This window comes from Pleurodeles waltl, chromosome 6 (genome assembly GCF_031143425.1).
Source record: "Pleurodeles waltl isolate 20211129_DDA chromosome 6, aPleWal1.hap1.20221129, whole genome shotgun sequence".
In the NCBI taxonomy this organism is placed as follows: domain Eukaryota; kingdom Metazoa; phylum Chordata; class Amphibia; order Caudata; family Salamandridae; genus Pleurodeles; species Pleurodeles waltl.
Window position 1 is genome coordinate 557795918 of NC_090445.1, and position 72089 is coordinate 557868006.

Consider the following 72089-nt stretch of genomic DNA (forward strand, 5'->3'; position numbering starts at 1 on the left):
ATGTATCATTGAAAAGATGTACAGAGCTGAACCCGGCTACCTTACTTCTGAGTGAAAATGCTGAAATCGAAAAAGAGGAAGATGTTGAACATGATTGTCTCGAAGTAACTGATTTGTGCACAAAACCAATACCTGAAGAAGATGAAACTTGTACAAGCTATGCATTGAAAATAATTGATACTATAGAAGAACTGAAAATGTTGCAGAATAATGTTGACAGAGAGGAAAAATGTTCGTGGAGCAAAATGAAATGTGTACAAAGACAAGATGAATTGTGGGTTTCCAAGGAGGGTCAATTGGTTTTGCCAAATAGCCTGTTGTCTCAAATGGCGAGGTACTATCATGGTCAAGAAAATATTGGGAGGGATGCCATGGTTTGTTTGTTCAAACATGATTGGTTTAACCCACAGTTTAGACAAATTGCTCAAGCAGTTTGCCATTGATGTGTCATTTGCCAACAACTAAACGCAGGGAAAGGGACAGTGGTAAACTGGAAGCCACCTTGGAAGGACAGGAGGTCCATTCAGCAGAATGCAAATTGATTTTTTTGAGATGCTTGTGCGTGGAGGTTTAGGATATGTTTTGATGATTGTATGCATCTTTAGTCATTGGATTGAAGTGTACCCTACACAAAGAAATGATAGTCTCATAGTAGCAAAACTACTGCTTAGGGAACTAATACTGCGTTTCGGGTTTCCGATCTCTTTAGAATCAGATAGGGGTAGTCCCTTCAACAATTAAGTAATTAAATTGCTGTGTGCAGCTTTTAACTTTGAGCAGAAGTTGCATTGTGGTTACCACCCTGAAGCATCAGGACTAGTGGAACAGATGAATGGTACCTTGAAGTCAAGAGTTGTGAAGATGTGTGTGGAAACAAATTTGAAATGGCCTGACGTATCGCCTCTAGTGTTGATGTCAATGAGAAACACACCTGACAGGAAGACAGGATTGTCGCTACATGAAATCCTCATGGACAGAGCAATGAGGTTACCAGCAAATGCACTTCTGAACATTACAGATGATATGGTGTTGGATTACTGCAAAGGTCTGGCTGATGTGGTCCACTCTTTTTCTCAGCAGGTGGAGGCCACCACACTGCCACCGATCCATGACCCACGACACAACCTGAGAGCTGGGGATTGATTTGTCATCCAAAAGCGTGTAAGAAAGATGTGTTTGGAGCCTCGTTGGAAGGGATCCTATCAGGTAGTTTTGACAACTACCACAGCTGTAAAGTGTGCTGGAATTCTGAACTGGATTCACGCAAGTCATACCAAGAAAATGGCATGTCCACTGGATCATGAAGAAGGTGTGTTGAGAGTACCAACAACAGGGAAACAAGTCTCAGGGCCGGAAGGAGAACAAAGGGGAACTGAGACCAGATCTGAGCTTGTTGAGGACGGTTCAGTCACTCCTGTGAGAGACGAGGGAGGAGACCTCCAGGAGGGTGACGGAGAGCCTATCTCAATTGAGGCAGCATGAGAGCCTAGTCAGAGGAGGGCTTTCCCAGAAGCAGACAATCTGGAGAGACAAACAGAGCATTTGCCAGACCTAGAAGGAGAAGGAGTTGAGGTGGATCAAAGACAAAGTGATCTGGCTCCTCCTGAACCGGTTGCAGGTCCCTCAAGAGAAAACACCACAGAACAAGGAAAAAGTTCAAGTTCAATTCTGAAGAGAATACTGACCAAAAGTCCACTGAAAGGAGATAAGTTGCTGGAATCACAAGTGGAGAAAGGGAAAGAGGTGGTTGTCGAACCAACAATCGAGGAAAAAATAGATACCACAGGGAAAGAAGATCTAAGTGAAGGAGAGCTGAATGGTGATTGAAAATTGAAAAGAAAAAGAATAGCAAGTCAAAGATATGTAGGTCCCGAATGGGCATATGCAACTACTTACGAATGGAGGCAAGAGTTTATTTCTTTTTGTTTTGAAAGAGAAGTTCTGGGTCAGTATTTTGGCACGTGAAAGAAAGTAATGAACTGAACTGTTGAAACAATCTGAGAGAGAAGCAAATTTTGAGAAGGAGACTGTTGAAAGATAACCGGAAGAAACATTGATAACCTGATTTGACTTTTGAAACCTAATTTTGACAAAGCTGTTAACCTATTTTGACAAAGGAACCTGGAAGTGAAACTGAACTGCTGAAGAGTTGTTTATTTTTTAATTTTGCTCCAAGTTTTTCTAAATTCCTTCTGCTTTCTGATTCTTTACGGATCATGAGTAACATTAGTCAACAAGGTAGGGATGCTGGGTGCTGTAAATATATGAGTATTGGTTTGGCAATTATGGGTGGCATATTGTTTGTGGTGTTGATTGTGGGAATGTCTGTTCTTGATAAAAGAAAATCCAACCATACTTCTGCTTTTGAGACAACTACTGCACTAATGGCATTAGAGAAGTTTGAGTTAGATGAGAAATATTTGCTGATGGATACTAATGTGCAGGGATAACTTTCTTCTAATGTTTTCTATCGCTTATTGAATGAGTGTGTTGAGACAATGGATGCAGACAATTGCTTTGTGTGTACACAGATTCCTTCATCAGTTGAGCAAGGAGTAACCTATTATAGCCTGCCTTTAACCTACGGGATAAGTTGTAGTCTGTTACTAACATGATTTTATAACCAGGAGTACATTCAATATTTTTACTCAAACTATGATGTTGTGTTTCGTTTGTTCCTATAATTAGGTATTGGAGTAGAGTAGCTAAAGATAAGGATATTGTAATAGTTAGAGGTTTCTTTGAACCTACATTGATGTTTGGCACAGCTTATGCGCATATAAATAATTTGACATTTTGCTTACACCTTTAGAGAAAAGCTTCTTAGATCACACAGATGACAGGAGAAAATAATTAAAAGAGAAATTAGAAAAAGGCTTAGAGAAAAGGACTTACAAGAATGATTATGCTTATAGTGCAATTAAAACACAAGGAAAGTTAGTTTTAGATGTCCAACATGTAGGGAAACTTTGTATATATAGGCCTAAATCGCGCACTTTATCTGTGGGAATGAGTGAATGTAGGCATGTGTTTTTGTTTCAGAGTAAAGGGAGATTTATGTTGAATGGACAGGACCCTGCTATTCCAGGGATTTACTACATCTGCGGACATAATGCTTACCATAGTCTTTCAAGAGGATGGTATGGGACATGTTCTTTAGTTTTCTAAAAGATTTATCAAATGGAGGATTTGAAGGATTTGAAAAAGTTTCCGAAAATGACTGAATTGCATCATGAGAGACAGAGGAGGGAGTCGTATTCTGCTATAGTGGTAATTATATTTGGAGCAATGATTCCTTCAGTGGGAGTCATTCCGAATTCAATAAAGATTCAAAAGTTGTCTACTATTGTGGATAACATGCTGACTAATTTTTCAGGGGCCATACTCCTGGTAGATACTGAATTAGCTGCTGATAGAGCTATGGCTCTTCCAAAATCATCTTGCTTCAGACATTTTTTTAGCGAGGGATGGTGGAGTCTGTAGAATGATTAATTCTAGGCATGGTTGTTCATATATACCAGATAATAGGAAAGAGATAAGAGACTTAGGCCCTCATTACAACCCTGTGTCGCGCCGCACCGCGCGGCGCGAGCCGAGCGTTCGGCACAAGCCGCGCGTTCGGCTCGGGCCGCGCTTCGCGTCTTTAAGACGCGGAGCGCCCCGAGCCTTTACTGCACCCTACGAGGCCCCAAGGCTTACTTGGGGCCTCGCGCTGCTCTCTCCCTCCGTTTTGTTGGGGTCTCCTGACCCCTCTTACCTGTTTGGGCTCCTTTTCTTCTTTCTTCTGTCCTCTTTCTTTTTGGGTCTGTTTCTTGCTCTTTCCTTTATGTCTTTTCCCCTTCCCAGGTTACCCTTGTCTTCCCAGCATTCCTCCTTCCCTATTCTCTATGGTTTCTGCTCCAGTCTATTCTATCTACTTTTCCCTATCTAAGATGGTGTCCTTTTTTTTCCTGTGGGTCACTTCCTGTTTTATGGTATTTAAGGGTGGTGTTTTCTTCTCCTCTTTGCGCTGCAACACTCTCTGTTCAGTTAGTGTCCTCGCTCCTGATTTCCTAGCCTTTGGTTCTGGATTTCGCCATTTCTGTGTTATTACGTCAGTTCTTTTTGATTCCTGTTCCTCTGTTCTTGTTTCAGGAATCCTCTGCGAATCTTCTTGGAGGTTTTTTCCTCTTCTTCTGAAGGGGTTTTTTTCCCTCTGGCGCTACTTTCTCACGGTCACGGTCTGTCCTTGGCGTTCCTTTGCCTACAGCACCGTGGCTACCAGAAAGAGTCGCCCCTTTTTGGGCCAAAGTCGAACTCTCAAGATCCATGCCTCAAGATCTGCAAACTCCAGGCGCAAGCAGCACGTGAGTCGTGACAGATTGCAGCGCCTAACCATCCCGACGTCTTCTAACACCATGGAAGACACTGTGGTAGCTGCTGCAGATCCGGATCAAGCTCTTCTAACTACAATTCAGCAACAAGCTCAAGAATTACAGCAACTACGTAGTGAGAATGCTGCGCTGCGACAGGCTTTGGCTTTCCGTAGTGGTGATGTTCCGACGCTCTCCGCCTCTACCCATCGTTTTTCTGGTGAACCAACCAAGCTGCGTGAGTTCCTTGATTCCTTAACAGTGTACTTCGCCTTCCGACCCACCCAATTCTCCCATGACAGAACAAAGGTGGGTTATCTCATCAGTGCCTTATCCGGTCCTGCCTTGGCCTGGGCAACCCCGATGGTATCATCTAACAATCCGGTATTGTCGGATTATTCCGCCTTTGTGAACCGCTTCAAGCTGATGTTTAGTCGTCCGAGATTGGAGGCTTCAGCGGAAGAAGCCTTATGCGATATTCATCAAGGTTCACAAGATGTCCTTCAATACATTACACGCTTTCATCAACTAGCGGCAGAGACCACCTGGGTGGAACGTACTTTGGTGACTTTGTTTCGTAAAGGACTCAAAGAAGAAATAAAAGATGAACTAGTACATTCCACCAGAGTGGAAGATCTTCGTGGCCTGATGGATCAAGCCCTCTCCATCGAGTATCGCCTTCAGGAACGGAGAGCAGAGAAGAGAAAGAGCAGAGGGTCTTTTCAACCAAGCACCTCACGAGTTTTTCCGCATCATTCTGAGGAACCTCGCCCTCCTGTCAGAGACACCGAAGGAGAACCCATGCAGGTGGATACAACTCGAGGCCCGCTCTCCGCTAGCGAACGAGAAGATAGACGAAAGAAGGGTTTGTGTTTATACTGCGGTTCTGCCGGCCACATACTGCATACCTGTCCAGTACGTCCATCAAGGCCATCGGGAAACGCCGCTTCCCGTCCTCTGTAAGAAGGGAGGGGACGGGATTAGCAGCTATACCTTCCATCAGTTCTTTCAATGACAATACCACATCCTTGTTCATTTTACCAGTCATGTTACAATTACCTGATGGCCGTCAAGAGAAGACTCTGGCACTACTAGATTGTGGAGCTAGTGGTATTTATATGGATAAGAAGTGGGCCACTACTCAACAAGTTCCTATACAACCTAAGGAGATTCCCGAACAAGTACACACGGTGGACGGATCTTTGATATCATCGGGTCCAGTTGATACAACTACCCTGATGCTGAATCTACAGATCGGTAACCATCAGGAACACATCTCCTTTGATCTTATAACTTCCCCCAACCATACCATCATTCTTGGAATCCCGTGGTTTATCAGACATAATCCATATGTGAACTGGGCTACCCAGACGGTTTCCTTGTCTTCACAGTTCTGTCACGAGCACTGTTTTGCTTCAGACAAGTATTGGTCGCCTAAGAGATCAATAATCACGGAGGGTACTACCGGTTCGACCATAAATACAGTCCAAGGAGTTCCTGAACACTATTTGGATTTTCAAGATGTCTTCCAAAAACCTTCCAAACCTGTGTTACCTCCACATCGAGATTACGATTGTGCTATTCCCTTGGAACCTGGCACTATCGTTCCTTTTGGCAGGATGTATTCCCTCACGGAAACTGAAAAGGAAGTACTAAAGGAGTATTTGGATGAAAATATTCAAAGTGGTCTTATTGTTCCATCGTCTTCTCCGGCCGGGGCTCCTCTCTTTTTCGTACCCAAGAAGACAAAGGATCTTCGCCCTTGCCTGGATTTTCGAGGCCTGAATAAAATAACTAATAAAGATCGTTATCCTTTGCCTCTCATAAGGGACATTTTAGAGGCAGTCAGAGGGGCCCAACGGTTTACCAAACTAGATCTACGGGGAGCCTACCACCTTTTACGCATTAAAGAAGGAGATGAGTGGAAAAAAGCCTTTAGGACTCCATTTGGTCACTTTGAATACAGGGTAATGCCTTTCGGTCTTACTAATGCCCCGGCAATCTTTCAGAGATTTATGGACTCAGTATTCTCTGATCTCCTAAATCAGACAGTTGTAATCTACCTTGATGATATTCTTATTTATTCTAGAAATCCCGAACTCCATTCTTCCCATGTGAAACAAGTCCTTCAACGACTCCGGGCACATCAACTATTTTGCAAACCCGAAAAGTGTGAGTTTGACAAGACGGAAGTCAAATATCTGGGATATCATTTAAGTCCCACCGGTGTAGCTATGGATCAAGAAAAGGTACAAGCTATTCTAGATTGGCCTTCTCCATCTTCTATTAAAGAAACACAATGCTTTCTAGGATTAGGGAACTTCTATCGACAATTAATCGCAGACTTTGCAAAACAAACTAGCCATATAACTCACACTTTAAAGAAGGAAAATCTTATTAAAGGGTTTGTCTGGACTAAAGCTGCCGAAACAGCCTTTCAGGATTTAAAGAAGGCATTTACACAAGCTCCCATCTTAAGACATCCAGATACCAACAAACAATTTATTGTCGTCACCGATGCTTCTGAAAAAGCCATTGGTGCCGTCCTACTCCAACAACAAGAGGATGATGGTCTTGAACATCCTGTTTTCTATTTGTCTCATATACTCTCTATTGCAGAACAACATTACTCAGTACTGGAAAGAGAATTGTTGGCTCTGAAAACAGCTTGTATTGAATGGAGACAGTTTCTGATGGGTTCCAAGGAGCCTTTTGAAGTGAGAACAGACCATCGAAACTTACAATGTTTACGAAATTTCGTATGCCAAAATAGTCGTCAAGCTCGTTGGGCCTTCTTCTTCAGCCAGTATGATTTCTACATTACATATATTCCTGGCTCCCAAAACATTCTGGCTGATGCTCTGTCGCGTCGTTATCCAGATTGTACTCCTGTCCCAGCTCAACCCCTACTGGAACCTAATAAGATCATTGGGGTAGCTCAGTCTTTTCTGGAGGAGGTACAACTGGAATACTCCAATCTATCTGATGATGAAGTAGAGAGCTTAAGGCCTCTTTTACATAAGAGACAAGGATACTATTATTATCACGATCTGTTATTCATCCCTACTAACAGAGTTAGAGAAAAGGCATTACAAATGTGTCATGATTCACCGGTTGCTGGTCATAGAGGCATCAAGGCCACACAAGAACTGTTATCACGATTTTTCTGGTGGCCTACTTGGAAACAGGATATTGAAACATACGTTCAGGCTTGTCCCACATGCGCTCAAGTCAAGATTCCCCGAACCAGACCTGCAGGATTACTCCAGCCCTTGCCGGTTCCGCCAACTCCATGGCACACCATCTCTACTGATTTTATGTGTTCGTTACCACTTTCAGCAGGAAACCGGGTAATCATGGTCACTGTGGACTCCTTTACTAAGATGGCTCACTTCACTGCCTTGAAAAAGCTACCTACATCCCAAGAATTAAGCCAGATATTCATCGAACATATCTTCTGTCTTCATGGACTTCCTCATACTATTATATCTGATAGAGAACCTCAGTACATTTTCCGGTTTTGGAGGTATTTTTGTAAGACACTAAATATTGATAGAGCTCTGTCATCGGGCTTCCATCCTCAGACCAATGGACAGACCGAGCGTCTGAACCAAGGCTTAGAACAATACCTTCGTTGTTTTTGCAACTCAACTCAAAGCAACTGGAACACTTATCTCCCTATTGCTGAATTCTCTTACAATAATTCAGTCCATAGTGCCTCCAAGACCACTCCTTTTTTCTGTTCTTATGGTTTTCATCCTACCTCTTTTCCTACTTCTTCTCGGTCTCCCACTCCCTTGCCCGCTATTACTAATTTTTCCAAACGTCTTCTACAAATCCATAGACTGATTCGTTCTAATCTCTTACACACCAAGAGATATATGAAGAAAGTAGCAGACAAGAAACGTAGGGCCACTCCGGACTACCATCCACAAGATAAAGTTTGGCTTTCTTCAAAATTCTTACCCTCACGTCTTTCTCAGAACAAGTTCACACCTCGCTACTACGGGCCTTTCCGTATTCTCCAGTTGCTCAATCCTGTCACTGTCCATCTTCACTTGCCTCACACGTGGAAGATTCATCCAGTCTTCCATGTCTCCCAACTCAAACCTTATGTACCAGATCCGTATTCTCGTCAGTTTTCCTGTCCTCCTCCTGTCTTAGTGGATGATGTTCCTGAATATGAGGTTCAGGAGATTTGTGACTCTCGTCTTTTTCACACCCGTCTGCAGTATCTGATTCATTGGAAGGGTTATCCTCTCAGTGAATGTTCTTGGGAAGATGCATCTTCTGTTCATGCTCCTCTTCTGACTCAGCGCTTTCACCGTTTATTTCCTTTCAAACCAGGGCCTTCGGGAGGGGGGCCTACTGTCGCGCCGCACCGCGCGGCGCGAGCCGAGCGTTCGGCACAAGCCGCGCGTTCGGCTCGGGCCGCGCTTCGCGTCTTTAAGACGCGGCGCGCCCCGAGCCTTTCCTGCACCCTACGAGGCCCCAAGGCTTACTTGGGGCCTCGCGCTGCTCTCTCCCTCCGTTTTGTTGGGGTCTCCTGACCCCTCTTACCTGTTTGGGCTCCTTTTCTTCTTTCTTCTGTCCTCTTACTTTTTGGGTCTGTTTCTTGCTCTTTCCTTTATGTCTTTTCCCCTTCCCAGGTTACCCTTGTCTTCCCAGCATTCCTCCTTCCCTATTCTCTATGGTTTCTGCTCCAGTCTATTCTATCTACTTTTCCCTATCTAAGATGGTGTCCTTTTTCTTCCTGTGGGTCACTTCCTGTTTTATGGTATTTAAGGGTGGTGTTTTCTTCTCCTCTTTGCGCTGCAACACTCTCTGTTCAGTTAGTGTCCTCGCTCCTGATTTCCTAGCCTTTGGTTCTGGATTTCGCCATTTCTGTGTTATTACGTCAGTTCTTTTTGATTCCTGTTCCTCTGTTCTTGTTTCAGGAATCCTCTGCGAATCTTCTTGGAGGTTTTTTCCTCTTCTTCTGAAGGGGTTTTTTCCCTCTGGCGCTACTTTCTCACGGTCACGGTCTGTCCTTGGCGTTCCTTTGCCTACAGCACCGTGGCTACCAGAAAGAGTCGCCCCTTTTTGGGCCAAAGTTGAACTCTCAAGATCCACGCCTCAAGATCTGCAAACTCCAGGCGCAAGCAGCACGTGAGTCGTGACACCCTGGCAGTCGGCGGAGAAGCGGCGGTAAGACCGCAAACAGACCGGCGGTAAAAAAAATGGAATTTGGACCGCCGCGGTTACCGCCGCTGTCGACCGCCACTTCACCATCCCGACCGCCACGGCGGTAATGACCGCTGGGCTGGAGGCTGCGGTCTCCGGGCCGGCAGTCGTAACTAGACCGCCAACGGTATCAGGACCCTGCATACCGCCATGGATTTGGGCGGTTGGGGACCGCCATGAGAGCCATGGCGGTAGGCACTATCAGTGCCAGGGAATTCCTTCCCTGGCACTGATAGTGGTCTCCCCCACCCCCCACTACCCCCCACGAGTTCTCCCCCCACACTCCCACCCCCCTGCCACCCCCCAAAGGTAGTACAAACCCCCTCCCCACCCCCACCCCAACATGCACATACACGCACCCCTACACGCACACCCCCCCAACATCCACATACATGCACCCCTACACACACACATACACCACGAGAACACATACCCGCACACATACATTCAGACATGCACATCGACCGACCCATACACATTTCCCATACACACAGCAGCACCCCCTGCACGCATACGCGCACTCACACACCCCCTCTACACACTCACACGCACACCCCCATGCACGCCCGCAAAAAACACATCACCCCCCACCCCTCCCCTAAAGGGCGATCAACTTACCTTGTGTTTTGGTCCTCCGGGAGGGGACGGGATCCAGGGGGACAGCACCACCACCAGCACACCGCCACACAGAATCATGGGATGTGATTCTGTGGGCGGTGTTGTGTTGGCGTGGCAGTGGAGGTTGAGCAGCCTCCACTTTCCCTCCGACTGCCAGTATGGCTGCTGGCGGCTTTCCGTACGGAATACGTCGGAAGGCTGCCAGCAGTCATAATACGCGGTGCGGAAGACCGCCACGGCCGGCGGTCTTCACCGCGGCGGTAACTTGGTGGTTTTGCAAAAAGACCGCCAATGTTGTAATGACCGCCTTACTTTCTAATCTGACTAATGCAAGTGGTGATTTGAAAGAATTGAAAGAACCAGTTTGTTGTAGTTTAGCAGCGATTAGATTAAGCATTAGCAGAAGACATCTTGTATTTAGTAACTATTATGAACATTTCACGGAATCCATTTTGTATTCATGGCAGCCATTTTCTCTGCCACATGCTGCCAGGTGCTCACCATGTGCTCTGTCCTACCTTTCTGTTAACTACTCTTGAAAATCTGCCTAGTGACAAGTTATATTTAGCATCTCCCACTTTCGCACATGCTCAGTAAGGTCTGCAGCTGTTAGTCCTTGAAAACTGTCAGCCCCTCCTACCTGTCGACTGTGCATTTCCACATGACCTTACATGTATGCAAGTCTTGCTTCTATAATTGTACCACCTCCTTTTAGCCCCTGTGTGGGTATAAAAGGACCATGCTCTCTCAGTTCAGTGAGTTACTTCAAACATTACCGAAGGGTGTTGTTTGAACTGTAGTACCACCTCAAGAGGTTTAATAAACTTTGTCTTTTATTTCAGTTTCTGTGCCAACTTCTTCCTACACGGTCTGAGGACTTTGTGCAGAGAAAGGTGAACCCCTTGCACTAGTAGGCCTTGCTGAGGCTTACTTCAACAAGTTGTTTGGGAAAACGTTGGCAAGGGGTTTGCTTTGGTGGGAAACTGGCTCAGCAACATTTGGAATGGGATTCTATTGAAAATACTACAGGGCTTATTAATTGTTGTGGTTTGTTTTTTTGGGAATATGGGGATTATGCAAATTATGCAAAATAATTACATTGAAAAGATCAAAGAATAATCAGAGGAGGGAAGAAAAGAAAAGGGAAACATTTTACAGAGAAAATTCAAGGGGGAAACAAAATTATGAAGAAATTGAATTATAAAAATGTTAGCTGGTACAAAAATGTTTGTGGGTATTAGGTAGTGTGATGTCATATTTAGTCATCAGAGGAGGAATTGGTAGCGCTGGAGTTTTAATAAAAATGATTAATTAGTGTTTATGTATTTTGAATAATAAGTTTATGTATAAAATAATAAAGTAGAAAAAATAATGCACACATTTGAAAATGTTATTACAAAGAATGGCCATCAATATTAACGAAATGTGCTAATCAATGATTAATACTTATGAAATATTGAATATATGTTAACCTAATGCAGTAATATGTCATATTGAGGGTTATGAAGTATGCTTTAACTGTATTAATTGTAGGCCTTATCTTAGCGAGTGTCTAGGCCTACCTGCCAGGCCTCATGTAAAGCTGTATTTCTTAGCATTTAATAAAAATGCTGACCAAGTGAATTAAACTGTGAAATGTCTATTGTATTGTTTAAATGTGCTCATAATGGACGTTTTTTGTGAGAACCGACTGCTAGGAGATGATGTTCTTGCTAATGCAACATTTTATGTGTAATGTGTGTGAGACTGACTTTCCCAGGACAAGAAAAATGAAGATACTGACTAGATAGATAGAGAATATCGCAAGACAAATTGATCAACAATATGAGAATGGCGAAATATTAGAATTCATAGATTTGGGATTTTAGTTTTATTGGACAGAGTGCGAACATACGATTATCTGACCAATAGGGCCTGGGGGGTAGGTTAGCTGACTTTGACTTAATGACACTGCACAGAGAGAGACCAGCCCATTGCCCAATTTCTTCCTGAGCAAGAGATTACTATTTTCTTATGCGTTTTAACTAGAGACGTGCTTAACTTTAATGCTTAATGACTTTGCCCTTTTATAATTCTGATGCTGAAGCCTGATGCTTTGCTGATCGACTGGTGTCCTGAGGACGAAGACTGATTCTGCTTTCCCGATCCACCCTAAGGATATTCTGAACTGTGATTACTATGCATATTTGCTTTTCTTTCTAGGTACTAACTGTGCTATTTTGATAGAACCATAGTTAGATGTTTTTCCAAATTTGTGTTACAAAATTGTTTTGCATGAAGCCCAATATGCTGATGTTAATTTGATGTTAGTTAAGGATTCTCACTAATGACTTATGATAACAGGGACTAATACTTCATGAATTTCTCTGCTAAACTTCATGTACTTCATTTCTTTGACGCAGCGGACTTTGTTATTGATTTTCACCATAACTTTAGAATGTGTTGTCGTTCAAGCTTTGATTAGATTGCATTTCTTCCGATACTTTGGACAACCAGTATTGTTTCAGTATGTGTTTCATTTGATTTTGAGATTAATCTACATGACCTTAGCATTGTTAATATAGGGAAATAAATATTCTAAACTTTAGTAAAGGTGTAGATATTCATGACTGAAAGATCATGGTGCGTGATAATTACTGACTCGATTGATCATTGAGTTTATTGATTGCATATGATTATTGATTATTGTGTATTGATTATTGATTATGTACTGGAGCTATGGTAAGAACATCTTAATTGTGAGACAAAAGTTTCATCGACCCATTTGCGTCCCCTTGTAAGTTTACTTATTAAGGTCAGGCGCGCTAACAATAGCAACCACTTGTGCGCCCATTCTCTGAAAAGATCTAGATGCTAGCATATGGAGGACAGTGAGGAGTTTGGTCATGGGTGGAATAATTGTTGGAGTTTCCGCCCCTGCAGTGATGTCTGGCGCAATGTGGTGTACAGGTGTACAATGGACGCCCGGTTCAGTCCATACATTCTGATCCGATCTTGTTCCCTGAGCCCAAGGATGGTTGTACGCTCTCTGAAGATTCTCTCCTGCCTTCTGTGCTTCCTTTGTGCCTGCTGTGGTGTTTTTGGGGCTGCTGCAGTGGAGGTAGAGGGACATGCTGTCTTCGCTCATGTCTGCGGCATGTGCCAAGCTGGAGCAGTACCACTTACATGTTGTCCTGGAGGTTGCAAATGCTCCTTCTGTGTGTTTGCCTTAAGTGGTGGTGTATGAGCCTCTTTTTAATGCCTGGTCTGACCAGGTGTTAAAATGTCATGCAAATCGGGCTTTGGGTAATTTTTTGGGTCCACCTCCTTAGTGTGCACATTTTGCGTTGGAGTTAAATATGGCGCAGCGTCTTTTTATTTTTTTATTTTATTTTTTTAGAAGGGAACGCCTACCTTATATATCATTATCACAAAATGACGCAAGGTGGGTTGGCGCTTCCAGAAAATGACGCTAACTCAGATATTTTGACCCTAGACATGAGTGCTGATTTGGCGTAAAAAAATAGCGCGGCACTACATTTTCATAAATGTGGGCCTAAATGTTATGTTACTTACAATATCCTATAGATTCAAACGTGCCCAGAGTGAGCGTCCTGGTGCTAGATACCTTCAGATGTCTCAAATAATGCTATTTTTAATGGTTTCCTAAAGGGAATTTGTGACTTAATACCCGTCGGTGTATGAGACAGGGAATGCCAGACTTTCGCAGCTAGGAAGCCACAGGGCCTTCCTGCATAATATGCTGTGCTAAAACTAGGAATTAGTAGATAATTCTCAACAGCAGACTAGAGGCAACAACAGTGGCGTAATGCAAAATGATCCCCGTCCCCTGAAAATGTGATGAGGGGCCCCCACATCTCCCATATCTCACAGATATTCATTGGCCTTAGGCCGAATGCCTCCCTTGAATGGTTGGGGGTCATCTGCAGGGTTGGGGCCCACTGCACCCCAAGAGGTTCATCGGCCTGCATGACGCCCCTGGGCAATGAGTGGGATGATAATCCTTCACTGTGCTTTGGGACTGGGGTACACCTTTTTCTGTAAAGCTTGATGTACCAAGCATAAAACCCTAAATCAAATTCTTCTTTCAATTAGAAGCAATTAAAGCGTCCCCCTGTGGAAGGAGACAATGGCCACTTTAGGTAACCTAACATTGAGCAAACCAGGACTGGTTTTACCCTAGTTATGGGCTCATCAGCTAGCTACAGTTTGGATCCAGTGATACAGTGTGCACGGGGCACATGTCTGGGCATCCCGTCCCACCTAGTGCAACACACTAAAGTATGCAGAAAAAGAGATAGATGGAATGCTTGAATTAATCTCAGCCACTGGTAATACCTTGGGCCGCATCCCAATTCACCTTTTTTTGCCCACCATGTCACCTCAGTTTGGACCTAGCTATATGCAAATCACTCTTGACCCTGATCCATTCAGAACAGTCTAGCCCAAACTGTCAAGTTAGGTCCTCCCTGAACCACAACACAAGCAATTCAGGACCAGTTTCACCCTACTTATGGGCTCATCAGTCATCTACAGCTTGGTTGTAGTGAGACAGTGAGCAGGGACCCACATCTGGGCATTACCATCCCACTTAGTGCAACATATTCAAGTATACAAAAAAGTAATGGATAGTATGTTTGAATTAATCTCAGCCACTGGTATTTGCTCGGACTTCATCACAATCCATCATTATTTTGTACACCATTTAACCTCAGTTTGGACCCAACCATATGCAAATCAGTTTCGACGCTGCACCAGTCGGAACAGTCCAGCCAAAGCTGCCAAGCTAGGGCTTCCTTGAACCTAAAGACAAGCAACGCAGTTCAGAGAGGGCCTGGCCTACAAGCTCATGCTGGAATGTTTCCATGGGAACAGGATCAAGACTGATTTGCATATGGGTGGGTACAAACTAAGGTGGCATAGTGGGCATAAAACAATGGATTGGGATGCGGCCTGATCAATTCCCAGGAGCTGGGATTCATTTTTAATTCAAGTGTTCCATACATCACCCTGCTGTTTTTGCCCTTGAGTTTTAATGGGGACAAGTATGTGGTTTTCTGCTGTCCTATAAATGTGATACCCTGTTCACTCCCCCACGTCTTTGGGCCTTTGTTGGTGGAAATTCCTTCCTCCTCTTCATCAGGAGTAACAAATCGTATCTTCTTTCTTGATAATGATCAATACTTGACTTCCCACATCAACAAGTTGGCTGCCTCATGTTTGTCCCTTTGAGGACCATGCAAAATATTGTCCCATTTCTTCCTTCTATCCTCTGTCCTCTGGTGGTTCAGGGAACAATCCTGAGCTGACCAGACTATGGGAATTCCTCATTCTAAGGGTTCCCCGACTTTTTTTTGATCAAACACCTATATATTATTTAGACCGCTGCAGCCTGACTAGCCCTTTCTTTCCCTCACCAGTCCTCAGCCTCTGATGACTTGGATATAGTCCATTGGCTTCCTGTGCCTAAAAGGATCCTTTTTAAATCCCTCTGCATTTTGCATAGAGCCTTTTATGGAATTCGCCCTGTGAACCTAAAGACAAATTTCTGTTGTTATTACCTGGTTTGCTGCTTGCGGTCATCTGAGGCAATCCTTCTGATACAACCAAAATTTAAATTTACCTGGCCCTCACTCTATCTCCAACCGGTTCCACTTAACGATAAATCATAAAACCTGCTTGTATAGCGCAAACAGTGTATCTAGCTCAGGAGATTACTGCTGTTCCTTTCACAGCACTAGGCCACTTGCTGAAGTAATTGCAGCTCTTTACAAATACATACACAATACACTACAATTCAAATTTTTGTCCCTTGTGTGTAGGAAGTAAAAACATGGGGTCAAAATTGATGCAACTAATAATGTCAACATGTTTCTACCTAAGTCATACTCACACTCAAGGGGAGGTGGAGACATTCAACAAGTCTACCAAGCACTCTGCTAAAATGAATATTTACAAGAAAGTAAGAAAAATTAAAGTTGTATAACCAGGAAAGGCTGAGTAAATGCTGGAATTTAGTAGCATGCACATTTCACTGAAGGAAGGTGGTGAGTGACTTAGCCACTTCCAGTTGGGATAATGCCTCAGCTTTGCTTGGTGAATAGGGCATGATTGAATCTAAATGACCCCCAGGAAGGGGTTAGGCAACAATACATGTGTACAAATTCAAAACCATAATAATCAGAACATAGTAAAAAAAAAAACAGCAGTTTATTCATTATGAGGGGTCATTGTTAATGACTATTAATATGGCAAATGCAGCCTATGACAGAAAGCAATCGTGGGCTTGTTGTATTTGAATTACTTAGAGCTCTGCAATGTTAGAGGTGTTGAACTTCTGTCAAACAAACTGCTGACTGAGATCCAGACCCTGGTGAATCATGAACCATAACTGAGAGTAGAAAATTCTTTACACAGAATAGGATCACAAAGTTGAGAAAAGATGTTGGAAGATCCCCCTACGATAGGGGTTTACCTTATTCCTCTAAAGATTACTACCAACATTTTACAGGCAAAACCAGTACAAATGGCTTTCAGGTTTGGTGTGGAGGGAACCAGGTTAGGACATCCAACTCAGATTAACTGAGCACTAGAACTGAAATTTTGTCACAGGCCGGCATACAACATTTCTAGCCCAGTTGAGGTATACTGTTCAGGCTCCTGCTTAGAGGTTAGGCCTGTGTAGGAGGCTGGCCTGGCTTGTAGTGGGTACCAAGGGGTACTTACACTCTGTACCAGGTCCAGCTATCCCTTATTAGTGTAGAAGAGGTGTTTCTAGCAGCTTAGGCTGATAGAAGGTAGCTATAGCAGAGCAGCTTGGGCTGAACTAGGAGACATGCAAAGCTCCTACTATACCACTGGTGTCATATGCACAATATCATAAGAAAACACAACACACAGATATTGTTTATGACAATATGCCAAAAGTATCTCAGTGAGTACCCTCAGTATGAGGATGCCAAATATACACAAGATATATGTACCTGTAGGAAAGTACCATCTTGCCTGGCATGTTACCCCCATTTTTCACTGTATATATGTTGTTTTAGTTGTATGTGTCACTGGGACCCTGGTAACCCAGGGCCCCAGTGCTCATAAGTGTGCCTGAATGTGTTACCTGTGTAGTGACTAACTGTCTCACTGAGGCTCTGCTAATCAGAACCTCAGTGGTTATGCTCTCTCATTTCTTTCCAAATTGTCACTGACAGGCTAGTGACCATTTTTTCCAATTTACATTGGCTTACTGGAACACCCTTATAATTCCCTAGTATATGGTACTGAGGTACCCAGGGTATTGGGGTTCCAGGAGATCCCTATGGGCTGCAGCATTTCTTTTGCCACCCATAGGGAGCTCTGACAATTCTTACACAGGCCTGCCACTGCAGCCTGAGTGAAATAACGTCCACGTTATTTCACAGCCATTTTACACTGCACTTAAGTAACTTATAAGTCACCTATATGTCTAACCTTTACCTGGTAAAGGTTAGGTGCAAAGTTACTTAGTGTGAGGGCACCCTGGCACTAGCCAAGGTGCCCCCACATTGTTCAGAGCCAATTCACTGAACTTTGTGAGTGCGGGGACACCATTACACGCGTGCACTACATATAGGTCACTACCTATATGTAGCTTCACCATGGTAACTCCGAATATGGCCATGTAACATGTCTATGATCATGGAATTGCCCCCTCTATGCCATCCTGGCATTGTTGGTACAATTCCATGATCCCAGTGGTCTGTAGCACAGACCCTGGTACTGCCATACTGCCCTTCCTGGGGTTTCTCTGCAGCTGCTGCTGCTGCCAACCCCTCAGACAGGCAGCTGCCCTCCTGGGGTCCAGCCAGGCCTGGCCCAGGATGGCAGAACAAAGAACTTCCTCTGAGAGAGGGTGTGACACCCTCTCCCTTTGGAAAATGGTGTGAAGGCAGGGGAGGAGTAGCCTCCCCCAGCCTCTGGAAATGCTTTGTTGGGCACAGATGTGCCCAATTCTGCATAAGCCAGTCTACACCGGTTCAGGGACCCCTTAGCCCCTGCTCTGGCGCGAAACTGGACAAAGGAAAGGGGAGTGACCACTCCCCTGACCTGCACCTCCCCTGGGAGGTGTCCAGAGCTCCTCCAGTGTGCTCCAGACCTCTGCCATCTTGGAAACAGAGGTGCTGCTGGCACACTGGACTGCTCTGAGTGGCCAGTGCCACCAGGTGACGTCAGAGACTCCTTGTGATAGGCTCCTTCAGGTGTTAGTAGCCTTTCCTCTCTCCTAGGTAGCCAAACCCTCTTTTCTGGCTATTTAGGGTCTCTGTCTCTGGGGAAACTTCAGATAACGAATGCATGAGCTCAGCCGAGTTCCTCTGCATCTCCCTCTTCACCTTCTGATAAGGAATCGACCGCTGACCGCGCTGGAAGCCTGCAAACCTGCAACATAGTAGCAAAGACGACTACTGCAACTCTGTAACGCTGATCCTGCCGCCTTCTCGACTGTTTTCCTGCTTGTGCATGCTGTGGGGGTAGTCTGGCTCCTCTCTGCACCAGAAGCTCCGAAGAAATCTCCCGTGGGTCGACGGAATCTTCCCCCTGCAACCGCAGGCACCAAAAAGCTGCATTACCGGTCCCTTGGGTCTCCTCTCAGCACGACGAGCGAGGTCCCTCGAATCCAGCAACACCGTCCAAGTGACTCCCACAGTCCAGTGACTCTTCAGCCCAAGTTTGGTGGAGGTAAGTCCTTGCCTCACCTCGCTGGGCTGCATTGCTGGGAACCGCGACTTTGCAAGCTTCTCCGGCCCCTGTGCACTTCCGGCGGAAATCCTGTGTGCACAGCCAAGCCTGGGTCCACGGCACTCTAACCTGCATTGCACGACTTTCTAAGTTGGTCTCCGGCGACGTGGGACTCCTTTGTGCAACTTCGGCGAGCACCGTTTCACGCATCCTCATAGTGCCTGTTTCTGGCACTTCTCCGGGTGCTACCTGCTTCAGTGAGGGCTCTTTGTCTTGCTCGACGTCCCCTCTCTCGGCAGGTCCAATTTGCGACCTTCTGGTCCCTCCTGGGCCCCAGCAGCGTCCAAAAACTTTAAACGCACGATTTGCGTGTAGCAAGGCTTGTTGGCGTCCATCCGGCGGGAAAACACTTCTGCACGACTCTCCAAGGTGTGGGGGATCCATCCTCCAAAGGGGAAGTCTCTAGCCTTTGTCGTTCCTGCAGTATTCACAGCTCTTCAGCCTAGTAAGAGCTTCTTTGCACCAACCGTTGGCATTTCTTGGGCATCTGCCCAGCTACGAGCTGCTTGTGACTTTTGGACTTGGTCCCCTTGTTCCACAGGTACCCTCAGACAGGAATCCATCGTTGTTGCATTGCTGATTTGTGTTTTCCTTGCATTCTCCCTCTAACACGACTATTTTGTCCTTAGGGGAACTTTAGTGCACTTTGCACTCACTTTTCAGGGTCTTGGGGAGGGTTATTTTGCTAACTCTCACTATTTTCTAATAGTCCCAGCGACCCTCTACAAGGTCACATAGGTTTGGGGTCCATTCGTGGTTCGCATTCCACTTCTAGAGTATATGGTTTGTGTTGCCCCTATCCCTATGTTTCCCCATTGCATCCTATTGTAACTATACATTGTTTGCACTGTTTTCTAAGACTATACTGCATATTTTTGCTATTGTGTATATATATCTTGTGTATATTTCCTATCCTCTCACTGAGGGTACACTCTAAGATACTTTGGCATATTGTCATAAAAATAAAGTACCTTTATTTTTAGTATAACTGTGTATTGTGTTTTCTTATGATATTGTGCATATGACACTAAGTGGTACTGTAGTAGCTTCACACGTCTCCTAGTTCAGCCTGAGCTGCTTTGCTAAGCTACCATTATCTATCAGCCTAAGCTGCTAGACACCCTATACACTAATAAGGGATAACTGGGCCTGGTGCAAGGTGCAAGTACCCCTTGGTACTCACTACAAGCCAGTCCAGCCTCCTACATTGGTTGTGCAGCGGTGGGATAAGTGCTTTGAGACTACTTACCACTCTTGTCATTGTACTTTTCATAAGAGAAAAATATACAAAACAAGGTCAGTGTATATACACATAGCCAAAAAGTTTTGCATTTCCTCTTTTCACTCTTTTCTAAGTGCTGAAAAGTACTTCTAAACTTTCAAAAAGTTCTTAAAAGTTTAAAAAGTTTTTTCTGTCTTTCCAAAAAGTTCTGAAAACTTTTTTCTCTTTGTCTATCACTTTAACTCTCTCTAAAAAATGTCTGGCACAGGCCAAAAAGTTGAACTGTCCAAACTTGCATATGATCACCTTAGCTGGAAAGGTGCAAGGAGTCTCTGCATAGAGAGAGGTTTGAGTGTAGGGAAGAATCCTTCTTTAGAACTGTTAATTAATATGCTTAGAGTACAGGATAAGGCCATAAGTGCCCAATCTGTAGAAAAAGTAGCTAATGGTTCTCAATCTGATCCAGGGACTCCCCCAGGAAAAGGTTCAGGAAAGAAACTTCTCAGCCTGCCCATTACTAGACAGTCTAGCATAGTTGGTACAGAGGTTGAATCACATCATACTGATGATGTGCTCTCACATTATACTGGTAGCCAAGCTGTTAGGGTGCCCTCTGTAAGGGACAGGTCTCCTTCTGTTCATTCCCATCATACCTCTGTATCTAGAAATGTCCCTCCCACCCACCCTGATGACAGATTGTTAGAAAGGGAGCTCAATAGATTGAGAGTGGAGCAAACCAGACTGAAGCTCAAGAAGCAACAGCTGGATTTGGATAGACAGTCTTTAGAAATAGAGAGGGAAAGACAGAAGATGGGTTTAGATACCCATGGTGGCAGCAGCAGTATTCCCCATAGTCATCCTGCAAAAGAGCATGATTCCAGGAATCTGCATCAGATAGTTCCCCCTTACAAGGAGGGGGATGACATTAACAAGTGGTTTGCTGCACTTGAGAGGGCCTGTGTTGTACAGGATGTCCCTCAAAAGCAGTGGGCTGCTATCCTATGGCTATCATTTACTGGAAAAGGTAGGGATAGGCTCCTTACTGTAAAAGAAAATGATGCTAACAATTTCCAAGTTCTTAAGAATGCACTCCTGAATGGTTATGGCTTAACCACTGAACAGTACAGGATAAAGTTCAGAGATACCAAAAAGGAGTCTTCACAAGACTGGGTTGATTTCATTGACCAGGCAGTGAAGGCCTTGGAGGGGTGGTTACATGGCAGTAAAGTTACTGATTATGACAGCCTGTATAACTTGATCCTGAGAGAGCATATTCTTAATAATTGTGTGTCTGACTTGTTGCACCAGTACTTGGTGGACTCTGATCTGACCTCTCCCCAAGAATTGGGAAAGAAGGCAGACAAATTGGTCAGAACAAGAGTGAACAGAAAAGTTCATACAGGGGGTGACAAAGATGGCAACAAAAAGAAGGATGGTAAGTCTTCTGACAAGGGTGGGGTCAAATCTAAAAACGAGTCTTCATCAGGCCCACAAAAACACTCTGGTGGGGGTGGTGGGCCCAAATCCTCCTTTAATCAGAACAAGGAAAAGAAACCATGGTGCTATTTATGTAAAATAAAAGGCCATTGGACAACAGATCCCAGTTGTCCAAAGAAAGGCACCACAGCTCCTACCACTACAACCCCTACTGCTACACCTAGTGTCCCTACTAATAGCAGTGGTGGTGGGAGCAAACCTACTAATAGTCAATCCAAGGGAGTAGCTGGGCTCACTTTTGGTAATTTAGTTGGGGTTGGTCTAATTAGGGAGACCACAGAGGATACTTTAGTCTCTGAAGGGGCTATTGACTTAGCCACTTTGGTTGCTTGCCCCCATAACTTGGAGAAGTACAAGCAACTAACCCTAATAAATGGTGTTGAGGTCCAGGCCTACAGGGACACAGGTGCCAGTGTCACAATGGTGATTGAGAAACTGGTGCACCCTGAACAACACAGACTTGGACACCAGTACCAAGTAACCGATGCTCACAACATAACACAAAGCCAACCCATGGCTGTTGTAAATCTCAACTGGGGGGGGGTATCTGGTCCAAAGAAAGTTGTGGTAGCTTCAGATTTACCTGTAGACTGTCTATTAGGGAACGATTTGGAGACATCAGCTTGGTCAGATGTGGAGTTGGAGGCCCATGCAGCAATGCTGGGCATCCCAGGGCATATTTTTGCTTTGACAAGGGCTCAGGCCAAAAAGCAAAAAGGACAGGGAAGCTTGGATCCTGGAACAATGGACCAAGTGCTCCCTAAAGCTAGGGCTAGTAGAAGCAAACCACTTCCTACTATCCCTCCCTCTACAGTGGATTCTACTTCTGAGGAAGAAGAATTCCCTCCCTGTGCAGAACCTACACCAGAGGAGCTGGAAGCAGACACTGCTGAGCTTTTGGGTGAAGGGGGGCCTGCCAGAGAGGAGCTGAGTGTGGCACAGCAAACCTGTCCCACATTAGAGGGTCTCAGACAGCAAGCTGTCAAACAGGCTAATGGGGATGTCAGTGACTCACACAGAGTTTACTGGGAGGACAACCTCTTGTACACTGAGCATAGGGATCCTAAACCTGGAGCTGCCAGGAGATTAGTGATTCCTCAGGAGTACAGAAAGTTCCTCCTAACACTGGCACATGACATTCCCTTAGCTGGGCACCTGGGTCAAATGAAAACTTGGGACAGATTGGTACCATTGTTTCATTGGCCTAGGATGTCTGAGGACACAAAAGAATTTTGTAAGTCCTGTGAAACCTGTCAAGCCAGTGGCAAGACAGGTGGCACTCCAAAGGCACCCCTTATCCCACTGCCTGTGGTTGGGGTTCCCTTTGAAAGGGTAGGGGTTGACATAGTTGGCCCCCTTGACCCTCCTACTGCTTCAGGCAATAGGATTATCTTAGTGGTAGTGGACCATGCCACAAGATATCCTGAAGCTATTCCTTTAAGGACCACTACAGCTCCTGCAGTGGCAAAGGCCCTCTTGGGGATATTTTCCAGGGTGGGCTTCCCAAAGGAAGTAGTATCAGACAGGGGAAGCAATTTCATGTCTGCATACTTAAAGGCCATGTGGAAGGAGTGTGGTGTAACTTACAAGTTCACAACACCCTATCATCCACAAACAAATGGACTGGTGGAGAGATTTAATAAAACTCTCAAAGGCATGATTATGGGACTCCCTGAAAAACTCCGCAGGAGATGGGATATCCTTCTACCATGCCTCCTTTTTGCCTACAGGGAGGTACCCCAGAAAGGAGTGGGCTTCAGCCCCTTTGAACTTCTTTTTGGACACCCTGTTAGGGGTCCACTCACACTTGTAAAGGAGGGTTGGGAACAACCTTTAAAAGCTCCTAAGCAGGATATTGTGGATTATGTACTTGGCCTCAGATCAAGGATGGCTGAGTACATGAAAAAGGCCAGTAAAAACCTTCAGGCCAGCCAAGAGCTCCAGAAGCAATGGGATGATCAGAAGGCTGTTTTGGTTCAGTACCAACCAGGGCAGAAAGTGTGGGTCTTGGAGCCTGTGGCCCCAAGAGCACTCCAAGATAAATGGAGTGGACCCCACACAATTGTTGAAAAGAAGGGTGAAGTCACCTACTTGGTTGACTTAGGCACTGCCAGGAGTCCCCTTAGGGTGCTCCATGTCAACCGCCTGAAACCCTACTATGACAGGGCTGATCTCACCCTGCTCATGGCAACAGATGAGGGACAGGAAGAAGACAGTGATCCTCTACCTGATCTCTTCTCTTCCACAGAGCAAGATGCTCTTGTGGAAGGTGTAGTTTTGGCTGATTGTCTTACTGCTGAGCAGAAAGATAATTGCATAAATCTCCTAGGACAATTTTCAGAACTCTTCTCCATTGTGCCAGGCACCACTTCTTGGTGTGAGCACACTATAGATACTGGAGACAGTTTACCTGTCAAAAGTAAGATCTATAGGCAGCCTGACCATGTCAGGGACTGCATAAAGCAAGAAGTTCAGAAAATGTTAGAACTAGGAGTGGTTGAGCACTCTGACAGTCCATGGGCTTCTCCTGTGGTACTGGTACCAAAACCCAATTCTAAAGATGGAAAGAAAGAAATGCGGTTTTGTGTAGACTATAGAGGTCTCAACTTGGTAACCAAAACTGATGCTCACCCTATACCCAGGGCAGATGAGCTCATAGATACACTGGCATCTGCCAAGTATCTAAGCACTTTTGATTTGACTGCAGGGTATTGGCAGATCAAAATGTCAGAAGATGCTAAACCTAAGACTGCATTTTCTACCATTGGAGGACATTACCAGTTTACTGTAATGCCTTTTGGTTTGAAAAATGCACCTGCCACTTTTCAGAGGTTGGTGAACACAGTCCTGCAAGGGCTGGAGGCCTTCAGTGCAGCATATTTGGATGATATAGCTGTCTTTAGCTCCAGCTGGGATGATCACCTGGTCCACCTTTGGAAAGTTTTGGAGGCCCTGCAAAAGGCAGGCCTCACTATCAAGGCTTCAAAGTGCCAGATAGGGCAGGGTAAGGTGGTTTATCTGGGACACCTTGTTGGTGGGGAACAGATTGCGCCACTTCAGGGGAAAATCCAAACTATTATTGATTGGGTTCCCCCTACCACTCAGACTCAGGTGAGAGCCTTCCTAGGCCTCACTGGGTATTACAGGAGGTTCATTAAGAACTATGGCTCCATTGCAGCCCCTCTTAATGACCTCACATCCAAGAAAATGCCTAAAAAGGTATTATGGACAGCAAACTGTCAGAAAGCTTTTGAGGAGCTGAAGCAGGCCATGTGCTCTGCACCTGTCCTGAAAAGCCCTTGTTACTCTAAAAAATTCTATGTCCAAACTGATGCATCTGAATTAGGAGTAGGGGCAGTCCTATCACAACTTAATTCTGAGGGCCAGGATCAACCTGTTGCTTTTATTAGTAGAAGGTTGACCCCTAGAGAAAAGCGTTGGTCTGCCATTGAGAGGGAGGCCTTTGCTGTGGTCTGGGCTCTGAAGAAGTTGAGGCCATACCTGTTTGGCACTCACTTCATTGTTCAGACAGACCACAAACCTCTACTTTGGCTAAAACAAATGAAAGGTGAAAATCCTAAATTGTTGAGGTGGTCCATATCCCTACAGGGAATGGACTATACAGTGGAACATAGACCTGGGAGTAGCCACTCCAATGCAGATGGACTCTCCAGATATTTCCACTTAGACAATGAAGACTCATCAGGTAATGGCTAGTCTTATTGTCCTTCGTTTGGGGGGGGGTTGTGTAGGAAAGTACCATCTTGCCTGGCATGTTACCCCCATTTTTCACTGTATATATGTTGTTTTAGTTGTATGTGTCACTGGGACCCTGGTAACCCAGGGCCCCAGTGCTCATAAGTGTGCCTGAATGTGTTACCTGTGTAGTGACTAACTGTCTCACTGAGGCTCTGCTAATCAGAACCTCAGTGGTTATGCTCTCTCATTTCTTTCCAAATTGTCACTGACAGGCTAGTGACCATTTTTTCCAATTTACATTGGCTTACTGGAACACCCTTATAATTCCCTAGTATATGGTACTGAGGTACCCAGGGTATTGGGGTTCCAGGAGATCCCTATGGGCTGCAGCATTTCTTTTGCCACCCATAGGGAGCTCTGACAATTCTTACACAGGCCTGCCACTGCAGCCTGAGTGAAATAACGTCCACGTTATTTCACAGCCATTTTACACTGCACTTAAGTAACTTATAAGTCACCTATATGTCTAACCTTTACCTGGTAAAGGTTAGGTGCAAAGTTACTTAGTGTGAGGGCACCCTGGCACTAGCCAAGGTGCCCCCACATTGTTCAGAGCCAATTCACTGAACTTTGTGAGTGCGGGGACACCATTACACGCGTGCACTACATATAGGTCACTACCTATATGTAGCTTCACCATGGTAACTCCGAATATGGCCATGTAACATGTCTATGATCATGGAATTGCCCCCTCTATGCCATCCTGGCATTGTTGGTACAATTCCATGATCCCAGTGGTCTGTAGCACAGACCCTGGTACTGCCATACTGCCCTTCCTGGGGTTTCTCTGCAGCTGCTGCTGCTGCCAACCCCTCAGACAGGCAGCTGCCCTCCTGGGGTCCAGCCAGGCCTGGCCCAGGATGGCAGAACAAAGAACTTCCTCTGAGAGAGGGTGTGACACCCTCTCCCTTTGGAAAATGGTGTGAAGGCAGGGGAGGAGTAGCCTCCCCCAGCCTCTGGAAATGCTTTGTTGGGCACAGATGTGCCCAATTCTGCATAAGCCAGTCTACACCGGTTCAGGGACCCCTTAGCCCCTGCTCTGGCGCGAAACTGGACAAAGGAAAGGGGAGTGACCACTCCCCTGACCTGCACCTCCCCTGGGAGGTGTCCAGAGCTCCTCCAGTGTGCTCCAGACCTCTGCCATCTTGGAAACAGAGGTGCTGCTGGCACACTGGACTGCTCTGAGTGGCCAGTGCCACCAGGTGACGTCAGAGACTCCTTGTGATAGGCTCCTTCAGGTGTTAGTAGCCTTTCCTCTCTCCTAGGTAGCCAAACCCTCTTTTCTGGCTATTTAGGGTCTCTGTCTCTGGGGAAACTTCAGATAACGAATGCATGAGCTCAGCCGAGTTCCTCTGCATCTCCCTCTTCACCTTCTGATAAGGAATCGACCGCTGACCGCGCTGGAAGCCTGCAAACCTGCAACATAGTAGCAAAGACGACTACTGCAACTCTGTAACGCTGATCCTGCCGCCTTCTCGACTGTTTTCCTGCTTGTGCATGCTGTGGGGGTAGTCTGGCTCCTCTCTGCACCAGAAGCTCCGAAGAAATCTCCCGTGGGTCGACGGAATCTTCCCCCTGCAACCGCAGGCACCAAAAAGCTGCATTACCGGTCCCTTGGGTCTCCTCTCAGCACGACGAGCGAGGTCCCTCGAATCCAGCGACACCGTCCAAGTGACTCCCACAGTCCAGTGACTCTTCAGCCCAAGTTTGGTGGAGGTAAGTCCTTGCCTCACCTCGCTGGGCTGCATTGCTGGGAACCGCGACTTTGCAAGCTTCTCCGGCCCCTGTGCACTTCCGGCGGAAATCCTGTGTGCACAGCCAAGCCTGGGTCCACGGCACTCTAACCTGCATTGCACGACTTTCTAAGTTGGTCTCCGGCGACGTGGGACTCCTTTGTGCAACTTCGGCGAGCACCGTTTCACACATCCTCGTAGTGCCTATTTCTGGCACTTCTCCGGGTGCTACCTGCTTCAGTGAGGGCTCTTTGTCTTGCTCGACGTCCCCTCTCTCGGCAGGTCCAATTTGCGACCTTCTGGTCCCTCCTGGGCCCCAGCAGTGTCCAAAAACGCCAAACGCATGATTTGCGTGTAGCAAGGCTTGTTGGCGTCCATCCGGCGGGAAAACACTTCTGCACGACTCTCCAAGGCGTGGGGGATCCATCCTCCAAAGGGGAAGTCTCTAGCCCTTGTCGTTCCTGCAGTATTCATAGCTCTTCAGCCTAGTAAGAGCTTCTTTGCACCAACCGTTGGCATTTCTTGGGTATCTGCCCAGCTACGAGCTGCTTGTGACTTTTGGACTTGGTCCCCTTGTTCCACAGGTACCCTCAGACAGGAATCCATCGTTGTTGCATTGCTGATTTGTGTTTTCCTTGCATTCTCCCTCTAACACGACTATTTTGTCCTTAGGGGAACTTTAGTGCACTTTGCACTCACTTTTCAGGGTCTTGGGGAGGGTTATTTTGCTAACTCTCACTATTTTCTAATAGTCCCAGCGACCCTCTACAAGGTCACATAGGTTTGGGGTCCATTCGTGGTTCGCATTCCACTTCTAGAGTATATGGTTTGTGTTGCCCCTATCCCTATGTTTCCCCATTGCATCCTATTGTAACTATACATTGTTTGCACTGTTTTCTAAGACTATACTGCATATTTTTGCTATTGTGTATACATATCTTGTGTATATTTCCTATCCTCTCACTGAGGGTACACTCTAAGATACTTTGGCATATTGTCATAAAAATAAAGTACCTTTATTTTTAGTATAACTGTGTATTGTGTTTTCTTATGATATTGTGCATATGACACTAAGTGGTACTGTAGTAGCTTCACACGTCTCCTAGTTCAGCCTGAGCTGCTTTGCTAAGCTACCATTATCTATCAGCCTAAGCTGCTAGACACCCTATACACTAATAAGGGATAACTGGGCCTGGTGCAAGGTGCAAGTACCCCTTGGTACTCACTACAAGCCAGTCCAGCCTCCTACAGTACCCAATACCAAAAATAAGCAGTAATAGCAAAAGGAAGTAATGCAAGCAATGTAAAGTTACAGTAGATTGCAATAGGAGCATATAGGTATAGGGGCAACACAAACCATATACTCCAAAAGTGGAATGCGAACCACGAATGGACCCCAAACCTATGTGAGCTTGTAGATGGTCGCTGGGACTGTAAGAAAACAGTGAGGGTTAGAAAAATAGCTCACCCCAAGACCCTGAAAAGTAGATGTAAAGTGCACCTATAACCCCCAGAGAGCACAGAAGTCGAGATAGGGGGTTTCTGCAAGGAAGACCAACACCAGCAAAGCAACCAAAGTGGATTTCCGGACCTGAGTACCTGTGAAACAAGGGGACCAAGTCCAAGAGTTGCGACAAAGTCGAGAGTGGGCAGATGCCCAGCAAATGCCAGCTGAGGGTGCAAAGAAGCTGCCACTGGATGGTAGAAGCTGTGGATTCTGCAAGAACGAAGAGGGCTAGAAGCTTCCCCTTTGGAGGATGGATGTCCACGTCGTGAAGAAGCTTGCAGAGGTGTTCCCATGCAGAAAGACCGCAAACAAGCCTTGCTAGCTGCAAGGGTTGCGGTTAGGGTTTTTGGATGCTGCTGTGGCCCAGGAGGGACCAGGATGTTGCCACTTGGATGAGGAGACAGAGGGGGCGCCCAGCAAGTCAGGGAGCCCTCACAGAAGCAGGCAGCACCCGCAAAAGTACTGGAACAGGCACTTCAAAGAGGAGTGAACCGGAGTCCACGCAAAGTCACAAAAGGGAGTCCCACGACGCCGGAGGACAACTCAGAAAGTTGTGCACTGCAGGTTAGAGTGTCAGAGACCCAGGCTTGGCTGTGCACGAAGGAAGTCCTGGAAGAGTGCACAGGAGCCGGAGCAGCTGCAAATCACGTGGTACCCAGCAATGCAGTCTAGCGTGGGTAGGCAAGGACTTACCTCCACCAAACTTGGACTGCAGAGTCACTGGACTGTGGGAGTTACTTGGACAGAGTTGCTGAGTTCCAGGGACCACGCTCGTCATGCTGAGAGGGGACCCAGAGGACCGGTGATGCAGTCTTTTGTTGCCTGCGGTTGCAGGGGGAAAATTCCGTCGACCCACGGGAGATTTCTTCAGAGCTCCTGGTGCAGAAAGGAGGCAGGCTACCCCCAGAGCATGCACCACCAGGAAACAGTCGAGAAGGCGGCAGGATCAGCGATACAAGGTTGCAGTAGTCGTCTTTGCTACTTTGTTGCAGTTTTGCAGGCGTCCTGAGCAGTCAGCGGTCGATCCTTTGGCAGAAGGTGAAGAGAGAGATGCAGAGGAACTCTGGTGAGCTCTTGCATTCGGTATCTGAAGAATTCCCCAAAGCAGAGACGCTAAATAGCCAGAAAAGGAGGTTTGGCTACCTAGGAAGGAGGATAGGCTAATAACACAGGTAAGAGCCTATCAGAAGGAGTCTCTGACGTCACCTGCTGGCCCTGGCCACTCAGAGCAGTCCAGTGTGCCAGCACACCTCTGAATCCAAGATAGCAGAGGTCTGGGGCACGCTGGAGGAGCTCTGGGCATCTCCCCTGGGAGGTGCAGGTCAGGGGAGTGGTCACTCCCCTTTCCTTTGTCCAGTTTCGCACCAGAGCAGGGCTGGGGGATCCCTGAACCAGTGTAGACTGGCTTATGCAGAGATGGGCACCATCTGTGCCCATCAAAGCATTTCCAGAGGCTGGGGGAGGCTACTCCTCCCCAGCCCTGACACCTTTTTCCTAAGGGAGAGGGTGTAACACCCTCTCTCTGAGGAAGTCCTTTGTTCTGCCTTCCTGGGCCAAGCCTGGCTGGACCCCAGGAGGGCAGAAACCTGTCTGAGGGGTTGGCAGCAGCAGCAGCTGCAGTGAAACCCCGGGAAAGGTAGTTTGGCAGTACCCGGGTCTGTGCTAGAGACTCGGGGGATCATGGAATTGTCTCCCCAATGCCAGAATGGCATTGGGGTGACAATTCCATGATCTTAGACATGTTACATGGCCATGTTCGGAGTTACCATTGTGACGCTATACATAGGTAGTGACCTATGTATAGTGCACGCGTGAAATGGTGTCCCCGCACTCACAAAGTCCGGGGGATTTGCCCTGAACGATGTGGGGGCACCTTGGCTAGTGCCAGGGTGCCCTCACACTAAGTAACTTTGCACCCAACCTTCATCAGGTGAAGGTTAGACATATAGGTGACTTATAAGTTACTTAAGTGCAGTGGTAAATGGCTGTGAAATAACGTGGACGTTATTTCACTCAGGCTGCAGTGGCAGGCCGGTGTAAGAATTGTCAGAGCTCCCTATGGGTGGCAAAAGAAATGCTGCAGCCCATAGGGTTCTCCTGGAACCCCAATACACTGGGAATTATAAGGGTGTTCCAGTATGCCAATGTGAATTGGTGAAATTGGTCACTAACCTGTTAGTGACAATTTAGAAAGCAGAGAGAGAATAACCACTGAGGTTCTGGTTAGCAGAGCCTCAGTGAGACAGTTAGTCATCACATAGGGAACACATACAGGGCACACTTATGAGCACTGGGGCCCTGGCTGACAGGATCCCAGTGACACATACACTAAAACAACATATATACAGTGAAATATGGGGGTAACATGCCAGGCAAGATGGTACTTTCCTACAGCCTGACCAACCCGTTGTGTCCACCTCAACATTGGGTCTACTCCCACACTTATTCCAAGGTAATATTGTCCCCCACCCTCAACCTAGCATCCTTTTTGATGAAAAGAGAGAGAAAGAACAAGTGGGAGAGAATGTCAATCATTGGAGGTACAGTGGAGTCCTTCTCCTTCCCTCTGAAAGACAAGGAGCATGACCAGGGATCAAAAGGCCACAACCAGCAATCTCAGGAATCTCAGTGATAAGATCCTGAAGTCCAAGAAACTAAGCATTCTGAATAAAGAACTGACATTTGTTCCTACAAATCTGAGTGAGGAATTCACAATCAAAACTGAATTTGGAACTTTCTTCAGAAAAACACACCTGAAGTTTCACTAAGTTGATCAATGAATCCATCCCAACTAATCAGAACTCAGGATTAAAAAAGAAATCCACCTTCCAACCTCCATTTCCGAATGTTCCCTCAGAAATACGCACATTTGAGCAATCTGTATTGAGAGATGTTGACGGAGAAAAATAAAACAATTTATTATCTTTTAAATGAATGAAAAGCATATTTTTAAAAGATTGAGTAATCATCCAGCCATCATGATCAAACCGGGAGACAATTTTCCTCCTACTTACAACAGATTATAATTAAGAATGCATATGGCTACTAAACAACAATCACTACTGTTGCAAGATTTCTAAAGACCTATGACCAGGTGACAAACCATGATTTGGCACCTGGTGGGAAAAGAAATCCACAGACCATGGATCACTAAGAAATAGGCTAACATTTGAAAGACTACCACATCCCCTACTCCTACATTCTCCTTGAAATAAATAAATAACATTGGCCACCGCCAAGAAGACCCATTACATCGAAGAGTGTCCCAGTCCACAGACTGATTCTTGAGACCAATAGTAGCACACATGGCATCATCATTGAAAGACATCAAAGAGGTCTTCAACCTGCTTGAGAATTTTGAATATGACATCTACAGACACTGCCTGATAGGGCTACATGTAGAGTCCTTACATAGATGAATTGGTCAAGATAAGACTCTCAGTAAAAATAGTGACTTATTGGCAGGTTTCTCCGTGGATGGACTACTACTCACAGCCTTGGAAAGGTAGGAAAATCTGTGAGTCCAGATTTTGACTGTCCTTGTCTGCCAATGGTAGGTGAGACTCCTTCTTGTAGCCACGATGCCACCAACAATAGAATGTCTAAGTGCCCTCCAGAAAGAGTACCCAAGAGGAAAAACCCCAAAGGGAAAAAAACCTTTGATGACAATCGGAGACACCTGGGAGGCTGATGAGGATTGGCACTGGTGCTCGAAGGCCAGGACTGAAGCAAGGCTCAGAAGATGCAGATAAGGCTAGTGGAATGCCAGAAACAGGAGAACAGAATGGTTCAGAAGGGAGGCAACAGGAGCAAGAATCACCAGCAGGAGCAAGGACTGGGTAAGTAAAAACCCTTCCTCAGAAATTCTGGGAAGAACAAACTACGGAGAGCAAGATTACTGCCCCCAAGGAGAAGAATGCCTCCAGCCAACAAGCGAGGCAAAGAATGCTCCTCTACTGTCCCTTGCAGGACTTCCCAGGCTGCAGGTAAGTGTTTGGGGTGCCCCGGTGTATAGCATGGGATGCCAGGGAGGCAGTGGAGTGAGCCGTGGGTTGTGCTGTGACCAAAGGGGTAACACTTATCAAACGTGACATCACATCACCATATGACATCTGTGAATTTTATGATGGGCTGTGGGACACATTATGAAAGAGAATGTTTCTTTGCATGAGAATCAGATTTACCTTCAGACAGCGAAAGCTTCCATAGGAAGCACCTTTGCCCCAAGCATGGTCAATCTTCTTATATGCATCAGTTTGAGACTGTACGAAAGTAGCCTCTTTCTAGCTTGGTTACCCCCACTTTTGGCCTGTTTGTAAGTGTGTTTAACTGTGTCTACTGGGATCCTGCTAACCATAAGCCCAGTAGTTATGCTCTCTCCCCTAAATGTAGTTGTTGGTTACTGTTAAAACTGTATTTTATCCCACAATTGGCATACTGGTGCCCCGATGTAAGCCCGTAGAATATGGTATTTGGGTACCCAAGGCACGGGGAATCCAGGGGATCCCTATGGGCTGCAGCAGTTATTCTGCTACCCATAGTAAGCCGATGCAAAGGGTTATGCAGGACTGCCATTGCAGCCTGCGTGAAAAGGTGCAAGGAACATCAAACACATTTCTTATAAATAGATCATAATGAAGTTGACATTAGATTCGCTGCCAATAAAAAACCTAGTTCTCTGTGTTGTGCAGGTAATTCCAGTCATTGGCTTTTCCTGAAAGAACAGCATGGATGTTCCGACTCTAGACAAACACTCTAGAGCTGAAAAATTACCTTCTATGAAAATCTCTAGCGAATTCATAAAAAACAGTGTAATCTGTTTCAGCCTCTTCACCGCTGACTTATGTTGACCATACTTCAGGATATATCTCTATAGCTCCAGAGGTAACATGATCATATCTGTTCCTTTGCAATACAAAAGACTTCAGAGGGTTTACAAACTATGATTAAAAAACAACCCTGGCTGAACCGATTGATAGCATCATGGCATCAATCAAACAATGGAACTACGTATCCCTTCAGTGCTGATGTACGTCGGGGGATGAACTATGTCACTGCTACTGACTGGGTTTTACACACACACTTCTAAAAGCCTTGCAAGCCATGGAGCAAGTGTCTACTCTGCTTCTCAGATGACTTCCTTTTAGAGGTCATAATACCTCTCTCAGGCCTCGTTCATTATTGCTTTTGGCGCCAGGCAAGTAGACAGCCACACCATCTTTCGGAATATTGCTGAGCACTCAGCAATTAAAATATTGTGAGTCTACCATTACTTTCTGCCATTGGTTGCATGTGCTATATCACAAGTCACCAATGATTACTGCTAAGAATGAACAGAATATAATGGGAAAACCCTGTTGGGTCCAGACAAACACTCTCCTTGTGATCACCAGTGCTTTATGAGAACCTATTCCCATAGTGTGTCTAGGTTGTTTCGAGCAAGTGTAGCAAAAAAAGTAAAAATATGCAGTTATATTTGCCTCGGTTCACTTTATAACCTTTCCTACTATCCAAGAGCACATGGAGTTAGAATAGTAAATACACACTTATTACTGTTGCTAACGCGTCCGTCTCTGTCAATTTATACACATCAGGACTCGTTTTAGGCCAATTAATCTTTGGGCCCAGTGGTGAGACACCGTAGGACGAGATAACTGATCAAAATATAAATCAATATGTCAATAACATTGTCAACGTTTAACACCAAAATATCTCTTACTTTAGACATTAATAAACATTCGGAGCAACCATGACCTTTCAGTCATGAATAACCACACCTTAATGAAGTTTATGAATTTTATTCCCTATTGATTACAATCTAGTAGCAAAGGCATTAATCTCAAAGTCAAAAAGCATATTAACACGATTACAAGATGACAACCACAATAAGCTTTCGATAATGCAAAGATCAGTAGCATAGACAATCAGATAGATATAAGCGGATTATAACACATCGAACTTTCTAAGATACTAGTTCAGCATAGCACCATGTCAGTCACGTCAGTTTGTCAGTCAGAATGAATACCTCGTCTGACCTCTAATTAGCATTAGCATGTTGGGCATCATGCAAAACAATTTTGAACACCAATTTGGAAAACTTCTAGCTAAGGTCTCTATTAAAACATACAGCAGTTGGTACCTAGAAAGAAAGGCAAAATGAATTTTCATTAGCAATTTTATAATTACCCTCCTCTGATTAAGTCAGCATTCAGGATCAGTCTTCGTCTTCAGGACATCAGTTAGATCGCCGTCAGTCTATCTAAGTTAGAGACAAGACACTCTCCTCATAAGGAGAAAAGTGTGGGAGCAGTCTAATGGGCAAGGATGGTTTTCTCTAAGTCTCTGGTCACAAAATAGTGTGACAGAGTTTCGCGATGCAATCAATGTCATTCCCTACCTAATGGTGATTATTTCCTGTGTCATGGGTTTTTATCCCTTTCTCGTGATTCATTCCCCCAAAATTCTATTGGTTAGTCAATACACCCCATCATTGTTAACCTATCAAATTATACATTAAGTAATGCATTTGTCATCTCTCGATATTGTCCTGTCTTCTGATTGGTCTTCATAATCGTCTTTCCGTAGGTGGCATATCCGGGGTTACTTCATCATCTTGGCACACGTCTCAGGTTAAAAGTTCTCTTTCCCTCGTCTCATTGTCCTTGGAAGTATCTACAAATGTTTCGAAGCACAATCATTTTATACTAAAAGATGGTAGCATGCGGATGGGAAAATGTCCCCATGTTTCAAACTAATACAGAAAGAACAATAGCTGGGTCATGGTCGTTTGCAAGTCCGCACACTGAAGAGACAGGAAAAATACGCTTTTAATATGAGAGCTACACAGCTTCTGCTCATGCTAACTTAAGATATACGAGTTCTAATGAATGCAGTTTTATACGTTTTAATGTGCTCAGTTAGGCAAACTATAAACGATTATTTCTTACAGTTGACATCAGTTTATACATATGAACGATTCTCCATATTTATGAATACGCTTTTAATGAATGTTTTATTAATACAGCATTGTTAGACATAAGCATTTCACGTCTATAATATGTAATATCAAAATACGCTCTCTCAGTCCCTCCTCTGATGACGCTCGTCATCACAAATCTTCCAGGACTTAATTTTTCACTTTACATAATGCGCATTTCAACATCTTTTCCTTTATGTGAGCTTTCCCATATTTCATTAAACATTTTCTCTCTTTCACTTTCTTCGTTTCTTTTGGTTCTGTTAGCCACATTTTTCTTCACTTTATTATTAATTTTGCATGCTCCCCAAAATCCCAGTAAACAAATCAGAACAATTAATAATCCCATCATAATTTTTGCAAGTACCCCATTCCAAATGTTGGTAAACCAGCTTCCCACTCGGGCAATTCCCTTTCCAAATTTCTCCCAAACACCAAGTTCTTTTAGATCCTTCAAATCTGTACTATCTCTAGTCAGGTTGGTAAGCATGCTTCTAATTTTCTTACTATTGTCAGGTATATACGAGCAACAATGTCGTTCATTAAGCATTTTGCACACACCTCCACTCTTTGCTAAAAGAATGTCTAAAGCAAGCCGGTTTTGAAGAGTCATAGCTCTTTCTGCAGCAAGTTCAGTATCCATCAGAAGTATAGCTCCTGTAAAATTTGTCAGCATGTTATCCACAATAGTAGACAACTTTTGAATTTTCATAAAATTTAGAATAACCCCCACTGAAGGGATTATAGCTCCAAATATGTCACCAATGACAGCCGCCACTGATTCTCGTTTTTGTCTGGTATGTTGTAATTCAGACGTTTTAGGTAGTTGTTTTAAGTCATCAATCCGGTAAATCTTTGGGAATATTATTCGCAAATAACATGTCCCCTACCATCCCTTAGGGAGACGGTAATATGCATTTAACCCACAGATGTAATAGATTCCAGGAATCGCTGGGTCTTGTCCATTTAACATAAAGGTCCATTTGCTCTGAAACAAAAACACATGCCTACATTCACTCGTTCCCACAAACAAATTATCTTGATCAGATTTCGGTCTATATATACAGAGTCTACCTACGTGTAATGCATCTATAGCTAACTTGCCTTGTGTTTTAATTTCAGTATAAGCATAATCATTTGCATAAGTGCGTTTTTCTAAACCTTTTTCTAATCTTTCCTTTAATGCTTTGCGTCTATCATCTGTGTGATCTAAAAAGCTTTTCTTTACAGGAGACAGTAAGCATGTTAAGTTATTGCGATGTGCATAAGCAGTTCCAAATGTTAGTGTTGGCTCAAAGAATCCTCTAACTAGTTTTATATCATGTTCTTTAGCTAACTTATTTAAGAATTCAATAACAGGCACAAAAGAAAACACAACGTCTAAATTTGAATAAAAATATTGCACATGCTCTTGATCATAAAATCTTGTTAGTAGCAAGCTACAACTGATCCCATACGTAAGAGGGAGGCTATGATAAGTAACTCCCTCCTGCACAGATGAAGGAATTTTAGTGCATACATAACAGTCTTTCGCATTCATAGTTTCCACATACTCATTTAGTAGGCGATAGAAAACATTAGTAGAAAACTCCCCTTTTGGATTAGTTCCCTCATGCAGATGTTTTGTGTCTTGCTCAAATTTCTCCCATGGTGATAGTTTATTAGTTGTAGTAGTAGTCTCAGGTTTTGAAGTTGCATTAGTAGTTTCACTCTCTTTCCATGGCATTCCTACAATCACTCCCACAATCATTATTGCACATACAGCACCTATCATAAGTCCTAACCAGCCACACACTTTACTTCCTTTGTTACTATAAGCCATGTTTGTATAGAATCAAACAGCAGATTAACAATCAACTCTGAGTAGCAAACTCTTTCTGCGTAATTTACAGCGTCTTCACTCACTCCAGGACCCTTTTTCGTCAATTCAGGTTAGCAGCTTGTCGTAATCAGGTTTCTATAAGTCAAATCCAGGTTTAATGTCACTTTCCGGTAGTTTTCTTTCTTCTCTAAGATTCTTGTTTATTATTTTTTCAGCTTTCAGAATTTTCAATGTTTTTCTCTTCAATTTTCTTGTTGTATTTTCTTCAGGTACCGTAGTACTGGCCTGGTATTTCTCGATCAAAACAGAATGCTAAGAATTCTTGTTGCCAATCAGAGGTTGTAGCGTATGCCCATTTAGGACCGGTATATCTTCTGTTTGCTATTCTTTTTCTTTTTATTCTTCGTTCACCTTGCTGTTCTCCTTCACTCAGCTCGTCTGCTCGTGAGGTATCGCTTTCCTCTATTATTGTTTCGTTTGCTATTTCTCTTATTCTAAAGTGTGATTTGTCTGGCCAATTGTCACCTCTGTTCGTCTTACTTCGGCGTTTTCCTTCAGCACCTTGGATAGCACCCTCCTCTGATAATATGGTGTTTTCTCCTGATAGGCTTGAAACTCGTTCGGCAGATCTTGATTCGTTCTGATTTAAATTTGCCACTTCTTCGTCTCTCTCTCCTTGTTCGATACTGTATTCAGATTCTGAATTGTATTCGTCTGCTTCTGGGAGAACCTCTCCTTGACTTTGTTCTCCTGCTGCCTCCACTGAGATTGGCACTTCGTCACCTCTCTCGAACTCACTGATAGTTTGAGGGACCCGGCTGTTCTCAGCGGGCTCTCCTGTAGTCTCAGATCCTTCTTGACTGATCTCTGATTCTGAGACTTCTCCTCTTGAGGTTGCTGCACCGGAATTTTCAAGTTCCTCTTCAACAGGACACGCTACCCTTTTTGTATGACTGGCATGTATCCAGTTGGGAACCCCGGCACACTTCACAGCAGTAGTGGTCGTCAATATCCCTTGATATGGCCCTTTCCAACGCGGCTCAAGACACGATTTTCTTACGTGCTTCTTGACAACCACCCAATCTCCAGCTTGCAGAGAGTGTCCTGGTTCGCCGATTGGTGGTAACGTGTTAGCTTCCACCTGGTGAGAGAAAGAGTGAATCACGTCAGCCAAACTTTTGCAGTAATCCAACACCATATCATCTGTAATATTCACTAGTGCATTTGCAGATACCGCTGGTAACCTCATTGCTCTGCCCATGAGGATTTCATGTGGGGACAATCCTGTTTTCTTATCTGGCGTGTTTCTCATAGACATCAGCACTAGAGGTAATGCATCTGGCCACTTCATGTTTGTTGCTGCACACATTTTTGCTATTCTTGATTTCAAAGTACCATTCATCTGCTCGACTAGTCCTGAAGCTTCAGGGCGATAGCTACAATGCAGCTTTTGTTCAATGTTGAGTGCGGCACACAGAAGTTTAATCACCTCATTGTCGAAGTGTCTTCCCCTATCTGATTCTATAGAAACCGGAAACCCGAACCTGGGTATTAATTCTCTCAGTAGTAGTTTTGCAACTGTAAGACTGTCATTCCTACGTGTGGGATATGCCTCAATCCAATGGCTGAAAACACACACAATCACCAGCACGTATCTCAGACCTCCGCAAACAGGCATTTCAATGAAATCCATTTGTATCTTATTAAATGGACCACCAGCTCTCCCAATGTGGCTCAAAGTTACCTCAGTTCCTTTTCCAGCGTTCATCTGTTGACAAATGACGCACCTGTGACAAGTAATTTCTGCGGCATGTCTGAATTCTGGATTGAACCAATCAATCTTAAATGATCTGATCATGGCATCTCTTCCCAAATGTGCCTGCCCATGATACAATCAGGCAAATTGTGACAGAAGACTGTTTGGCAACACTAGTTTTCCCTCTCCTGATAATCAAATATCGTCTGCTCTCTGCACACACTGCATTTTCTGCCAGGAACGTTTTTCTTCCTTACCAACGTAGCTTTGTAGTGTCTTTAATTTGTCTAAAGTATCAACCACTCGTAATGCTAGACTTAAGGTTGTGTCATTCTCAGGTTGTGGTAACAGTTCCCATTGCTCTTTAAAAAATATACAGTTCAATGCACAAAATCTGGCAACTTGGTCTGCATAACCATTCCCCATTGACACAAAATCTTGTGATCTGGTGTGAGCACTGCATTTCACCACAGCAATTTCAAGAGGCAACTGAATCGCATGTAACAAATCTCTTATCTGTTCTCCATTTTTCACTGGTGAACCAGAGGATGTCATAAACCCTCTTTGTGACCAGAGTTGACCAAAATCATGTACAATTCCAAATCCGTATCTGCTGTCTGTATAGATTGTGACCTTTAGATTTACAGCAGCATGGCAGGCTTTTGTGAGAGCTATCAATTCTGCCACTTGTGCAGAAAACACTTTCTCGAGCCAGGAGGCTTCGACTAAACCGGATATGGTACATACTGCATAACCAGCTCTCAAGGTTCCTGATGAATCTCTTAAACAGGACCCATCAACGAACATAATGTAATCGTTTTCCTTTAACTGGGTATCTTTTATATCTGAGCGAGGTTTGGTACTGAGCTCAGTTACCTCCAGACAATCATGCTCAAACTCTTCCCCATCTTTTATTTCTGTATTCTCAATGGGAAGTAGAGTTGCCGGGTTCAGTACAGTGCACCTTTTCAATGTGACATTTGGTGACCCCAGAATAATTGTCTCATATTTGGTAAGTCGGGCATTTGTCATGTGTTGTGTCTTAGTTCGTGTCAGCAGAATTTCAACAGAATGTGGAACCAATACTGTTAAGGGGTATCCCATCACTATGCCCTCGCATTGTGAAAGGCTTTGACCAACTGCTGCGACTGCTCGCAAACAACCCGGTAAGGCTGCTGCGACAGGGTCCAAAGTAGCTGAAAAATATGCTACAGGGCGATTTGCATCTCCATGGACCTGTGTTAAAACAGACAAAGAACAAGCATCACGTTCATGACAGAACAACAAAAATGGTTTCTCATAATCAGGCATTCCTAATGCTGGAGCCCTGCACATGCATTCTTTCAGCTCTAGAAATGACTCAAGCTCTTCTTTTGTCAATGTGATTGTGTATGGTTCATCCTTAACTTCCTTTCCTGTCAGTTTTGTTAATGGTTTTGAAATGATCGAGAAGTTGGGTATCCACTGGCGACAGTAGCCCACCATTCCCAAGAACATTCTGACATCTCTCTTTGTTGTTGGGGGATTCATTTGTAAAACAACTGTTATTCTCTCTTTTGATATTCTTCAAGACCCTTTTTCAATCAGATGCCCCAAATATTTTACTTCTTTTTGGCAGTACTGCATCTTTTTAGGTGATACCTTATGTCCGTTTTTCCCTAAATGATTCAATAAGGCAATGGTATCATATTTGCAGCTGTCTTTGGTTTTGGATGCAATCAACAAATCATCAATGTACTGCACAAGAGTCGAATTGTAAGGTAGCACAAGAGGTTCCAAATCCTTCTTCAATATCTGATTGAAGATGGATGGTGACTCAGAAAACCCCTGAGGAATTCTGCACCAACTGTATACCTTATCCAGGAATTTGAAACTGAACAAAAACTGGCTGTCTTCGTGAAGTGGAATCGAGAAAAACGCTTGTGATAGGTCTACTACGGTAAACCACTCAGCATCACAAGGAACCTGGTACATTATTACTGCTGGGTTGGGAACCACAGGGCAGCATTTTACCACGATTTCGTTTATTTTTCTCAAATCCTGCACAATTCGAACTTTCCCACAGGGCTTTCTCAAACCCATAATTGGAGAGTTACACGGACTACTCAGGACTTCTTTCAAAACTCCCTGTCTGAGAAAATCTGCAATTATCTGTGTCACTTCAATAAGGACATCCTGAGTCATGTGATATTGTGACACTTGTGGGAACACTGCATTCGGCTTTATCTGCACCTTTATTGGTTTTACTCCCTTTATTAATCCAACCTCCTTTCCAGTCAAATCCCACACCTTCTCTATCACCGATCCTTGCAGATCAGCAGGTAGATCGATCAAGGTGAACACTGGGAAAAGGGTAATTAGAGGGTAATCTTCATTCATCTCTCCTCCTTCTTCCATGAGCTGACCCTCATCTGCCTCGTCATCACTGTTTGTCTGAACCTCTATTCCACCATTGGAACAGGTAACTGAACATTTGGTTTTGCACAATAAGTCTCTTCCTAACAAGGATACTGGACTTGAATCGCATACAACAAATCTATGCAGGCCCTGGAAATTTCCAATTTCAACCTGCACTGGGTCAGTGATTGGATTAGTCAGGTACTGGTTAGCCACACCAACCACTCATATGGTGCGCCCCGAGTGTTAGGGTTTGTTCACAGCAAAGAGCATGTCCCCTCTCACTGCACTAGTGGGTTCTGTAATAGCTCCCTTTTAAACTTACTATTGAAAGCCTTTCTTGTTATCTCACCTTCCCCCCCCCCCTAGGCTTCTGTGTATGTTGTTTAATGTGCTGTTTCGTTTACACATTGGGCCTTGCTTTTACCAAGGCTTCTTTAAAACACTCCTCTCTAGGCCATGTGTTAATTTAACTCATTTGCATAAGAACTGAAACTCTGCACATCTTTCAAGAACATGTGCAGCATGTGAGGACCACACCCAGCTCTTCAAACCACACCCAGCTCTGCACACCTTTCAAGAACATGTGCAGCATGTGAGGACCACACCCAGCCCTGTCTATAAAAGGCAGCCCTCGAGCCTCGCCCAGTGCTTGTGCTTGTCTACCTCCCGCTTACCTGAGGACAGATCCCTCAGCGCTGGCACTCCTGCTCTCTACAGACTTTCATTGGCTTCAATGGGCGCAGCTGCTGGCTCTTCCTTCTTCCGGTTTCCGGTTCCTCCTTGCCTCAGCCTCTCTCCTACAAGCAACCTGCAAAAGAGAAAGAAGACAAGGTTAGACTGATCAGTATCTCTTGCCAGCAACAAGTAAGTGCAAAACTTTTATTACCTGAAAGAACTTTGACAACAATTTCTGGATTCGTGTATAGACAATTTGAAACAAGATACCTTCCACGAACATTGTGATTCAAACTCTTTGTTACAACAATACTTTGCGGAACTTTGTGAAGCAAACATTTTTTTATGAAACTTTGTGATGCAAACATTTTTTTATGGAACTTTTAAGAATCGAACCGTGGAAACCATTAACAGCAAGGCAAACAGTAAATCAAGGACTTGCACAAATTACATGCTGTATTTTGACGTAAAAGTACAGTATTTGTTTTATAAAAGATTCTGGAAATATGGGAAAAGTGAGTCTGCTATTGGCAAATTAGGCTTTAGTTATATTAAGATGAATGTTTGATATTGATAATTCTGATAACGGTATTTGTTTAATGTTTTAGAAGCTTTAGAGTAATAGAAAGCACATCCCAGAGCAGTAACACATTCCAAACCTGGAAACTAGATCCAAGAGGTACTTTAAGTTTAAGAAGAAAATTTCTAATAAATAAAGGGATAGTCAGGAACCCAGTTAGGAATAGGATGTACTTATCTGTTCTTTGTTTATGTTTCATTAGGCACCAGTTTCTACCGAAGTCAGAGAGGGCCGCAGATTTGTGCAGCACTTCAACAGTGGAAATGCAAGAACGCTGTTGTCTCTTTATTTTATTTTATCCACTTCCCTCCTTCCCTTGAGCTTCTGTTCTTAGTGCACTGTTTTAAAAAACTAGTGTTCTGGAACAAGCAGTTTCAGGGTGGGGTCGGATTGTCTTCAACCTCCATCAGAACTGAACAAGGACTCAGGTGAGCTGGGCTTTGACAGAAGCACAAGACTTAAATAAAATAAAAAAATTCAGTTCTGGTGGACGATGAATATCGGGGAAGAAATAGAGGGCATTGACGTCACGGATATGGCGCAGGCCCTAAATGAGGACTTGGCTCATAATGAATCAGTGTCTGGCATCTTGCAACATATGCAAGAGGAAATAGAGAGATTAAAGATGGAGAATACCTCTTTAAAACAGGATTTAAGCAGGTATAAATTTAGGGTATCTCAGTGGAACACAGCTTTTACGCCTTTTTTAAAACCTCCTCAGAGACAGGGGCGCCATCAAAACATACAACTTTGCCTCCCCCAGTTGAGGTCACTGTTAATGTTCCTAATGCTGTGCCCTTAGCAGCACCTGAACGTTTTCATGGAGATAGTAACAAATTCCATGTTTTTATCAATCAATGTCAATTACACTTCATTTGTAAGCCACAACAGTTCCCTACTGATGCTACGAAAGTGGCATTCGTCTTGTCTTATTTGGGTGGCACAGCAGCCAATTGGTCAATTCCTTTCGTGGAGAGAGATGATCCCATCCTCCATAATTGGAATCAATTTAAACGTACCATGACCAGCCTTTTTGCAAAACACACTTTCATGCAGGCAAGTGATAATGAGCTTTTAAATCTTAAACAAGGTAACAAGGATTTATTGACCTATCTCACTAGTTTTAATCGTTTACTCACCGAGACACACTGGCCAGAAGAAAAGCGTGTCTCCCTTTTCTATAAAGGTTTGAGAGACGAGTTAAAAGACGCGCTGGCTCATATCGTTGATTTGCCAGAAGACTATTCGGACTTTGTAGATTTAGTTGTGAAATTAGAACATAGACTAGGAGAAAGAAAGGGAGATAAATACAAACTGGAATCACGGTTAACTTGTATTAGACACGAGAAGAAAGACCCAGATAATAAACTCCCTGAACCTGAGCCTATGCAAATAGGGACACTCAGAGGTTCACTCACATCAGAGGAAAAAGAAAGAAGGAGAAAACTTCAATTATGTTTATATTGTGGAAGGGCAGGTCACTTTGCCAGAGAATGTCCAGTAAAGCCTAAAAATCCCCGAAAGGGTGCTGTTTCCTCCACCTCCTCAACTGAATCGGGAAACGATTAAGCTCGACAAGGGGAGAGGTTACTTGCTCGAGAAAACATCTTAATCAAACCTCTAATGCTGCAGCCTTCATGGTACCGCACATACCTAGACATTTCATAATTCAGGTCGTTTTAATTGTTACTACCCAAGTGAGGCATTCTCTCCCTGTCCTACTGGACTCAGGCGCGACAGGAAATTTTGTGGATAATAAGTTAGCTGAAAACTTAGGACTTCCTATGTGCCTAAAGCCTTGTCCAGAAGCAGTATGTGCAGTGGATGGGTCAGAATTGACCTCTGGATTAATCACAAAACAAACAAGTCCACTTGTTATGGTCTGTCAGAACGGGCACACAGAGGTGATTAGCTTTGATCTGATAGATACTCCTAATTTTGGTTTGATTCTCGGGGTACCCTGGTTAACAACTCATAACCCAAAAATTGATTGGGTGAATAGAAATATTACTTTGGATTCCTCTTTCTGTAGAACCAATTGCTATCAAGAAGCAGGTACAGAACAGAGCACAGTATTACACTGTGCTAGTGTTATACAAGATGAACCAAGTCTCCCTCCTGAATATTCTGACTTTAAAGACGTCTTTGATACAGTAAAGGCTAGTGTGCTGCCCCCACATAGGTCTTATGACTGTCGTATAGATCTTATCCCAGGGGCCCCTTTACCTAATAACAGAGTATATGCTTTGAATGACGAAGAAACCAAATACTTAAGAACCTACCTAGATGACCTACTACAGTCTGGGTTCATCCGTCATTCCACATCTCCGGTGTCATCTCCACTCTTTTTTATCCCGAAGCCGGATAAATCCCTGCGCGCGTGTATCCATTATAGAGGACTAAATAAGGCTACAATAAAGAATAAATATCCTCTTCCTCTAATACCTGTGTTATTGGATCAGTTAAGACATTCTACTGTATACACTAAACTAGATCTGCGGGGAGCTTACCACCTGGTCCGAGTAAAAGAGGGGGATGAGTGGAAGACAGCTTTCAAGACAAAGTTTGGTTTATTTGAGTACACAGTAATGCCCTTTGGGTTATGTAATGCCCCTGCGGCCTTTCAGTTCTTTATAAATGAGGTCCTACACAAATTCCTGGATGTTTGTGTCATTGTATACATAGACGACATCCTCATTTACTCTAAGAACTCAGAAGAACATACCCAACATGTTCGTGCAGTATTATCAAAGTTAAAAGAAAATCATCTTTTTGCTAAGTTAGAAAAGTGTACTTTTAATGTCAGCAAGGTGGACTTTTTAGGATACTGCCTGTCACCTCAAGGAATAACTATGGATGTAAAGAAAATCAGTGCTATTGCTGATTGGCCAGAACCATCCTCTGTAAAAGATATTCAGAAATTTCTGGGTTTCGCCAATTTTTATAGGAGGTTTATTGCACATTTCGCAGACATTGCGGCCCCAATAACTACCTTGTTGCGGAAAGGGCAACGATTTCTTTGGACTGATGAGGCGGCACACGCCTTTCAACTCCTAAAACAAAAGTTCACTTCAGCCCCAATTCTGAAACATCCTGATCCTGACTTGCCTTTTTTTGTTGAAGCGGATGCTTCACAAGTAGCTTTAGGAGGAGTTCTCTCTCAACGAGATGCAGTAGATGGCCAGTTACATCCTATAGCCTTCTATTCCAAAAAGTTATTACCAGCTGAACAAAATTACACTGTGGCTGAAAGGGAACTACTAGCTATCAAAGTAGCCTTTTCAGAATGGAGGCACCATTTAATGGGAGCAAAGTACCCAGTTACAATCTTTTCTGACCATAGGAACCTACAGTTTTTTGGATCACTTAAAGCACTAACACCACGTCAGATGCGCTGGTTAAATTTTTTTAGCACATTTGACTTTGTAATAACCTATAGACCAGGTGCACAACAAATTCAATCTGATGTGTTATCTAGATACGGACATACTTCAGACATGAAACAAGATAAAATAGGAGAACCCATTATTCCTCCCCAAAGGTTTTTGGCACCAGTACAACAGAAGGATTTCATCACAGATCTATATAATGCACACATGCAAATAGCACCTCAGGATTGGTTAAAAGATTCCCATAACACAATACAACGAGGTTTATTGTATCACGACAACATGCTGTTAGTGCCCACCTCTGAATTACAAACACAGGTGATAATTTGGCATCACGCCTCACCGTTGGCAGGTCATCCTGGTTGGGTAAAAACCCTGGAAAATGTGCAAAAACACTTTTGGTGGGACACTATAAGAAAGGACATTAAGCAATTTGTCACTACCTGTCCAATTTGTGCAAGACATAAATCTTCTCATAAGGCCCCTGACGGTTTGTTAATACCAATGCCAACACCCAAGCAACCTTGGCACACTGTGAGCGTAGACTTTATTGTAGGTTTACCACCTGTAAAATCTTTCACAACAGTGTTGGTTATAGTGGATTTTTTATCTAAAATGGCACATTTTGTACCATTACGGAAATTACCCACGGCGGCAGAATTTGCCGATATTTTTATAAGGGAAATTGTGCGTTTACATGGTTTGCCAAGCAAAGTGGTGTCAGACCGAGGGAGCCAGTTCAACTCTAAATTTTGGAAAAAATAATGTAAAAAACTGAAAATAGATGTGGCATTATCCACTGCTTTCCACCCAGAGACAGATGGACAGACTGAACGACTGAACCAAACCTTACTTCAAACGCTACGTTGTTTATTGGCTGATTATTCTAGTGAATGGTTGGAAGCTCTCCCTGTTGCGGAGTTTGTTTATAATAATACTGAGCATTCAGCTCTACTTTGCTCACCATTCTATTTCTTGCAGGGGTATCATCCAAGAGCTATACCCATTTTGTTAGAAGATTCTCTGTTACCTACAGTAACGGATAGACTAACAAGGTTAGGTGTCATACAAGACAAAGCCAGGAAACATTTATTAAAGTACAAGGAAAGCATGAAAAGACAAGCAGACAAACACAGATCTGAGGCCCCAATGTATAAAATCGGTGACAAGGTATGGCTCTCCACAAAGAACCTAAACATAGAGGGATCCCGAAAGCTGCAACCACGTTTCATTGGACCCTTTAGTATAACTGCCATAGTAAACCCGGTAACAGTAAAATTAGATTTACCAAAAGAATATCCAGTACATACTACATTCCATGTGTCCTTGCTTAAGCCGTACTATCCAAAAACCCGACCTGAACCACCACCTCCACCCATACCAATTAAGGGAAATCTAGAATATGAAGTTAAAAGCATAAAAGACTCAAAAAGAATTAGTGGACGTCTGTTTTATTTAGTAGAATGGAAAGGATATGATGAATCTGAGAATTCATGGGAACCAGCATCATATGTACATGCCCCACAGCTGATTAGACGGTTTTATTTAAAAAATCCAGGAAAACCCCGTCCTGTAGGAGGGCCTTTGAGGGGGGCAACTGTTAGGGTTTGTGCACAGCAAAGAGCATGTCCCCTCTCACTGCACTAGTGGGTTCTGTAATAGCTCCCTTTTAAACTTACTATTGAAAGCCTTTCTTGTTATCTCACCTTCCCCCCCCCCCCAGGCTTCTGTGTATGTTGTTTAATGTGCTGTTTTGTTTACACATTGGGCCTTGCTTTTACCAAGGCTTCTTTAAAACACTCCTCTCTAGGCCATGTGTTAATTTAACTCATTTGCATAAGAACTGAAACTCTGCACACCTTTCAAGAACATGTGCAGCATGTGAGGACCACACCCAGCTCTTCAAACCACACCCAGCTCTGCACACCTTTCAAGAACATGTGCAGCATGTGAGGACCACACCCAGCCCTGTCTATAAAAGGCAGCCCTCGAGCCTCGCCCAGTGCTTGTGCTCGTCTACCTCCCGCTTACCTGAGGACAGATCCCTCGGCGCTGGCACTCCTGCTCTCTACAGACTTTCATTGGCTTCAATGGGCGCAGCTGCTGGCTCTTCCTTCTTCCGGTTTCCGGTTCCTCCTTGCCTCCTACAAGCAACCTGCAAAAGAGAAAGAAGACAAGGTTAGACTGATCAGTATCTCTTGCCAGCAACAAGTAAGTGCAAAACTTTTATTACCTGAAAGAACTTTGACAACAATTTCTGGATTCGTGTATAGACAATTTGAAACAAGATACCTTCCACGAACATTGTGATTCAAACTCTTTGTTACAACAATACTTTGCAGAACTTTGTGAAGCAAACATTTTTTTATGGAACTTTTAAGAATCGAACCGTGGAAACCATTAACAGCAAGGCAAACAGTAAATCAAGGACTTGCACAAATTACATGCTGTATTTTGACGTAAAAGTACAGTATTTGTTTTATAAAAGATTCTGGAAATATGGGAAAAGTGAGTCTGCTATTGGCAAATTAGGCTTTAGTTATATTAAGATGAATGTTTGATATTGATAATTCTGATAACGGTATTTGTTTAATGTTTTAGAAGCTTTAGAGTAATAGAAAGCACATCCCAGAGCAGTAACACATTCCAAACCTGGAAACTAGAGACCAGGATCCAAGAGGTACTTTTAGAAGAAAATTTCTAATAAATAAAGGGATAGTCAGGAACCCAGTTAGGAATAGGATGTACTTATCTGTTCTTTGTTTATGTTTCATTAGGCACCAGTTTCTACCGAAGTCAGAGAGGGCCGCAGATTTGTGCAGCACTTCAACAGTGGAAACGCAAGAACGCTGTTGTCTCTTTATTTTATTTTATCCACTTCCCCCCTTCCCTTGAGCTTCTGTTCTTAGTGCACTGTTTTAATAAACTAGTGTGCTGGAACAAGCAGTTTCAGGGTGGGGTCGGATTGTCTTCAACCTCCATCAGAACTGAACAAGGACTCAGGTGAGCTGGGCTTTGACACCGAGAGAGGTAATCTTGGTACCTCTGCACTGCGAACAGTAGAGCGTGTAGCTCCTGTATCAACTAAAAATGAGACTTTGTAGCCCATTACTTTTCCCTCCACATATGGGCCTCTCTGGTCTACCTCTAAGGATTCGGCGAGTCTGCACTCTTCACTGTCTGAACTATCATCTGACCAATCCTCATTCATCTCATTTTCACCTCGTAATGGGAATTGTTGTACAGTGTTGTTTTGATTTGTTACTCGACCTGTGACCTGTTGAGGAAGCATCACCTGTTGCTGTCCCATCGGAGCTAGGGGTAACTGCATTTGCTGTCTAGGCACCATAGGGATCTGCTGTTGCATCGGTTGTACTGACACTGTTTGGAAACGCGGCATTTGCATTTGCTGCATAGGTTGCACCCCTGTCATTTGTACCAAATTATTTTGATAGTTCTGATTCGGGTGTCTCATTCTTGAACCCCGTGAATTGTACAATGTAACGGCATTGATACTCTGCTGAACTGTACCATCCTGCATTATATTTGGGCAATCCCGTTTCCAATGTCCCACGCCCCCGCACGCATGGCATGGTGACATCTTTTTCACTCCTTGACCATCACCTTGAACAACAACATTATTCATGTCCGCACCACGGTTCACAAACCCTCGACCTCTACCTCTCGGCTGTGCCTGAAACACACCATTCAATTGCGGTTGTTGCTGTATCATTTGCTGAACACCGTTTCCCTGTATTCCAGCCTGTGCAGCTCTTATCTGCATCACCATCACCTTCTCCTTCAACTTTTTCTGCTTTAACTCAATTTCGTCACTACAGTATTTCGCGTACTGTAATACTTCATCAATCGGTTTAGCTTGCCAACAAATCAAATGATTTTTAATCATTTGGCTGACCTCCGGTCTCAGCCCTTCGACAAATCTGAACACAAGATGATTCATGTCCTTCGGCTCAATTGTTTCAGTACCACTGTAATGTTTGAATGCCTTCAACAATCTTTCATAATATGCATGTATTGACTCTTTAACCTCTTGAGAGGTCCGGTCAATTTTCTGCCAATCAGTCACCTTCGGCGATACCTTTTGTTTCAAAAACTCAATTACTTTATGATAATATTTCATCACCTCTTCAGAAGGTGCTCCAGTCACTTTATCCCTTGCCGGTTCCTTTGTGGGCCAATCTACCCCTCTCTTGCACTCAAGCCACAAGTCTGGCGGAACAATAATCTCAAACAAGGTATTTAAGTCTTCCCAGAGACACTTCGCAAGCTTCACAAATCTATCTGTCTGTTGATACTACTCGATCGGCTTCTTTCTTAACCTGGGATAATCATTCGTAAAGGACAAAATGTCTCCCCTGGACCAAGGCACATGCACCAAAACACCACCAGCTGTTTCTCTCATAGGTAGGATTTTCACTGTCTCTAAGTTTGGTGTGACTGTTGTTTCATTAGATACTGGACTATCTATTTTCCCCTTATCTCTTTTCTTCATCCATCGGCCTTCCCATTTCTCTAGTGCTCCCCAAATGTGTGCGCTTTGCAGCAGCTCTTTCAAATGTGTCTTCATGCCTGCAGATTTCATGTGCTCAAAATCTTTTGAGTCAAAATCTAATCTGTAACTCCGTTTCAAATGTTTTGTGTTTCCAATGTCAATATTGTATTTGTCTGCCAAATTCGTTAATTTCTGGTGTACTTTGCCTACCTCTTTGGTGATTTTAGGGCATAAGTACCTTAATTCTGCCTCAGTGTAAGACTCCAACCTATTTACTCCCATTGTTCCATCCACCAATTCAGCAGCTTCTGCTCCTAGTCGTACTAGATTTAGGTATTCATCGTGTTTCTCTTTCTCAGGTTCGATTGCAGCTGCTGTAGCCCTTTGTGATGTGCAAGTTTTCTCTAACCACTCATTTAACTGTTGTGCTGTAAAACCCTGCAGTGAAATGTTCCCTGCATGTATCATTGGAGTGTATGAGGTATTTGTACTCATAGTTTGGGGAGTCAGGACTCCCAATCCTGCTTGTCGCATTTCCTCAAGAGGTGCCCCTATTGGACTAAGGTCCATTAAGGGTCTTGATTGTTCACAAGCCTGTCCTCTCTGTGTCATTATTTGTGGAGTTATAATAGGCCCTCCTCTTATCGTTTCATGAGTTAGGACTCCCTGTTCACACATCCTTGTTTTCTCCTGTGCATATAACGGCACCGGGGGACCAACTGTAATGGGTAGTGATATAGCGGCAGGTGTCTGGCCTGCTCCCAAGCTTCTTGGAGCTTCAACACCATAGGTCTGATCTAATAATCCTGGTGCAGGTTCTTTTAAAGGACCCGCTACTGGGTTATACCCAGGTATCAGTCTTGGCGGTTGTGACACTAACTGCGGAGTTGACTCAATCTGCATTAACCTTGGCTTTGTATATATCGGGTCTGGCTGCACCACCAAGTTCGTAGTAGTCTCAAGCACTGGAACATCGGGATAAATTATTTTTATCTGTGGTGGAGGCTGTAACTGTATCGGCGGGTCTGGAGCAGTGGGTACACTGACACCATTCTGTATCAAAGCTGTATCGCTATTCTGCACTGTATCAGTAACACCCTTCTCTTTCGTCTGGTTCCCAGGATCTAAGCTAGTACTTGGAGCACTGTCGTTCACCGCATAAGGTGGCGGACGATCATGTAACAGCCTATCCATAAACGCCTCATCATCTGATTCGTCCTCTTCTTCCCAAGATCTTTTATTCTCTTTGTGTTTGTCTGGTTCTTTGTCAGTTTTGCAAGAAGCTTTCTTTCCCTGTGTTTCCTCTCCCTGGTTTATTGCCGGAAACAGCTTCAACCCATCCACTATTCCTCGTCTCCACATTTTGTTCTCATTATCCCATCTAGCCTCTGCATAGGATTTTTCTGCTCTTGTCAATCTCCTGTGAAATCTTTCTTGTCTATGTTTAAGAGCCATCAGGTCCCAAATTGCCAAAGCCTCATATTGTGCTGGTCGAGGAGGTGGTTGCTGCGTACTTAACATCCACCTCAGATTTTCTAAAACCTTTTGATTAAACGTTCCATGTTCGGGAAACGCTAGACACCCTTCTTTCTCTGTTAGTTTGCGCCATTGTTTTATCCATAAACACGGTGCAACACCCTTTTCCTCCATAACCGTGTAAGCTGGTGTACCCTCAGGTGGTGTAGGTTCCCCATCAGTTGCAACGATATACACATCTCTTTTCAATGCGCTTTTGAATGCCTTAACAAAATTCATTTTATTTTATTTTTACTCAGAAAACGGCTTTGTTCCCAGGACACTCTTCACCTACCCTTTGCTCAACCTATTGCCTCTCACGGACGGCAGCCAATCCGTGCGCGACCCCTCTCGACATCTGACCTATCCCAGTGCGGCACCACTGACGTCACACTCACACACTGCAGCTGACAAAGTCTTGCGGCTTGTCCACACCTCACTAACTCCTTACAACTCATACAAACTAATGCAAATTATTGCTAGCACTTAAATGACAACACAAATCTGCCGGTTTACTACAGGAAGGGTAACACATTCGCTTCAGAACTTTACAGAGATTTCACTTGAAGCCTCGGCCGCTACTCTCTCCTTCTCAGTTCCCTCATACGCAAGCAGAATTCGACCTGCAAATCCTACTCTCGACTTGTCAATGACTCCTTCTAGTGCACTTTAGAACTGGTCAAATCTCCATCGAAGGTTACACACATGCATCATAACTCGAAACTCGACCTGTCAACCACGCAACGATTGACCTATTAAACCGCACAGATTACAACATAAACCATTTTAACATCATACTCCGGAGTCTTAGACCTCAATAGGCCCGTATACAACAACCAACCACGTGGATAATTTTGAGCAACAAGCGCTGCATTCAAATGAAGTACGCCGACTTCCTTACTCTCATGCTAAACAACACTTAATTTGGCCTAATCACACTCAAGTATTCACAATCACCTGCAAAGTGCATAAGATTTAATAAGCGCAAAAGACCCTAACCACACATACTATGGCGCCGAGAACATTCCCAACTCATTTAGGCAGGCTCCGAGATCCCGGGAAAGCCCATGGCAAATCTAGCAACTCATCATCTTTCCAGTTTGCATTATCACAAGAAAACAATTGAACAGTGAAAACTCCGTCCTAGGGCCCCCAAGGGCCAAACCGTACTCTGCTACCAGAACTGCTAACGCGTCCGTCTATGTCAATTTATACACATCAGGACTCGTTTTAGGCCAATGAATCTTTGGGCCCAGTGGTGAGACACCGTAGGACGAGATAACTGATCAAAATATCAATCAATATGTCAATAACATTGTCAATGTTTAGCACCAAAATATCTCTTACTTTAGACATTAATAAACATTCGGCGCAACCATGACCTTTCAGTCATGAATAACCACACCTTAATGAAGTTTATGAATTTTATTCCATATTGATTACAATCTAGTAGCAAAGGCATTAATCTCAAAGTCAAAAAGCATATTAACACGATTACAAGATGACAACCACAATAAGCTTTCGATAATGCAAAGATCAGTAGCATAGACAATCAGATAGATATAAGCGGATTATAACACATCGAACTTTCTAAGATACTAGTTCAGCATGGCACCATGTCAGTCACGTCAGCTTGTCAGTCAGAATGAATACCTCGTCTAACCTCTAATTAGCATTAGCATGTTGGGCGTCATGCAAAACAATTTTGAACACCAATTTGGAAAACTTCTAGCTAAGGTCTCTATTAAAACATACAGCAGTTGGTACCTAGAAAGAAAGGCAAAATGAATTTTCATTAGCAATTTTATAATTACCCTCCTCTGATTAAGTCAGCATTCAGGATCTGTCTTCGTCTTCAGGACATCAGTTAGATCGCCGTCAGTCTATCTAAGTTAGAGACAAGACACTCTCCTCATAAGGAGAAAAGTGTGGGAGCAGTCTAATGGGCAAGGATGGTTTTCTCTAAGTCTCAGGTCACAAAATAGTGTGACAGAGTTTCGGGATGCAATCAATGTCATTCCCTACCTAATGGTGATTATTTCCTGTGTCATGGGTTTTTATCCCTTTCTCGTGATTCATTCCCCCAAAATTCTATTGGTTAGTCAATACACCCCATCATTGTTAACCTATCAAATTATACATTAAGTAATGCATTTGTCATCTCTCGATATTGTCCTGTCTTCTGATTGGTCTTCATAATCGTCTTTCCGTAGGTGGCATATCCGGGGTTACTTCATCATCTTGGCACACGTCTCAGGTTAAAAGTTCTCTTTCCCTCGTCTCATTGTCCTTGGAAGTATCTACAAATGTTTCGAAGCACAATCATTTTATACTAAAAGATGGTAGCATGCGGATGGGAAAATGTCCCCATGTTTCAAACTAATACAGAAAGAACAATAGCTGGGTCATGGTCGTTTGCAAGTCCGCACACTGAAGAGACAGGAAAAATTCGCTTTTAATATGAGAGCTACACAGCTTCTGCTCATGCTAACTTAAGATATACGAGTTCTAATGAATGCAGTTTTATACGTTTTAATGTGCTCAGTTAGGCAAACTATAAACGATTATTTCTTACAGTTGACATTAGTTTATACATATGAACGATTCTCCATATTTATGAATACGCTTTTAATTAATGTTTTATTAATACAGCATTGTTAGACATAAGCATTTCACGTCTATAATATGTAATATCAAAATACGCTCTCTCACTGTCAATGGCCGGTCCTCATAATTATAGGTAGGTCATGGTTGTGGGTGTGTAGTACTTTCTTGACACTTTTGCTGTGTGATACACCTGTGATGTTGGCCCCCATTACTGATGAACTACACTTTTCATCCTCTCCTATGGGTATATTTCTTGCCATGTAAACTGCCTGTTTTCTATCTTCCCATGAATATAGTTCCAGACCCCGGTGAAATTCGGCATGCACTCAGCCTTCGCTGGTTGTACAACATTCATTTTACTTCCTTTCTTTTGATTATTCATGTGTGTTTTTGGTCCTGATGAATGCCTCCACTTCTTGTTTGAGGGTATGATTTAGGCAAAAACTTGAATAAAGTGGGTCGAAATATACCATGTGCTTTGCCCTCCTACCCAATGGTGACAAGAATAAAACATTTCCAGGTCCATCAGGAAGTCGTTTTCACCGTTTCATTCCCTCTGCACATATCTTTATATTTTTAGCACACCTTCCCTTATGAGGAGGTCCTCAAGACCTTTGAAAAGCCGGTGGCCTTTGGGGCCCGTGGCCCCACTGACTTAGCGTCAAACAGCAGCTCTCAAAGGGCTGCTGTCCGTGCAGCATCAGTCTCCATTCTCAATAAGAGAGTAAAGATGTAATTATGAAGGGGGGCGATGTGCACAAGGGGCTAGCAGTGGTAGCAAGAGGACAACTATTTTTGTGTTCAAATTGGGCATTGGGAGGGTATAAGCAGATGGTGTGGATGAGTGGGAGGCAGGACAAGTATTTTTTTGGTTTGAGTGAGCTGGTGTATATGTTCAAGAGGGGTTGATGGTGGTTCGCAGGAAGCTCGGTGTTTTAATTTAGATGTTTGGAAAGATGCGGGCTGCAGGAAAATGACTGAAGAGAAGGTGGTGTGGGGCAGGAGGGGGCGAAAGGCACTTAAGGCCATGTTCCGCACTAGCATCCACTAATCTTTAATCTTTGGGAGAGTTATGTTAGTACCAGCCATCAAATTTCATGTTCGAATTACTATAGCACAATCTATGTTCTGCTACGATTCTTCTGATGTCATAGAGACAATTCCATGTTCTCTCGTTTTCATTTCATCTTTACAGGCTTCAGGGAAGCCCATAAAGACTTTTACTGAGTAGAGCATGTGGCCTCCGTGATATTGGACTTAATATTTGAAACCTGTTGGTGCCTTTTGAAACTAATATTTATCACTGCCTTGAGTGTTCTCACTGGCTGAAGGATGATTTATCAGCTTCTCCATTACGTTATTTTTAAATTGTGTCTTAGTTCTTAGTGATATGCCCTGAAACACTTAATTTTGTCTGTGTCTCTGCCATTACCGATTTTCACCTGTAGTTCGTTTTTTACTTCGAAGCCGTCTTGAATGAAGTAAGCAGTCTGATCTGTCTTGACCATCTTCTGAAGAGCTTTTTCTGGGGAAGTCTCATTTTTGCAAGACAAGAATTCATGGCATGCATGTTTGCATGGTGCCCCTCAAAACTACTATTTGAAGGTGTTATTGTCATAGCTAAGCCTTAAGGTTCAGCGTCTCACTCGTGCAGCCATTTTCTTATCAATTCCATGACAGCATCAGTCTTCGCCTCTTAGTAGCCAGTAGAAGTATATAGGTTTGATTTTTACATGACATCGTCACTGCCAACATCTTTAATTCTATACTGTTTGGTTTTCAAGTTAGCACCAGCACATTATGCCCACTTTCCAGCCTTTGCGTATAATAAATGCTCTGGTAAGCATTTGATTTATTATTAACGATATAATTAATTGCATTTTTAGAACACTGATCAGCAATGACAGTGCTGATGTGGGAGTGGATAAAGCTATAAACGATGGATGCTTCGTTAAAATCCCCTTTTTATGTATCACAATAAAATTCTACTACAGAATTGAAAGTTGTCCTGGACTTCTTTCAATGTAATTTCCTCCCTCACCTGCACAAGCAGCAATTTTAGAATTTAAATGGCCAGCAAAAAGAAGCTTATAATTCTGTGGTCTCGTTCCTGTCCATGTGGGCAAATAATGTTTCCAGTTGTTTTAATTATATTTTCAATATCTTCAAAGAGACTTGTGAAATGCATAAATTGATTACATTGAAGAATTCACTGAAAACACAGGTTGTTTCTTATTTTGCTAGTAGACACTGGCCATGATTTAAGAGGGTCTAGCTCCACTTTAGCATAATTATTTTTGTTACGCTAAGGTGGTCCTTTCCCCGTGCCAAATTTACAAAGTGCTGCAATGCATGCATTGTGCCACTTTGTAATCCTTTGCGCTATATTATGCATGTGCCATGCATGATGTATGCAAAGGGGACGTTCCCCCGTTAGGGTAGGCATAAAAATGGCACAAAGAAATCTAAGAGATTTCTTTGTGTCATTTTTTCGACACTTTTAACGCCTGCTCCGCACAGCCGTTGAAAGGGGTCACACCATTGTTTATAATGGGCCCCTATGTGCTGTTCAGGGTTAGAGCCAAATATTTCGCACTAACCCTGAACAGTACATCAGTAGCATCAAAAGTTTTGACGCTATTGCCCCCAACCCTGCACCATGGTGTGTCGTATCTTAGATACGGAACACACATGGTGGCGGTATGGGGGCACTAAGGGATGCAAGGAAAGTGGCGCTGCACTGGTTGCAGCACCACTTTCCTTAAATCTGCCCCATTATGTTATGGTTGTTTTTTTGTGTCCGCCCTTTTTTTGTCTTTCAGTCGCTGGCATTGGGTCACACAACCCACATCATGCTTATCAGAAACAAGTGTTTGCAAAGATAATCATTTATTGATGTGTGGCTTTGGCTACAGTGGTTAGATACGTGGGCTTCGTTTTCACTGTCTTTGCATTATTACCTGAATACACAGTTTTTGCTTGTTGGTTAACATCTGTTTAGGGTAGAGAACTCTTTGGGGGTTATTCTAACTTTGGAGGAGTGTTAATCCGTCCCAAAAGTGACGGTAAAGTGACGGATATACCACCAGCCGTATTACGAGTTCCATAGGATATAATGGACTCGTAATACGGCTGGTGGTAAATCCGTCACTTTTCCGTCACTTTTGGGACGGATTAACACCTCCTCCAAAGTTAGAATAACCCCCTTTGTGTTTTTGAGCAGGGCCGGAATGGGAACCTAAAGTAGCCTTGGCAAAAATTTTCAATTGAGTCCTGCTCCCTTACTCCTCACCCTCTCCTGTTGCATTTCCTCTCTCTTTTGCATCTATCCCTCTGAAGAAAATAGCAGAACTGCCAGCAGGGTCCCGCTGCCCTCAAAAACTGGCATCCAAAAGCTTCAACCCACTGGGAAAATGACCAACAGAAATGGAGCTGTTTTTGGAGTACTAGGGTTTCTGATGTTTTTTTTTTTTTCACTGACTACTCTGAAGTATAGAGATCCTGACGAGGCAGAAATGGACTGGCACATACCATCCTCTAAATGAGGGGCTTACTGTTTTTACTGTTTCCATGGATTGAAGGCTAGGGTCTAAATCTTCTTGGGGTACAGACACAAAAGTATATGTAGGGCATAATAGCAGCTCTCATGCTCTTTAACGGCACTTGCACTGTTGCCATTTAGGTGAAGATTGCACTGCCTATTTAGCAGAGTGCATGTTACTAGTAGGTAGATGAGCTGAAGGCTGATTTTGCACCATATGTACACTATTAACTGGGGCTTAGATACATGAAGAAGATGTGTGTCATTGTAGTTCCTTATCAAGGATTGGTAGAGACTGTAGGTAAAAGCCTCTACAGTGCTACCACCACCTTACATTTAGGCACATAAGTAATGCCAGAATCCCTTTCAGAGGCTGTAGGAAGTTGGCTCTATATATACTATCTCAAAATGAGAGAGAGTGTGCAAAATTAGATAATACTAATGCTCTATTTTGTGGTAGTGTGGTCGAGCAGTAGGCTTATCAGAGGGTAGTCTTAAGCATTTGGTGTACACACACACAGGCAATAAATGAGAACACACTCAAAGACTTAACTCCAGGCCAATAGGTTTTTCTTTAGAAAAATATTACTTTCTTAATTTATTTTAGAACCACAAAATTCAGAATTTAGGTAAGGACATAACTTGTAAGGTACTTCACACTGGTAAGTATGGAACTTTGAATTAAAACAGTAATGTACACAGTTTTGGCAGAAAATGGCAATAAGCTATTTCAAAAGTGGACACAGTGCAAAAATCATCCGTTCCTGGGGGAGGTACGTATTGGTTAGTTTTTCAGGTAAGTAAAGCACTTACAAGCTCAGTCTCCTGGGTATAGGCAGCCCACAGTTGGGGGTTCAGGTCAACCCCCAAACACCCAGCACCAGCAACACATGGCCAGTCAGGTGCAGAGGTCGAAGAAGGGCCCAAATAGCATGGGCGCCTATGGAGAACAGGGGTGCTCCGGTTTTAGTTTAATAGCAGGTAAGTACCTGCATCCTCGGGGAGCAGACGGGGGGGTTTGTAGAGAACGGGGGGTCCCAAACAGGCACACAAAATACACCCTCAGCGGCACAGGGGCAGCCGGGTGTGGTGTGTGAACAATGCGTTGGGTTTTGTGTTGAAATCAACGGAGGGACCAGTGGGTCACTCTGGCGATGCAGGCAAAGCACAAAGGGGCTTCTCGGGCCAGCCACCAACTGGGCTAGGATGAGGGCTGCCTGCTGGTCATTCCTGCATCAGTGGTTGGTTCCTTTCGGTCCTGGAGGCTGTGGGTGCAGTGCTTCTTCCAGGCGTCAGGTTCCTTTGTTACCGGGCAGTCACGGTCAGGGGGAGCCTCTGGATCCTCTCTGCAGGCGTGTAGGAAAGTACCATCTTGCCTGGCATGTTACCCCCATATTTCACTGTATATATGTTGTTTTAGTCTATGTGTCACTGGGACCCTGCCAGGCAGGGCCCCAGTGCTCATAAGTATGTGCCCTGTATGTGTTCTCTGTGTGATGCCTAACTGTCTCACTGAGGCTCTGCTAACCAGAACCTCAGTGGTTATGCTCTCTCTGCTTTCCAAATTTGTCACTAACAGGCTAGTGACTAAATTTACCAATTCACATTGGCATACTGGTACACCCAGATAATTCCCTAGTATATGGTACTGAGGTACCCAGGGTATTGGGGTTCCAGGAGATCCCTATGGGCTGCAGCATTTCTTTTGCCACCCAGAGGGAGCTCTTACAATTCTTACACAGGCCTGCCAGTACAGCCTGAGTGAAATAACGTCCACGTTATTTCACAGCCATTTACCACTGCACTTAAGTAACTTATAAGTCACCTATATGTCTAACCTTCACCTGGTGATGGTTGGGTGCCAAGTTACTTAGTGTGTGGGCACCCTGGCACTAGCCAAGGTGCCCCCACATCATTCAGGGCAAGTTCCCCTGACTTTGTGAGTGCGGGGACACCATTACACACGTGCACTGTACATAGGTCACTACCTATGTACAGCGTCACAACGGTAACTCCGAACATGGCCATGTAACATGTCTAAGATCATGGAATTGTCACCCCGGGTCTCCCGGGTATCTAGCACAGAACCTGGGTACTGCCAAACTGCCTTTCCGGGGTCTCCACTGCAGCTGCTGCTGCTGCCAACCCCTCAGACAGGTTTCTGCCCTCCTGGGGTCCAGGCAGCCCTGGCCCAGGAAGGCAGAACAAAGGACTTCCTCTGAGAGAGGGTGTAACACCCTCTCCCTTTGGAAATAGGTGTGAGGGCTGGGAAGGAGTAGCCTCCCTCAGCCTTTGGAAATGCTTTGATGGGCACAGATGGTGCCCATCTCTGCATAAGCCAGTCTACACATGTTCAGGGATCCCCCAGCCCTGCTCTGGCGCGAAACTGGACAAAGGAAAGGGAAGTGACCACTCCCCTGACCTGCACCTCCCAGTGGAGGTGCCCAGAGCTCCTCCAGTGTGTCCCAGACCTCTGCCATCTTGGAAACAGAGATGTTTGTGGCACACTGGACTGCTCTGAGTGGCCAGTACCAGCAGGTGACGTCAGAGGCTCCTTCTCATAGGCTCTTACCTCTCTTGGTAGCCAATCCTCCTTCCTTGGTAGCCAAACCTCCTTTTCTGGCTATTTAGGGTCTCTGCTTTGGGGATCTCACCAGATAACGAATGCAAGAGCTCACCAGAGTTCCTCTGCATCTCCCTCTTCACCTTCTGCCAAAGGATCAACCGCTGACTGCTCAGGACGCCTGCAAAACCGCAACAAAGTAGCAAGACGACTACCAGCAACTTTGTATCGCTTCATCCTGCCGGCTTTCTCGGCTGTTTCCAGGTGGTGCATGCTCTGGGGGTAGCCTGCCTCCTCTCTGCACCAGGAGCTCTGAAGAAATCTCCCGTGGGTCGACGGAATCTTCCCCCCGCAACCGCAGGCAACAAAAGACTGCACCACCAGTCCTCTGGGTCCCCTCTCAGCACGACGAGCGTGGTCCCTGTAACCAGCAACTCTGTCCAAGTGACTCCCACAGCCCAGTGACTCTTCAGTCCAAGTTTGGTGGAGGTAAGTCCTTGCCTCCCCAAGCTAGACTGCATTGCTGGGTACTGAGTGATTTGCAGCTGCTCCGGCTCCTGTGTACTCTTCCAGGATTTATTCGTGCACAGCCAAGCCTGGGTCCCTGGCACTCTAACCTGCAGTGCACAACCTTCTGAGTTGTTCTCCAGCGTCGTGGGACTCCCTTTGGTGACTTCGGGTGGACTCAGGTTCACTTGTCTTCTAAGTGCCTGTTCAGGTACTTATGCGGGTACTGCCTGCTTCTGTGAGGACTCTGTGACTTGCTGGGCGCCGCCTCTGTCTCCTCATCCAAGTGGCAACATCCTGGTCCCTCCTGGGTCACAGCAGCACCCAAAAACCCTAACCGCGACCCTTGCAGCTAGCAAGGCTTGTTTGTGGTCTTTCTGCATGGGAACACCTCTGCAAGCTTCTTCACGACGTGAGACATCCATCCTCCAGGGGAAGTTCCTAGTCCTCTTCTTTCTTGCAGAACTTCAAGCTTCTTCCAACTGGTGGCAGCTTCCTTGCACCCTCAGCTGCATTTCCTGGGCTCCTGCCCACTCTCGACACTATCGCGACTATTGGACTTGGTCTCCTTGTCTTAAAGCAACTCAGGTCCAGAAATCCACTGTTGTTGCATTGCTGGTGTTTGTTCTTCCTGCAGAATCCCCCTTTCACAACTTCTGTGCTCTCTGGGGGTAGTAGGTGCACTTTACACCTACCTTTCAGGGTCTTGGGGTGGGCTATTTTTCTAACCCTCACCTTTTCCTTACAGTCACAGCGACCCTCTACAAGTTCACATAGGTTTGGGGTCCATTCGTGGTTCGCATTCCACTTTTGGAGTATGTGGTTTGTGTTGCCCCTATACCAATGTGCTCCTATTGCAATCTACTGTAACTTTACATTGGTTGCATTACTTCCTTTTGCTATTACCTGCATAATTTTGGTTTGTGTACATATATCTTGTGTATATATCTTACCCTCATACTGAGGGTACTCACTGAGATACTTTTGGCATATTGTCATAAAAATAAAGTACCTTTATTTTGAGTACTTCTGTGTATTGTGTTTTCTTGTGATATTGTGCATATGACACCAGTGGTATAGTAGGAGCTTTACATGTCTCCTAGTTCAGCCTAAGCTGCTTTGCCATAGCTACCTTCTATCAGCCTAAGCTGCTAGAAACACCTCTTCTACACTAATAAGGAATAACTGGACCTGGCACAAAGTGTAAGTACCTCTGGTACCCACTACAAGCCAGGCCAGCCTCCCACAAGGCGTCGCTGCGGGGGTGCAGGGAGGCCAACTCAGTGCAGATTTATTTTGTTGAGAAGTTTGATACGAAACTTCCCAGATTTCAGTGTAGCCATTATGGAACTGTGGAGTTCGTGTTGACAAACTCCCAGACCATATACTCTTTATGGTTACCCTGCACTTACGATGTCTAAGATTTGGCTTATACATTGTAGGGGCATAGTGCTCATGCAAATATGCCTTCACCTGTGGTATAGTGCACCCTGCCTTAGGACTGTAAGGCATGCTAGAGGGGTGACTTACCTATGCCACAGTGTTAGAAATGGGGTCTTTGGTTGACAGTCAGGTTACCTCCTGTTCAAGCAAGGATCCGCACTCTAGTCAGGGTAAAAGAGAATCACCCTCAGCTAACCTCTGCTTACCTCCTTGGTAGCTTGGCAGAGCAGAAGGCTTAACTTCAGAGTGCTAAGTGTAAAGTATTTGTACCAACACACACAGTAACTTAATGAAAACACTTCAAAATGACACAACACAGGTTTAGAGAAATGGGAAATAGTTATCTAAACAAAACAAGACCAAAACGACAAAAATCCACCATACACAAGTCCAGTTATCAATTAAAAAGCAAAAAGAGTCTTTATGTACAGTAGTTTAAAACACGCACTAACACTGTTAGTGTGAAAAAGTACCTCTGTGCGTCAAAAATAACCCCGTAGGGGCGAGCGTGCACCTAAAACGGCTTGCAATGCATCGATTCCACTCACGAGCGGGACCTTGGTCGGCTCTCCTTTAGATGGGTCGGGACGAGTCATTTCTTCTCTCAGCATGCACATTGTTTCTCTAGCTCAGTGTGTCGATTCTGCTGTCGCGTTTCCAGTGAGTGTCGATTTTCAGCTGCAGATCCGGCAGCGCATTGTTTCTTCAGGCGCAGATCGGAGTTGAGTCGATATTTTCCCCGCCCGGCGCTCTGTGCGTGGTTTTCTTCCCCTTAGGCTGCCAGTTTCTCTTTTCAGGGTCCCAGGAACTGGATGGACACCACAGAGCAGAGTAGGAGTCTATCCAAATACTCCAGGTGCTGGCAGAGAGAAGTCTTTGCTTTCCCTGAGACTTCAAACAACAGGAGGCAAGCTCTAAATCAAGCCCTTGGAGATTTCTTCACCAGATAGAAGGCACACAAAGTCCAGTCTTTGCCCTCTTACTCTGGCAGAAGCAGCAACTGCAAGATAGCTCCACAAAGCACAGTCACAGGCAGGGCAGCTCTTCTTCCTCAGCTCTTCAGCTCTTCTCCAGGCAGAGGTTCCTCTTGTTTCCAGAAGTGTTCCCGAAGTCTGTGGTTTTGGGTGCCCTTCTTATACCCAATTTCTCCTTTGAAGTAGGCCGACTTCAAAGTAAAGTCTCTTTTGAATGTGAAATCCTGCCTTGCCCCGGCCAGGCTCCAGACACTCACCAGGGGGTTGGAGACTGCATTGTGTGAGAGCAGGCACAGCCCTTTCAGGTGTGAGTGATCACTCCTCCCCTCCCTCCTAGCACAGATGGCTCATCAGGATATGCAGGCTACACCCCAGCTCCCTTTGTGTCACTGTCTAGTGTGAGGTGCAACCAGACCAACTGTCAAACTGACCCAGACAGGGAATCCACAAACATGCAGAGTCACAGAAAAGGTATAAGCAAGAAAATGCTCACTTTCTAAAAGTGGCATTTTCAAACACACAATCTTAAAATAAATTTTACTAAAAGATGTATTTTTAAATTGTGAGCTCAGAGATCCCAAACTCCACATGTCCATCCGCTCTCAAATGGAATTTACACTTTGATCAGATTTAAAGGTAGCCCCCATGTTAACCTATGAGAGGGACAGGCCTTGCAACAGTGAAAAATGAATTTAGCAATATTTCACTGTCAGGACATATAAAACACATTATTATATGTCCTACCTTAACCATACACTGCACCCTGCCTTGGCGCTACCTCGGGCCTACCTTAGGGGTGTGTTACATGTGAGAAATGGGAAGGCTTAGGCCTGGCAAGTGGGTACACTTGCCAAGTCGAATTTACAGTTAAAACTGCACACACAGACACTACAATGGCAGGTCTGAGACATGATTACAGAGCTACTTATGTGGGTGGCACAACCAGTGCTGCAGGTCCATTAGTATCATTTGATTTACAGGCCCTGGCACCTTTAGTGCACTTCCTCACTCTTACGGTGATGACTCCATCTAGTTCACGTGTCTTGCATGTCCCTGTGATTTCCTTTGACATGTAAAGTTACCATATCATCACGATGTACAGGCTCCAGCTCGATCAGCACAGTGAAGTCCTCTGCAGTGGCCTCTCCTATCATATGGGTCACGGCCCACTACTGCACACAGGCTTCGACCCTTACTCCACAGCAGTCTTCTCATGACAGCCCGTCCGGGCGTAAATGGGCACTGCCTGGAATGCTCTAGCCTTTATGGGCAATGTTAGTGTTGGGTAAAGAGAGAATTTGCACATGGGTCTTCTCTGTAAAGCACTGGCCATAATAGAGACTGTCCACATCTATTGTTAGCATATTGAAACCCAGCCTTTGATATTTACTATGCTACCTGAAACTGGTCAATACTATCTGACCATAATGGCTTACAAATATTCACATTTTCACAGTGTTAAATGAAGTAACCCAGCCAGTAGGCATCCAACCAACTCCTGAGGCATTCAAATCAATAATTATTCACTGAGTTTGTGGCTAACAATATTGAAGATATATGAGCATGTGTACACATATATCGCTATGAAGTTTGAATGAGAATTTACCTTAGAAAAGTAAAAAAGGCATCTGGCAGAACAGGAAATGGTTTGTTTAATTAAACATTACCGATGGGAGAGAGTTACAGAACCAAGGTATAAGAAGTGTCTCTTGTTGAACATTGAATAAAGCACTTTTTATACATTTCTCTGGGTACAATAAAGTTGTAAAAAGCAATTCTTCCTTGGGAAAAACAAAAATGCAAACAGTTGTCAAGGAGTCGTAATTCAATTCCAGTTAGGGAATGCAGGTAGGCATCGACCTGACGTGGACACAACATGGGCCAGTGAGTATGTGTGCAGATGTACAGCCTGAGGGGCACATGGTCACTGCATGTGCTGTGTGAGCTGTGTCCGGATTGGCTAAGTGTACCTAAGTACAAGTGGCATCTAACTTTATGGTGTATTTGGAATGCAATCATCCCTCTGGTCATGTGTGTTTTATTGGAGCCAATCTCAGGGGACCATTGGAGTATTGCTGCCTATCTGTGGGATCATGTTTGTGCATCTGGCTGTCGGCTAAGTATTACCCCACCTGTGACTTGCCAGTCATCAACCTTCAGGCCTGGGTCACAGAGCCTGCCTAATGACGTACCTGCATGCTGGGGTTAACGGAGAGTTCATGACGGGGGAATCTGACAGTGGTAATGCAACTTCATTTGTGTATGAACATGTACCACTCGTGTATAAAAATGTCTTCTTGTAATGTGCATCGTCATTGATCAAGCCAATATTAAACTTTACCTCTCTAGTTGAATTTTCAACTATACCATCAAACCCACAAATCATAACAGTTACAGTATCGCCACCTTGTTGTCCCACCTCTCTCTCTACTTATACGCTACACAGTTTGGGGATTGCATTTTTAAAGCAGGAAACCCTAATTGTAGGAAACCACCAAAAACAGTAGGGCAATGAAAATGGGCAACACTGACATGCACAATCCGGTCAGCCACCAGGGGAGCCAGGAGAACCAGTTAGTGAACCATTTCTGCTCTGGGGCAACTCCCTCTTCATACATGTTCTTCTGTAGTTGGTGCAATGCTTGAATGGCAAGAGTTAGATGAAAAAGCAGCAGGATGCACCGATTTTGGCACACACCCCACCCTCCATTGTGGTCATCAAGTAGAAGACATACAGATGTAGCATCACCATGAAGCAGAAGGTTCTCAGTTTTTTCCTTTATTGCATCAAGGCCAAGCTCAGTACTGTTCATCATGTCGAGGATTTCCCACCAGGTTATCAGCAACCAGCGCGGTCCATTTGTTATTAACGAAAACAGTCCCAGACATGCTAGGGGCCACCCTGGGACCACAGATGGAAGTAAGAGCGGACGTGTTTGTGCACTGGTTAGGTGGTTTAGCTATCTCCAAGAATCTCTTCTTCTGAAAATCTCAGGGCCAAACAGTGCCCTTCCCTATAACTCTTTTCCTGCATATCCTGCCTAGCTCAGTTTGGATATCGCATGGCTTGGTAAGAAGGTACAGTGCTGTAGGATTGGTCTCATAGTGAGTCACATTTACTACCACCCTATGGGGCTCTATTCTATTAGGTTGTATTTTGGCCCTAATTCTACACAAGTACAGATGGGGAAGGCATTTCACCTTTTCTGGGCTACCTATTGGGATAAGTACAATCTATCTGTATCTACTGCATGTGGTATCAGTGAACAGACATAAAATGACCCAGTTGATATCTTTGAGCCCACAATAGTCATGTGCTGATACTACGTCTTGTGTAAAAGAGTGCTGTGTATAGCATGTTGGATCCTAGTGTTGGGTTCAGTGTAATTAAAGGTGATACGAGTGAGTTCCCTAGGCAAGCCTGGTGACATTTTTTGAATATACTCCATTAGATCAGACTGTTCTTTGGAAATACATGGATGCAGTAGCATTCCTACAAACCAGATAATTTGATAAATGCATAGAAATACATAACTTTTTAACATCTTAGGATGCGTCCGGGGGATGTCTGTAGACCTCTGGTGGGCTGAGTTTGACAGTTTCAACATTTAAAAGAATGTTCATGGTGCAGTTCATGGGGGTGCTATGGAAGGTTTCAGCTGCACGTCGCAAAGATGGATCCATGCATCTCTCCCCTCCACCTTCAGGGTGGTAGGCACAACCAAGATTACTCTGTGGAGCCCTTCAAACTTAGCTTGCTTCCATTTTCTTACAAAGTTCCAAATATGAACTTTGTGACAAGGTTGAGGTATATGATATGGTAGCTTGGCTGTGGTGCACTTGGAGCTCTGATGGGTAACCTGTTTGGATAAGAACTTGGCGGTTTTGGTTAGCTCTGAGAGATACACATGGAATTCATCCCCTGGTCCTTGGGAACTAGCCTCTGCACACAATTTAATCTGAGTATTGGGGATGGGTGTCCGCATCAGTTACTCTCTGGTGTGGTGTGAGGGGGTGATCACTGCTGAGTGTGTGTCTCTAGGACACTGTTGCTTTGGGTGTGTTGTACTGAGTGTAGTTTATGTGTAATTCCTAATAGAGTACAGATATGGTCAAAAATAGAGTTAACTAAGAGCTTTCCGTTGTCTGACTGGATGACGTCTGGTGATCCTGCCTGAGTATTACCTCTCAGACAAGGAACATCACCACTGCCTTAGCGTAGCAGTGCACGCAAGGACTGACTTCAATTCATCTACAGTATGGGCAGAAAACTACAATCAGGTGCCGATAATTAGCACACAGATCGATCATATCAATGATGTTGATGTGTAGCACCCTGGAAGACCCCATTGGTCTGGGGATAACCAATGACATAACCTTGACAGTAGGTTTTGGGGAATATAGTTGGCAGATGGAGCATTTGTTCAAATACATCATCACTATTTCGGAGACGCTGGGAATAAACTGATTGCTTTGAAGTTCTGCCATCATGTTGTCCTTTGCTGTGTGTGTTGATAAGTGTATGTGGGGGAAAGCTATGTTGACTTAGCTCTGCGACATAATGGGCTTCCCAGTGAATGTGTGTCTGTATATGAGGTTGTGTGCTATCTGTGTGTAGTTTCTGGCTACCTATCACTCCTTTTCTTCAGGCAACAATGTTTCTTGCAACTCTCTCAAGTACAAGCTTGCCGTTTCACTATACAACTTGTCCTGAGGTGGTTTGGACTCTGAAATCTGGCAGACAGGGAGTACACAAGCCTCCTCAACCATACCATATGCTGCCCTTTTTGCAATATAGTCAGCTAGTGCATTCCCATGGGATATGAAATCCTTGCCCCTGGTATGGGCAGCACATTTTACCATTGTCAAAAGGTTAGGCAGAGTCAGCGTGTTCATGAGTACCTCTAGAAGGTCCCGGTGTGTAACGGGTGTGCTTTCTGACTTTAAAAGCCCTCACCTTTTCCACCTACCTATTCTTGAGGGTACCAAAGTGGTGGTATAGGCTGAGTCTGAATAAATTGTTACAGTCTTACCCGAACTTGGGGTAGGGCTTCAATTCCTGCGATCAATTTTGCCACCTGTGCTGAGAGGTGGGGGAGAAGAGTTAACTGTGCGATGACCTGCGGCTTCTCCAAGGGCATGTGGCATGGGTCATGACAACCGCTGCCCCCATGTGTCTCACCCCAATCTCTTGATTGATCATGGAGGATCCGTCGATGAACAGTGCCTCACTATCTGTAATAGAGCCTTCCTCTGCCTGGCTGATCCCCTCAGAGTGCATGTTGTGCAGTCATGGGTCTCCTCCCCCTCTTGAACCTCTTGGGCTAGGAAGGTGGCTGGGTTTACTAGATGGCCCCATAATACCTTAAGCGACAGTCTGGATAGAATCAACTTGCAGCCCAAAACCCATTGCGGAGTTAGCGTGCTCTTGTTCTTCTGGATAACCGCAAACACTGAATGTTCTGCATTCAGTGTCAGCAGTGCCCCCATCACGATGGAGGTGCTTTTGTTGAAAGCAAAGGCCACTGCTAGTGCCTGCTCGCATGGGAAGTGACCCTGCATGACCGAGTCTAAAAGCCTGCTGTAATACGCAAGGGGCTTGTGCCCCAGGCAATATTTTTGTGTTAGAACTGCCAACATGACTCATCTGTCACTGTGGCTGAATAGGATGAATTCCTTCATGTAATCCAGCGTCCCTAAAAATGCATTATCGCTGTCTTGAAGAAGACTTTGTCTGTCTCAGGTATTCAAGCTAATTCCTTGTGGCCAGTTTTCACCTTTTTCATGGCTTCGAGTAAGGGGGCAATGAGCGTGCTGTAATCAAAGAACCACTGCCAAACGTAGTTGCACAGGCCCAAAAAACTCTGCATACCCCTCTTTGTTTTCAGTGGTAGCCTGTCCTGATAGTCTATATGCTCCGATGTGACCTGCTGAACAGTTGCTGGTATCAAGTGGCCCAGATAACTAATCTCTTATTGTACGTACTGCATCTTCCCCTTCTCTACTTTGTACCCTCTCTTAGCAAGTGCAGTCAGGAAGGCTACCATGTCCTGATTAAATAGGTCCTTGGAGGGACTGCATATCAAGATGTCATCAGAATACTGTATCAGGGTGCTATCTGACAGGATGTTGGTGAGGTCCTTCTTCAGTATCATGGGGGACTCACAGTACCCCCTGTGGTAGTCTTTGGTATAGCAGCTGACCCCCTTGGAAAGTGAACATAGTCGGGTTGCAGCAGAATGCTAGAAAATGCATTCTCAATGTCTACCATGGAGAAATATCAGGCTTCTAGGGGTATGATGGTTATTACGATGGAGGGGTCTGGTAACTGGGAATTCCTGGAACACAAGGTTTTAAGGGGGTGCAGATCCTGCACAAGGTGCCAGGTCCCTCCCTTACTCTTCTTGATAGGGAAGATAGGTGTATCGCAGGGGAGACCTCCACATGGAGAACCCCATGATCAATTAGCACTTGTATTGTGGGCGCTATACCCTCATCAGCTTCCTTGGAGAGAGGGTACTGATGCACCCGGGGAATGATGGCCCATTCTCCCAATGTTATCTTTACTGGCTCAGCAGTATTGATGAGTGCCATGTCATCGGGACCTCTCACCCATAGCTGTGGCAGAACTACTGACAAGTCTTGCTCCTCCCCTGTTGTCAGTACCGCCATGGGTGATAGAGCCCCATTCGGCAGCTCTACCCTAACCTTAATCAAGTTGGAGAAGACTAGCTCTGAGGCTCCTGGAAATCCGCTGAATCCCTTACACTAAAATCAGGTGTGACAAAGATGAGGCATGCCAACATGACGTCCTCTTGGTAAGTGGCCAGCAGAACTCTATAATCAGACCGCATCTAGACGGCCTCTAAGTATAGCAGTGTCTCCTCTATCAGTCCGTTTCAAGGTGACCCTCCCAGCGGATGACAAATTTGGGCAGCAGCTACAGCCTACGAACCAGCAGTCCTAGTATGTTAGCAACAACAGTGAGGACTGCGTTAGTAAAGACGGTTGGGTCGATGGATGTCACTCTTATCAGCCAGTATGCAGTGTTGGTGGGTTAACAAAATAAGTCTTAATGGGGTAACCCCATGGGTAAACAGGTCACTGTCCCATCTTCAGAGAAATAAATGGCCAAGTTTAGTTTGGCCATTAAGTCTCTCAACTAGGAGAGTAGTTGGGATAATGGATGATATTACAGCCATCCCTTCACGCAGCTGCCTCCCATGTCTAACTCCAAGGGTTTTGTGAAGGGGACCTTCAGGACCATGCCCTTAAACCCCTTCACGCCCATGGAGTCTTTGTACAAGAGCACAATCCTTTCCTTTAAGCATGATTTTGTAGCCCCTGTATCTATTAAAAAGCAATAGAGTATGCTATTTACCAGTACTGCCACAGTGAGTTCTTTCTTGGACCGTCAAGTTACAAACAGCAAGGGTCAAACTTGAATGGACGAGTGTGTATCATCTGCATATGCTCCCTGGAACCAGCAGGGATGTGTATCCTCCATGCCACTGAGGCTTGGTCTGCCGACTGAGAGGAATGGGGGAGCTTGAGCTCTAGGGTGCTCTGGTGCTGCACTGGGTGTGACAGGGAGTGTTGTGGCCTGCTGGGATGTTGGTCAACCATGCCTAGACCTAACAGCCTGCTGTTCGGTATGGGCCCCATGAGTTACCTTGACTGGTGGATTAGTGTATCCGAACATGAGCACCTACATATGGCAAAGGAGGTGTGGACACCTTGATTGCTGATGGTCAATACTTCTGGCCTGTACTTCCTCAAAGATGACCCACAGTTCTAGCAATTCTCCTCTTTTGTTCTTCTTTTGCCCTGTGTATTTTGTATGTGCTTATGTTTTTGTGAGTTCAATAAGGTTGCTATCAAAAGTTCCCTCTTTTGGCCAGGGGAACATGTGTGTCTTGGTGTGTATGTGTGTGCTACTCATGTCAGAATCTGCTAAGCTTTTTAGCCTGACTGGGGAACTTACTCTGCATGTGCTCTAATGGGGAATTTGGGTAGCCTATCTAAAGGAAAGTTATTCTTCTAGTTTTACATTTTCTAGGGGATTTTTAAGTGAAACGCATTCAAACTTTCTATTTTTATAGGATTTTCTTTTCTAAGTTGCTACTTTTCTGTTTTTATAGATTT